Raw genomic sequence first — 72089 nt, 5'->3', positions numbered from 1 at the left:
TGGAATGAATGCAGATGGGGTCTATTTATAGACGTTGGAAGGCTGTCTCGGACAGTCGCACCGCTTCACTGCACACATGGCCTAGGAGACGCAATGGTTCTGTAGTGACCCTGCATGAAATCACCTACTAACTGGCAACTAATAGCATGCATTAAACTTAATACAGCAAAATACTTAGCAGAGTAAAACGTGCGGAAACATAATCATAATTTACATATCAGCTTAGTAATAAAATCCAGGCTTAAATCTGTAGTGATACAACCATATCGAAATTCTTAAAAGTAAACATTATACAGCTATATCGAATCCTGCTGCATAACTAACTCTTCAAGGCCCCTACTCCCTAGTCCTGCCTTGAACTATCAGCTCCGTCCATCCTGCGACCTGCCCCGTGGAATAGGGTGTCCAAGATGACAACTAGGACGTGAGCGCTAACGCCCAGTACATAGACATGAGTAAACATATGTATATAATGCATGCAACATGATGACTGGTAAAGGGTCATCCGAAAAGTCATGCTCAATATCGGCGCCACATGAGTACTGCCACCGCACGGATCAACCTCTGGGTGCAACCACACTCGTCTAGTACACCAGAGTAGACAGACATAAATGCCCCCGCCGTCGCGGTACTCTCAGTGACAGACTATCAAGTATAGAGCTGAGCGGCTCTATAATCAGGTATAACAAGGTATAGGCTCAACGTGTATATGCACATGACATATGAATATGGAAAAAGGTAAATCATACATCATGCCATATAATAATGCCAAATAAATGCAATATATAAACATGTATACTCACTGTAAATCTCAGTCAATGTGTACGTACTTAACACCGAAGTCTGAATAAGCTGGAAAAAGACAACCCCTAGCTGTCCTAGGTCAACTCCCGACCTGACCTGGTCTCAAGCTTGACCCAAACTGGTCTCTTGGTCCGACCCCGAGCTCTTCCTTCCCGAGCTATTCCTTCCAGAATTCCCGAGCTACTCTTTTCCGAGCTCCCGAGCTACTCTTTTCCGGGCAAAGATATGAAGTGAGATGGAAGTGATGTGAAAAATAACTGAATCCCTAGCTCCTATTTATAGACAAATATTTGGGGTGATCGGGATTCTTGAGCTGACGTCGAGACGTCCGAGCTCCTATAAGCACGCCACGTATTAGATGCTTGAGCTGAGTCACTACCATTATTGACAGCTCATGCTTAGGCACCAACTGTCATTCATGCAAGCGTCCACACACCTGCCTGCCAGTCCTGGAGGGTTCGGGCTTCCCTAATAGCAGTTCGGGATTCCCTAGCAGCAGGTCGGGATTCCTTAATAGCAGTTCGGGATTCCCTAGCAGCTTTTCAAACTTCCTTAGTAACGAAATTCCCTAACAGACTAATAGCAGAATTCCCTAGCTGTAGAATCCCTAGCTTTATAATCCCTAGCTGCTCATGTTTCCCTAGCTGCTCATATTCCCTAGCTGCTCATCAGTTCAGCAGTTTAGACTAGACCCTTAATCATGATTATCATATTATTATCTTAAAATGAAATCTGGGTTACTACATTCTCCCCACCTTTAGATATTTCGTCCGCGAAATAAAATCTAAAGACAAATTAAGATAACAATATGAAACAGAAAACCATGTTTTATTAAAACAAACTGTAATTATACTGGTAATCAAAAGTATAAAGCAAACAACTCAGGATATTCCGCTTGCATACGACTCTCCGTTTTCCAAGTTGCTTCTTCAACGCCTCGGCGCTGCCACTGTACCATCACAAGTGGTATAGTCTTGTTCCGAAGAACTTTCTCCTTCCTGTCTAGGATACGGATTGGTCGTTCAACAAAAGACAAATCTTGCTCTAGCTGAATATCAGTAGATTGAATCACATGAGATTCATCAGCTATGTACTGTCGAAGTAACGACACATGAAAAACATTATGTATACTGGAAAGACATGGCGGTAACGCCAAATGATAAGCAACATCTCCGATCTTCTTCAGTATCTGGAAAGGTCCAATGAAACGAGGTGACAACTTGCCTTTCACACCGAATCTCATCACCTTCCTGAAAGGTGATACTCGCAAGAACACATATTCACCAGGCTCAAACTGCAATGGCCTGTGATGAATATTAGCATAACTGGCTTGTCTATCTTGAGCAGTTTTGATTCTCCGCTTGATCAAATCTACCTTGTCTACAATCTGTTGCACCAACTCAGGACCCTTGACTTGTCGTTCTCCTACTTCATTCCAGAATAACGGAGTACGACACCGTCGACCATACAATGCCTCGAAAGGTACCATATCAATACTACGATGATAACTGTTATTGTAAGCAAATTCGATCAAAGGTAACTGATCCTCCCAAGATAAACCAAAGTCCATGACAGAATAACGTAGCATATCCTCCAACGTACGAATCGTCCGTTCTGACTGCCCGTCAGTCTCCGGATGATATGCAGTACTTAAACTCAGAGTGGTACCCAACGCCTGCTGAAAACTACCCCAGAAACGTGAGGTAAATCGCGGGTCTCTATCACTGACTATGCTCACTGGAATTCCATGCAATCGCACTATCTCCTGGACATATAATCATGCCATGCGATCATAAGAATACTCCCGGTTGTAAGGAATGAAATGTGCTGATTTTGTCAGACGGTCAACAACGACCCAGATAGCATCACACTGACGTGACGTCATAGGCAAGTGGGTGACAAAATCCATTGTTACGTGCTACCACTTCCATTCGGGAATCTCAAGATTCTGCAGTAATCCACCTGGTCGTCGGTGTTCAGCCTTGACCTGTTGACAAACCAAACATCTCGAAACAAACTGATAAACACTTCGCTTCATCCCTTTCCACCAGAATCTAGTTTGCAAGTCCTTATACATTTTCATGCTACCAGGATGAACTGATAATCGACTCCTGTGAGCTTGAGAAAAAATATTATTCCTGAGCTCCGCAACATTAGGTACAACCACTCGATTAGATAGGCACAATAAACCATCTGCCTGAAAATGGAATCCAGATGTATTAACTCCATTGTCTAGACATGCCAAACGCTGAGTCTTAACATCAGATATCTGAGCATCTCTGATCCGAGAATACAATGCTGGCTCAGATAGAATAGTATACAAACGAATCCCATTCCTCCCTTTCTTGTGCTCGAGCGTAAAACTCAATGAACAGCACTCTTGAATCATATGAGATATTTTATTAGTCTGAAGTGCAGAAAGTCTCACCTTTCGACTCAAGGCATCAGCAGTAAGATTGGCAAAACCTGGATGATATTTGATTTCACAATCATAATCCTTCAAAAGATCCATCCAGCGTCTCTGTCGCATATTCAACTCTGCCTGAGTGAATAAATACTTCAAACTCTTGTGATCCGTGAATATCTCAAATTTCTCGCCATAAAGATAATGCCTCCAAATCTTGAGTGCAAATACAATGGCGGCCAACTCGAGATCATGCACTGGATAGTTAGTCTCATGTGTCTTCAACTGTCGAGAAGCATAGGCAATAACATGTCTACGCTGTGTCAGAACACATCCTAACCCCTGACCAGAGGTATCAGTATAGACAACATAACCTCCTGATCCAGAAGGTAGAGCTAGCACAGGTGCAGTAGTAAGACGTCTACGCAGCTCGTGAAATGACTCCTCACAATCCGAGGACCATATGAAGGTAACATCTTTCCAAGTAAGCTGAGTCAAAGGCCTGGCCAACTATGAAAAATTCTCGATGAACCGACGGTAATAACCCGCTAGACCCAAGAAACTTCGAATCTCAGCAACCGTCGTCGGACGAGACCAGTTCAGCACTGCCTCTATCTTAGTAGGATCAACAGATATTCCTTCACTAGAAATCACATGACCGAGAAACACTACCCGATTAAGCCAAAATTCACACTTGCTCAATTTCGCATACAGCTGCTTATCTCGTAACGTCTGTAAAACAATCCTCAAATGCTGTGCATGCTCATCCTTGTCATGAGAATAGACAAGAATATCATCAATGAAGACGATGACAAATCTATCCAGATATTCTCGAAATACCTGATTCATCAGATTCATAAAGACTGCCGGTGCATTCGTCAAACCGAATGGCATCACCAGAAATTCATAATGCCCGTATCTGGTCCTGAAAGCAGTCGTAGAAATATCTGAGTCTCGTACCCGCATCTGGTGGTATCCAGATCTCATATCTATCTTAGAATAGACAGAATTACCCTGTAGTTGATCGAACAGATCATCAATCCGCGGCAAAGGATACTTATTTTTTATGGTGACATGATTCAACTGCCTGTAATCAATACACAGTCGCATCGATCCATCCTTTTTCTTGACAAATAACACAGGTGCTCCCCACGGAGAAACACTCGGACGAATATATCCCTTATCAAGCAGATCCTGTAACTGCTGTTTCAATTCCCTCATTTTTGACGGTGCCAGACGATAAGGTGCTCGGGATATAGGTGTAGTTCCTGGTACTAGATCAATACCAAATTCAACCTCTCGAACCGGAGGAAAACCAGGAATCTCATCAGGGAATACGTCAGGAAACTCGCTGACAACCGGTAGCTGATCAATACCCGGACTACTCGCGGACATATCAACTGCATAGATGAGGTAGCCCTCCCCACCTGACTCCAAGACATGACATGCCTTCAGAGCCGAAACAAGTGGCATCGGAGGTCGCGCACCCTCACCATAAAAGTACCAGCTATCACCCTCAACAGAATGAAACTGTACCAGACGCTGATAACAATCCACAGTAGCGTGATACAAAGTCAGCATATCTATTCCCAAAATACAGTCAAAATCTGTCATCGCTAATATCATCAAATTAGCCGCTAACACATTACCCTCAAACTCCAGAAGGCAACCCATCACTAGATGCTTAGTTACTATCTCTTGCTCCAACAGAGTAGATACAACTAAATCCATATCTAATGATACATAAGGTAATCTATGTCTCTTAACAAAGCGACTAGAAATAAAGGAATGCGATGCTCCAGTATCAATTAATACAAGTGCAGGAATACCACATAACAGAAAGGTACCTGCCAACATGCGATCGCTTCCCTCAGTAGCCTGCTCTTGAGACAGAGCAAACACCTGCCCTTGAGTCTGGGGACGATAACCAGAAGAAATCTGTGGTGCTGGCTGCTGACGTGGAACAATAAAAGCCTGAGATCCAACCTGTGATCCCGATCCACTAGCAGAACCCATGCGCTGAGGACAATCTCTCCGCAGATGTCCCTGCTGACCACAAATATAACAAGCACCAGTAGCTCTCCGACATGAAGCTGCAGGATGCTTCCCACCACAGTGGCTATAAAACTCCTCCTTCTTCTTCTTCTTCCCAAAGCGGAACATACATCGTGAACCACGAGATCCAGATGAAGTAGGAGTAGAAGAAGACGTAGGTCCAGATTGCACAACAGATTGAGCTCGAGGCTCAAAAGATCCACTAGGCTGTGCTGGCATCATCAACTGTGCTTGCCTGTTGCTGGTCTCCACAAGACGGCAACGGTTCACCACAGTCTCAAAAGATACTGGGTCATCACATACGATAACCTGTGAGTAGATATCTTGGTTCAAACCTTGTAGAAAGATATCATACTTCGATGCATCACTCTCATTGATACGAGGACTGAAAGGTAGCAGATCAAGAAATCGTTGCTGATATTGATCAATAGTCATTGATCCTTGCCTCAGAGTAAGCAACTCCATCGATCGTGCTTGGCGAACAGCCGGAGGAAAATACAGTTTCTGAAACTGCTCACAGAAATCTCCCCAAGTCACCTGTCCTCTCTCAGTACGTGCCTGAGCAGCCTTGGCATCCCACCAAAAACGTGCTCGATCCTCTAGAACGAATTCTAGAACTTCCAGTTTCTGCTCCTCAGTGCACTCGAAAGCTCGGAAAGTACTCTCGAGTTTAGACATCCAGCTTCTAACTTGTTCAGGATTCTCGCCTCCCACCAAGGGTTTCGGTCCTACCTGCATGAACTTATTAATAGTATAGCGACGTCTACCCTCATGAGGACGATATCGATCATCCTGATGATGATGGCGATGATGATGATGACCACCTCCCTGGCCAACACTACCGTGACTCTCGTCAGCCATATCCTGAAAAGAATTGCACATTAAAATCCTAATGCGCAAGAATTACTAGACTAAATCTCAAGTACTAATCCCAAAATCTATGCATGCTCTGATACCAAAAATGTAGTGACCCTGCATGGAATCACCTACTAACTGGCAACTAATAGCATGCATTAAACTTAATACAGCAAAATACTTAGCAGAGTAAAACGTGGTTAAACATAACCATAATTTACATATCAGCTTAGTAATAAAATCCAGGCTTAAATCTGTAGTGATACAAACATATCGAAATTCTTAAAAGTAAACATTATACAGCTATATCGAATCCTGCTGCATAACTAACTCTTCAAGGCCCCTGATCCCTAGTCCTGCCTTGAACTACCAGCTCCGTCCATCCTGCGACCTGCCCCGTGGAATAGGGTGTCCAAGATAACAACTAGGACGTGAGCGCTAACGCCCAGTACATAGACATGAGTAAACATATGTATATAATGCATGCAACATGATGACTGGTAAAGGGTCATCCGAAAAGTCATGCTCAGTACCGGCGCCACATGAGTGCTGCCACCGCACGGATCAACCTCTGGGTGCAACCACACTCGTCTAGTACACCAGAGTAGACAGACATAAATGCCCCCGCCGTTGCGGTACTCTCAGTGACAGACTATCGAGTATAGAGCTGAGCGGCTCTATAATCAGGTATAACAAGGTATAGGCTCAACGTGTATATGCACATGACATATGAATATGGAAAACGGTAAATCATACATCATGCCATATAATAATGCCAAATAAATGCAATATATAAACATGTATACTCGCTGGCAATCTCAGTCAATGTGTACGTACTTAACACCGAAGTCTGAATAAGCTGGAAAAAGACAACCCCTAGGTGTCCTAGGTCAACTCCCGACCTGACCTGGTCTCAAGCTTGACCCAAACTGGTCTCTTGGTCCGACCCCGAGCTCTTCCTTCCCGAGCTATTCCTTCCAAAATTCCCGAGCTACTCTTTTCCGAGCTCCCGAGCTACTCTTTTCCGGGCAAAGATATGAAGTGAGATGGAAGTGATGTGAAAAATAACTGAATCCCCAGCTCCTATTTATAGACAAATATTTGGGGTGATCGGGATTCTTGAGCTGACGTCGAGACGTCCGAGCTCCTATAAGCACGCCACGTATCAGATGCTTGAGCTGAGTCACTTCCATTATTGACAGCTCATGCTTAGGCGCCAACTGTCATTCATGCAAGCGTCCACACACCTGTCTGCCTATCCTGGCGGGTTCGGGCTTCCCTAATAGCAGTTCGGGATTCCCTAGCAGCAGGTCGGGATTCCTTAATAGCAGTTCGGGATTCCCTAGCAGCTTTTCAAACTTCCTTAGTAACGAAATTCCCTAACAGACTAACAGCAGAATTCCCTAGTTGTAGAATCTCTAGCTGTATAATCCCTAGCTGCTCATGTTTCCCTAGCTGCTCATATTCCCTAGCTGCTCATGTTTCCCTAGCTGCTCATCAGTTCAGCAGTTTAGACTATACCCTTAATCATGATTATCATATTATTATCTTAAAATGAAATCTGGGTTACTACAGGTTCGGTCTGAAGAGACGCACCTGTTTAGCCGAAATGACGCACTGGTTCGGACCAAAAGGTCGCGACCGCTTCATTTATCCAAAAAAGTTATATCATGTTAAAGTCCAGCCCATGCCCATGTCCGGTCCAGACGGCGGCACGCGTGTGGCTAATGGTTCGAACCTAGCATAGTCTAGGTCCACTCCCCTTAACAAACATGGATACCCCTGGGGGCCCAACCTCTTGTCACAACTTAGGATATATATAATGTCATCTATTCCCACATTTTACCAATGTGGGACAGTAAATATCAATCTCATTCAACCAATCCAACTTGTCCAAACAATTTTTTCAACAACACCGTCACTTAAACAGTTAAACATACTAGATGATAAATACTAAACTTGCAAGATTTTAAAAGATATAGATGATTAAAACCGAAATTCAACAGCGGAGACCAAGGTTACTGAAAAAAAAAAAAAAAAAAAACATACCGGCCGAACAAATATTACAACTTTCTTTTTGAAAAATTGTGTGCATGTGCACAATCACATAACATATAGCTAGAAAATTGATCACGAAGCGTTAGAAAATTTTCGTGTTACATAATACTAAATATATAGTTCAATTACATTTGGAAGCCATAAAATTATTATAAATTCTAAAGAATGACCTCTTTTTTTCTTTCTTAATTTCTTTGAATAATCACCTCTTTCAACAGTACTATATAGTTGAAATTATATTATATTCGGGAAAAAAAAATCAAGAAATGTACACACCTCAACTTGGGAACTGGGAAGCACGTGATGCCATTAAGACAAAACACCCGACCAATATGATTAATAATAATAATAAACTTAAAAAAAGGAGTCTCAAGAAACTGAACAAGATTTCTTTAAGAAAAATAAATATAAAAATGATTAAATATATATCATATTTTGATTCTAACACAAAGGTGACCTACGAGGAATGCCTTTCCTCCTACTCATGCTTGTGGCCATGTCCTCGTCTGATACTTTGTTAGCCAATCTTCCACACACATATAATCCACTCCTCTTCTTCCTCACAAGCTCAGTGCAAGAGAAGCTCACGTTATCCGAGTCCGAATCCGAGTCCGAACTCAACGTCGTGTACATCGTCTGATCATCGTCCCCCATCATGTCTTGAGGAATGAAGAAATCTGGACTCAATTGTAGGGTTTTGCATACTTTCAAGAATGGAGAAAGATTCTTGTAGTGTTTAAGGACATAATCAACCTGATTACAAAAAAAAAATTTAGCAAATTCCATATAACTAAACTCATTTTGACCATCATATGGAATTATGGTCAATCATTAATATTCCAAATAAAGTATATATATATAAGCTAGCATATTGATTCTATTAATTTGGGATTATAAAAAAATTGTATGACTATTAATTATAACAAATTATATGAATTCATTCAAAAAAGAATCTTAATTTTAATTTGAGATTAATTATTACATGAAGTTATATACCTTGCAACCAAGGGAGCAATGGATGAAGGGTTCTTGGAGGCTCCTATCACAAGAAGTGCAGTAGTTTCCAGACCCTTTGAACTGCCTATTCTGTGGTCTTTTCTTGATGAACACCACCTTGGCAGCATTAATGGTATACGCCTGCGAACGACACGAAATCGTAGCTAATTAAGGTTCATTTGTTCATGATCCATATATATTCTCAAGTTTATATATAAAATTCTAAAAGATTTGGCAAATTAAAAATATCTATATATTATTATAACCTGAATGTTTGAGCAGTCCATCAGCTTCTCAAGATCTTCCAACCTAACGACTTCGTGATACACGTACCGACGAATCTGGAGAAGCCTGTGGGATCGATGAGAAGCCACACAATGGGGGCAAATACTATTGCAACAATCCAAACAACAAATGTTCTTCTCGTTCTTCTTGGAACTGTCGTGAATCGGGCAAGACGCGAAGAATTTCTGCGCGTAGAGAGATTCCAACCATGCAGGTTTGTCATGGCGTTCCTAATTAATTCATGTAACGAATACAATACGAGTTCAATTTAGATCATAGTAGATGAAAATAGTGATCATTCAAAGAAGAAAGAAAAAAAAAGATTTGTACACGTACACAAAATGCAAAAACCTACCATGATCATGTATGTTCTTGGGGGAGTACTTTTCTTGATTTGTTTGGGTATAGCACAAGAAAATGGTGTGTTTTGTGACTCGAGAAATATTGAAATGAAAGGGTAATTAGGCTGTGGATGCCAATGCCATTTATGGGGTACTATAAAGGAGAGGAGGAAATAAATTATTTTAAGTTGGTACTATACAAGAATATTTAATTTTGATCATGTTTTTCTTCCCATTTTCTAGTGCATCGAGCTTAAGTGCCATGATTATCACTATGATTTGGATATAAATTGAAAATAGACGCGATATATAGTTTTTTTTGTTATATATATATATATGTGTGTTAGTTTTCAAAAAAAAAAAAAAAAGATTGTTATATATGTGTGAGGTTGCTTATGAAAATTTAGTAGAGGATCGATCTTAGTCAATTCGAGGACTTGCAATAATATGATATGAGAAATTCTGAAATTAGTCCAAAGTCCAAACCGAATGAATAAGACACACGCGAGCACCACGTGCATATAGTCAAATTTCTAAATTTCTATAGGTAATTATGAGACAAATTATTCGAATTAATCAACTTCATAGATAAGGAAATTTTTTATTAAAATGATAAATTCTAACTAATCCCTAAACTAAGGATTTTATTATTATCAATCAGGACATGAATCATCATATATTTAAGTATTTGTAAGTGATTGTAACGATGTTAAGAATATAAGGTATGATTATATAATGAACTAAGATGTTATTAACCACTTCCAATGATTTTATGAACATATATATATCTTAAGATATAAGACAACATTGCTAAAGACATCAAATCCATGTTTTGTGTCATTATGTCGTTAGGGTACGTTAGCCTCGTCATTTGATTCTTAATTATAGGGAGTGAGAGATAAATTTTTATTTATTTTTACAAAAAAAGATAACAAAGAAATAATATATATTAAGAATATGTGATGAGAACGTGGGCACTATTCCCATGTCTCCCATTGGCTTCTTCCCACATATATAAACTAATTTTCTCCACTCCTAGTGTTAAGAGCTTCGACACTAAACTAAATGACCCTTTCTTGAAGAAGCTGCCATTTAAAAAAGTTTACTTTTCAATTATTTCCTAATTAATTTCTCTTTCATTCTAATCTTTCAATAAACATATATATTTATGCTAATGTATAATGTTGTACGTTTGAAATTACAAAATTATCTCGAAATTGGGATATTTTTGTAAATCATTGTAATCATGATATAAACGTATATTATTTTCCAACCATATCATCAGTCATCACTATATTTAATTTTTTTTGTCCATGCACCATGATATCGAGAGAAAATATAATAGAACATACAAAAATCTCTAGTATCCAAAAATTGGGAAATTCCAAGAAAAAAAACGAGGAAATTTAGGTATTTAATTTTTTTTGACAAATTAAATATTATGATATGATAACCTTTTCATTTTTTTTTTCAAAATCCCTATTCTACATTTAGAACTATGTATTTATGCCGTCAAAAAAATATATATATGTCTTTATATGAGGTAATTGGACTAGGCCCGCCGTGACCCTTAAAAATATTAATAGGTTTATATATCCTTGGTTCTTTAAAATTTATGCCCGATTAGAAAACAAAGAATTATAAATGTAATTAATTTTACACTGGAGATATTTTCGTATTATTTAATTTTTACGGAAGGTGTTGATGTAATTTTACCACTATTGAATACATTTCATGTACTCAATTTTTAATCATCAATTCATCGTCATTCATTTCCATCCCACATGTTGGACTATGTGTTTTTTTGCAGATTAAAAAGTCGTGATCTAGAAAAAAAAAATCGAAGAAAATTTTTTTAAAATAAAAAAGGACCTGCAAGATTATATTTCGAGCTAAACCAATTAAAAAATATATTCTATGTATATATATTATGCAAAAATATAAATTTTTGATACCGAGGAAAAAATAGCTGTCCACTTAGCATGTTGTCCTTACAAGAAAGCTGAGAAAAAAGATATTCCTACCCAAAAAAAATACATAAAATGTGTACGATCGTTTGGTGTAAATACGTGTGAACCTAGTTATTCGGTAAGTCTGGCGTGTCCCTTTGTTTGTTTTTTTTGTTTTTTTTGTTTATTAACTTCAAATCTGTGTTTAAGATATGATCGTGTGGTCTCTCTATATTGTTTGACTACAAAGCTAGATTTCAGATTGTATACTTTATTCTTTTTTAGGAAAAAAAAAATTAAATACAAGTTGCTTGTTTTATTTATACAATCATTGTCCGGTTGAGATTTGTAAAAATTCAAGAACGAAATTAATCTTGAATACATATCACATCATCATCATAATAATAATTTAGCAAAATCGTTGTGTAAACTTACATATTTTTTGGGTTTCGACGTCTAATTATTCAAATTTTGATCATCTTATGATAATAAGTTGGTTCTCTTTATATTCATCCTATTTTTTTAATGGACATCGCGTTATTTATTGGTATCATATATTATCGACATGACGTGAGATAATATGGACAATTTTGGTATCAGTTAATCAAAATCGTATGATCCCTGGTTATTTGAAGGACTATTAATATCCAAAATATGTTTTCGATTAAATAATGTTTTCGCAATTATTGCATCGAAGAAATGTGATCATATTAATGCTAGATCTTTGGCATATCGAGCCAAGAAACAATTTGTATTGAATCCATTAAATTAAATGATATATTCCTCGTAGATATAAAAACTAGACGGCCGATCGACTTCTTTTCAAAACTTATTTTGGCTCTTGGGTGAACTGAATATATCAGGGATTAATTTTAAGCGGTATTAATTCAATGTATTTGAAATGAAAGTGAAAAGAACAGTATTATAAATTCAATGTATTTGAAGTGGAAGTGAAAAGAATGTAATACGTATGTATAAGCACTTTGGAATTCAAACATATAGAATTGGAATGAGAAAATTCGAACAGATCTTTGATTTATTTGGATTTGGATTAATTAAATTCAAGTAAATTTTAGATTCACTACGCACAAATTTAAATTAAACATTTCAATGTAAATTGTGTTCTTGGATGTTTTCTGAAACTCGTGCTTAGAAATTATTTCTCAAATCCCAAACCAGATTCATAAAAGTCAAATACAAAATAAGATTACATTTGGTCATTTGGATCAACATATTCAAAATCAATAATAACAAATACATAATATACATTGATTTGGTTTGGTAAATCCACTTGATATTTGAAACCCTCACATAGCAAATTTTTAGTTATCGTGATGGATTTAAAATTCATCATAATATTAAATCATTTCGAACTCTTCTTTTATGTTAAATCCAAATCCTCCAATCCAACCTTATGTTTGAAATATTTGGATTTGGGTTGGATGATTTGGATTTGGTAGGATCGACACTAATGCAGAGATTTCAAATAGGGATGAGGATTTCACCTGGCTACTAGCTTGGGAGCGTTTATCGGGTTTGAGTTCGATAAAAATTCAAATTCCTTGTAGTGGGTATGAGGTGAGGATGAGATTTCGATCCCCACTGCCGACCCTGTCCCAAACCCCCCAAGTGTGTGTGCACGCGGGTGCACTATTAGAACGGAAATGAGGATTTTTTTGAGTAAAAAATCAGATTTGAGATAAAGAATGAGACTTAGATAGTGTTTGAGAGAGCTTCTAAAAAGCATTTCTCAGTTTTTTCTTAACAAAATTTTTAAAATTTTGTTAAGAAAAAATTGACAAGTGCTTCTTAGAAACTCTCTCAAATCGAATTTTCCAAAATAATTAGTCATTAAAATAGTATGTTAATGATAATAGCATATATTACAGGGATAGTTAATTCTAAAAATAATTTTAATTTAATGCAATAAAGATGTAAGCAAAAATGAAAACAAAATTAGTGCTTTAAAATAAAATTTCTTAACATATTCCGCGGCAATGAGTTTTACGAAAAATACAAAGATTAATCCAATAACGGCAAGACAAGTAGACAACAAGTAATATATACATGAATTCGTGAAAAAACTCTACTTGACACATTCATCCATAATTCACTAATAATCAATATGTCCAACACAAATGAACCAACAACTAAACCAAAGTGAAGCCCTAAAAAAATATAATAAAAAATTTTCTTTCCTCACCCTTTAAAAATCTCATACCCGATTTAGGGTTATTGTTAGATTTTGGTTTTAAAAAATCACTTTTATGTGATTCTTAAACCTGGATTATATGTTAATTTGTGTTTAACTTAATTGAAATCCAAAAGCTAGTAATGATTATGATTTTCCAAAAGTGATTCTAATAAAAAAAATCAGTGCTAAAACCACTATAATCACTTATTTATCAAATACTATCTAACTTTAATTTTTAGATTTTCATTTTTGTTTTCAAACACTACCAATTTCTGATTTTTTTTCACTTTTTTACAATTTATAAATTTAATGACTTCTACAATATCATAATCTTTTGCAAAAAGACTTTTTTAAAAAATAATTATATAATTTTTTTCACAAAAATAATAATACAATAACATGACCAAGCAAATTTGAATTGTTTCCAAATTTCTTTATTTCTCTTCTAAATAAAATATATACTTTAGAGTAAAATGTTTTGGTAATGATTTATCTATTATATCAATTCGTGTTATTTTTTCAAAAATTATAAAATTTAATAATAAAAATAATAATATTAATTATTTTTTTGAACCTATAATATTAATTATTTAAAAAATACAAAAATAAAAATAAATTATACATAAACAATCTATAATTAATATTCATATATATTATAATGCTGTTTTTCATTAATACAATGCTCATTTTGGTGTTTGGAGTTTAGTCAGAGAGGCTCTCTCCGATTACAGAAAAGGAAGAAGATGAAGAAATTTCTCCAAATCTTGAGTAATGCCGCAACTTCGCGTCACAGAACCTGTTCAAAATCCTCAAGTCGCTCCCTTTCGTGGCGTCAAATCCACTCCGAAGCTCCTCAATTGTGCGGATTTTTCTCGTGATTTCTATGAATTTGAACTTATTTTTGATAATTGATCCCAAAGTCAAGTGTTTTCTTTTTAGGGCATCTTTCGGAATCGCATTTGACATTGATGGTGTGATTGTACGAGGGGAGACTCCCATTGGTGGCTCTCCACATGCTCTACGTAGACTCTACGATCCATCTGGTGAGGTAATTCTTTCTAGTGTATATTCTCTAATGATGGTGGGGGATTTGCTGGCTGAAATTTCTTTTTCCCGAAGCTTTAGCTTCTTAGTGGATAATTTGAAGAAATATTTGTCACGCCAATCCTCAAAGAATTCCTGTGCATAGCAGCTTCATGAATGAACTAATTCCTCATCATGTTTGGGGCCTTGATATGCTTCTGATTGAAATTATGAAACTATTTGGAACAATTCGTATGTCGTTTAACTCGGAGCTATTGTTATTCTGATGGCAGGTGGCTTGAGAATCCCCTATGTCTTCTTAACTAACGGTGAGTGGTTCACGTATTGATTCCTTCTTGCTAGATAGATTTTGTTAGTGTTTGTCTATTTATTCGAAGGTTGTTGTTATCGTTATCATAATTTAGTTTATCACAATCTTCCCTTTCTAATATAGTGGGATATTGGCTTCTTCTTTAATTGTTACCTCTCATCTCCAGAAGTAAGTGTTTGTTCAACTTCAAGAGATGCTTCTTCTGATGATATGCATACTTGGTAACTGTGGAAGAAAAGTGTTTTTGTTCTTGGTTAACAAATTTTTTTTCTTTGAAAAACAAATGAAGAATCGACTACCTGGGCATTGTAAATATTTTTTATGAGAAAAGCAAATTGGTGGCTGTTTAGAAGAAATAGTTAGAAGTTTTTTTTATTGTTGGAATGATTCAAAAGGATATTAGCAATTATGTTTTACATTCTTTGTAAGATACAAAGTGATATATTAAGTAAAATTAATAGAATAACTAACATTAAAAACTATATATATTTGTAAATAGTATGCAAATGTATAGTTTTATTTACATTGATATAAAAAGAATCTACAAATATAGATCATTAAACAACAAAAATAAAATATTTTTGATATTTATAAAAGTATCACTTTTGGGCTTTGTTTATTAATTGTTCATTCGTAAGTTGTCCTTCCACAAAGTAGGCCCAATGCATGTGTTTTTCCTTCTCTTTTTTCTCTTGTCTCTTCCTACTCATCTTTCCGTGTTAGTATTAGTTCGTCAGCATTAAAATTTGTAGCTTGTTTTTCATTGTTCCAGATCGATTCTAAATATTGTATGCTTCTATACCTTGGGTTTCTTTTTCTCCTTATGGTACTTTTTATAAGTAAATGCTTTTCCGGCTGGGAAACGAGGGTCGTCTGTCAAATTGAATTTGCATTTGGATTTCATTGTTACCATTCACAACTAAATGTTTTACATAGAATTTATGATAGGAGAATTTTTTATCATAAAAATTGATGGTATGTTATGATATGTTCGACAAACTTGGTGGTATTGCATTCCTTCTTTGAGTTTTTCCAATCTACAAACATGAGAAGAGTTCATGTTTTGGGCTTTTAATACGTATCGTGCTTTATAGTTTGATGTGCTGTGTTATGCTTTTGTTCATTACCTAACCTTTTTAATTCAAACTCTAACTTCAATTTCTGCTGAAGTTCTCTTGAAAACATGAAGTCTGGATATAAAACAATTTAAAATCGGCCATATTATCTCTATATATTTATCGAACCATTGCTTTATCCAAAACTGCTTCTCAACCAGCTTCACATTTTAGTGTTTTGATATGTTTGGTATTACATGACCATGTCATAAAAATATGATCCGAGGACTTGCACATTCTTACAAACAGGAGGTGGTGTTCCCGAATCTAAAAGAGCAACAGAGTTGACCAAATTATTGAGTGTCCATGTTCTGCCTGCACAGGTTTTACAAACTGATCTTTCATCTTTTCCATTTTGTTGTCTTTATCTAACTGATGTAATGGGTGATACCTCATCTATCACCTCTAAATTTCAAAAAATTTGATTGATTTGACATTAACCAACTCCTGGCACTCTATGAGTGTAGGTTATTCAAGGACATTCACCTTTCAAGAATCTAGTGCCGAGGTATTCTGTTTTTACTGCAGGGTTTAGACGTATTTGGCTCATGATGTTGATTCATGATAGGAAAACATTTTGTCAGCACTATCTGGGTAAAATTGATCATCCTTTTTTACAAAGTCACTCAGCTATTGTTAAAACTGCTGCTGTTCTCACCAGTTCCATCTAGGCAGAATCTACACTCCAAAAATGTAAAATGATTGAGATTTTCGCAAATCAAAAGATTTTATTATATTTAAACACTAAACAGTTTAAGCTGGCAAATGCTATCTTTACCTTCGGTTGAAGGAAACAAAAAATCTAAAATTTGTGGATGGATCAAACATGTAACTTGACAAGTGTAGGGGATACTAAGGATAACTGGATAAGATAGGGAAGAATTCTTCGAATGCTTGCTAGTAAGTAATAACACATAAATCACAAAGCAATGTTCTTCTCTAATTTGTAACCATTTTTTTCCTCCCAAACAAAATTATTGGCATTTGGCTATACTCAAAATTCTGTAGAAGCGAAGATATAGTTGCACGTAATAGGACCATTTTTTCCTGCAAAATGGATCTATCCTCCTTGAGAAGTTTGTCTGGATATCTTTTTGGCTTGGGTTCCTTCTTAACTACTGGGGTCTGGCCAGAAGATTTAAGCCATTAATTTTCCCGACATTTGGTAAAGATATATAGTTTGTCTGACTTCTATTTTAATATGTAAACAATGGAGGTGCTACATATTATAATGTTGCAGCATGGAAGTCAGAATTCTTCTTTGATATGTTATCCGTGCTTATTAATAAAAACTTGCAATAGGAGTTGGAGTCCTCAAGATCAAAAGTCATTCGCAGTTCAGTGAATCATCTTTCCTCTTATGCAGGTTTGAGAATGAACTCACTATTGCTGTCGGAAAAGGAGAACCTGCAGCAGTGATGTCTGAGTATGGTTTCAAGTAAATTATCCTTCTCTTATTCTCTTTCTTTTCTTCATTTTCTTTATCTATTTTTGCACCTTTTTTTAGCCTGGCCACTGTTCTTCTGATTGGTTTTTTGTCTTTAATTTTCAGAAATGTTATCTCCATAGATCAATATGCTGCATATTTCGAGAACATCGATCCACTATCGCAATTTAAGCAATGGACGAACCAACTAGCTGGCTACGATAAATATTCTTCCAAAGAAAAGGCAATGCTACATGATCCTTGTTCACAGAGAGTGAAAGCGGTCTTTATTGTTAGCGACTCTGTTGATTGGAGCAGGGACATCCAGGTGTTTCTTTATGTTAATATTGCTTATTTCTATCTGGAAAGGTGTTGCCTTATCCAGATGGGTTACACTCGGTCATAAGATAGAATAATTCTATCGCCAAAAATTATGTCCGGTTATTTGCTTGGGGTTTGGATTAACAGATGTTTTTTTGCCTGTTGACGGCTGCATCTCACTGATATATCATCGTCTAAACCAATCCTAATTAACTCGGTCTCTGGACTGACATAGAGACTGTATTTGGCTTTTAAGAGGAGCTTGTTCGTCATGTGGGCTCCCCTCCCCCTGCATGTAATACGGATGCCTATTAGCTTGATTGTGAAAGTTTCTGTTAAATCATTATCACGGACCATTGCACCACAGGTTTTATGTGACATTCTCAGCACTGGAGGTCTTCCTGGAAAAGAGAGATCAAGCCAACCACCATTGTATTTTGCAAATGATGACCTTTCATATCAGGTTTGTTTTGCTCGCTGCTAGTTTTAAAGTTCTTGTATTTTAATTTGAATTTTACTTGTATTTTAAATTGAATTTTACTGATGAAGAGCTACCAAAGATAGGGTTTGTTTCCCACCGAACGTCTTGGGATGGGCGCTTTCAGAATTGCATTAGAATCTATCTATAACAGGTTAGGTAGCTCTAGTACATCTGGACATTTTGATGATACACTCGTCATATTTTGACAGAACTATTTCGAGAATTTCTTTTTCATTATCCACTTAGAGATATTCACTTTAGATCAAGATATTAGAAGCTGACCAGACATTTCTATGCAGTACCAACAGTAAAGCTATGCAATATACATCTTATGGCAAACCAAATCCTTGTGTGTTCAAGAATGCCGAAAATGTACTCATGCAAGTTGAACGTTCTACTATTAGACATCACAGTATCGAACAAAGTCCTTTCAAAACCTTGTACATGATCGGGGACAACCCTTCAGTTGACATTAGAGGGGCTAAGGAGGTACGTTCTCAAAGCCAACTAAATTCAGTAATTATCAACTATGAAGATATGGTATGTTATTTACCCTCCCAATTCACAGGCGGGGCATCCTTGGTTTTCTATCTTAACGAGGACCGGAGTTTTCAAGGGGACGAAGCATGTCTTATACCCCGCAGATATGGTAAATTGGTTCTTAATTCTTATGAATTGCTTTCGCCTACTTCAGACAAATTTTTTTTTTTTTTACTTTTTTGCTTGCAGGTAGTTGACACTGTAGAAGAGGCAGTGGATTACATTCTGAGAAGGGAGTCGTTTTAACCTCATTCCGTGTAAACACTTTTCTCGTCGTCCCCGGCAACTTCTGGATTATATGTTTAAAGTTGGATCTTAGTCAATTTATCATCTAGTTATTGTGGGTCGTGGCGCATCATAGGTGCTGGCATTCGTCAAATCTATTAGGATTCCACATTGAAACTTCTTGAATTTGAATTCCATTTACTTTTACGGCCTTGCTGATACATCTTATCATTGGAACATGACAAGTTTTTAGAGTAATGCTAACCACAGAAGAATAAGCCTAATCTATGGATCTAACCTAGTTTGATTCCAAGACTTGACCCTATCACTCAGGGTCGGCATAGGTCCAAAGCTCGTACCAAATTTGTACATATCAGGCAAGTGTGAATGGCCTATTTCATATCCTATATATATAATAATAAATAATAATAAAAATTAATATTATTTTGAAAAACAAGTGCAATAACTTTATCTAAACTGGCGGTGTCTGGCTTTATAAGTTGGGTTTCAAAATGATCAGGTGAGTAAGTGTGAACTTTACTCCAATTAGATCTTGGTCCGTTGCTATCAGCTGTCGGATCACTCTCAGACCACTTCATTATATTTGGTGAATTTTGACACAAAAGTATTTTTCTTCGAATTATGTTTCTTATGCTAAATATTTTTATAAATTTTTCTTTTTACTAAAGTCAGACGCATGCGGTTTTATGTTATTAGCATCTAATTTTTTTTTTCATAACAAGAAAAGGAAGAGACATTGTTTTAAGCTTCTTCACTCAACGCAATTTCAGCATTTTAGAAGGTTTTAAATATATAGAAATTTATTTACATATTGTTTTTAAGTTTCCAAACGAATTTTTTTTTGTATATATATATATATATATATATATATATCACGTGTGCTTGGTCAAAATAAGTACCTTTTTTATAAATAATAAAAAAAAGGAGCAGTTTGTGTTGATTGTAAATTTCAAAATATTTTAAATATAATTCGTTTAATATTTGGATATGACAACTAATTTTTTTATTTTTATTTTGTGTTAAATTGGTTTCATTGATTTCTGATTTCGTTCTTTCTTTAAAGCATTTATTTAAAATTTAAACATTTTCTAGAAACAACTTTATATTCAATTAGTGTATCAAATTAATGCATGTTTATTACAACTTAATCTACGGACATTTTACGCGTCTATTTGTTGGATTGTCATTATAAGCACAATTTTATATATACTCCCCTCATATAAACAAATACCCACAAATTCATATCGATACAAATTCTAAACGCAAGCTAGAAATCTTCAAAAGTTCAACAAACTATTCGACTCAACTAATTTTCAAAATCATAATTCAAACTACTACTACTACTACTACTACTACTACTATTATTATTATTATTATTATTATTATTATTATTATTATTATTATTATTATTATTATTATTATTATTATTATTATTATTATTATTATTCAATTGGAAATTGAGCGTTTCTAATAATTTATAAAATTTTGAATTTGTGTTTATACTATTTGAATAATTTTTTTATTTTATTTTATCTTGACATAACATGATTTCCTACATACTCCATTATACTAATTTCCAAAATCTAAGTTTAGTTTCAGGTGAAAAATATTATATATCTTATACATAAAAAGGGCGTACTATTTCTTTTTTCTTTTTTTAGCTAAACCCAAATACCATATTTCGTTTATCTTATGTTTGCGTTTGGATTGATGGATTTAAAATTCATGGATTTCGATTATAATTTCATACAATGAACAACAAATCAAATATTAAATCCACAACTTATTTATTTACACATTAGTAATACAAAGTATAATGAATTTCAAATGATATCATTGTTAGATAAACTTGAAATCTATTATAATTAACATGACTATATAAACATGTGAAGAATAGATTTAAAGTTTATGATATTACACTTTTAAATAACAAAAAATACGTTTGAAAATCCATAGATTTAAAATTCGAATATAATAATCTTTAAGGATTGGTTGATTGCATTGTAAAATCTAAAATAAATAAATAAATATTTCTTGTCTACGGTATCGTGATACCTTTGGTTCTTGTCTAAATGAGCTATTTTGACCTGATTTTCCGATATCTTAATTATTCGCTCATGTGATTTTTATTGTTGACATTTCCCCTCAAGAAAGTTGAAATGACATTATTATTTTTTTTTTTTTTGTGAAAAAAAATGTTTGCGATTAAATTAAAAAATATTATGAACGTTTAATTTTAATATAAAAAACATGTAGGGATTATATTTAGTCTCTATAACTCAGATCATCTACAAATATGAGATCCTAAATTAAGATTAATTACATCTTCGAATTCAGCTTCGATATCTCTTGGTTCCGATTCCAATTCGAAATCATAACCGAAAATTAATTTTTGTTTATGGCTTAAGGATATCGACTCGATTTTAAGTTCATGATCAATTTGAAAAAGACGATTCCGATTCCGATGATTCCGATTCCGATTCCGATTCCGATTTCAATATTTAGGTGATGGATATGATTCAAAATCATCGTTGGAAAGACTCTTTGGTTGGATATAAATAGGTAAGCCGTGTGTCCTTACTTTTTTGTAGTTTGAGATCATTTAATTTTCAAACATCTTTCTCACAATATATTTGCCGTTGCATACTTTCTTTAATGAATAAATTTCTATTTTATAATCATATTTTTATTGCAAAATCCAAATTAGTCCTTTTCATTAAAACTTATTCTCCACGACTGCATTCAGAATATGATTTGGGATAATAGGCCACCCATACACGTGTCCTCTAATTTTTAACTAATTAGGTGATGATTAATCCATAATTATACTAATTAAAACAAAAGTTTGTATTATTATATTTGAGTTCGCGATCATCTTCTCTTTGTCTGCTGAGATTTGATGATAATTATATTTATAATATGATATTAGCTCCTTAAAAAGTTGTCTGACTAATGATTAAACAATATATTTAGTTTTGATACTTTGATAGTAATCTATGATACACATTATTAATTAATCTAATCACACGCGTTCAACATTGTTACTTTGGGTACAATGTGAGATTGTGAGTATCCAATGGTTACAAAGCCGATTTTTTCTTGGGATTGGTCGATTTTCAGACCTAGTATATGTTTTTTTTAGGTTACATTTGAGATTATATTTTCCTTTACGGAATATTTTTAAACCATATGATTTTATTTTATTTTTTGAAGACAACCATATGATTTTGTTAATTATAATTAAAGCATGTTATAATTTTAAAAAACCCTTCAATATTAAATACATTTTGGAGAAATATCTTCTTGAAATTTCGGGAAAAATTATGGCGAAAAAAGAGTGTGTAAATTAAAGTGACTTCGCATGAGTGGTGGCGCATTAGCAATATAAGAGTTAGAAGTCAAACCAATATATTAAAAATGTTTATTTAACACGGTATCATGCAATAATAGAAAAAACGTTTTAGATTTAATATAATATGTGAAAATTTTATTTATTTATTATTTTTTTGAAAAAAAAAACTATTTAATATGATTATTTTGGTACTCGATCCACTGCTATAATGAAAGTTTCATTGAGACATTTTTTTCTTTTCCGCTTAAACAAATAAATATAAATGTTTCTGTCCGGTAAATTTTTTTTTTTTACTATTTGATGAAAACATAAAAACTATTTATTTTTAAAATTAATCGATATTAATATTTTTTGAACGAATAAAACCAATTTCTAAGTGTATCAAAATATAAAATAATAAACTAGTTATTGAATGGGAAGTTTCTAAAAATATAGTCAAATATACATCTCTTCTATATTATTAAGTTTGAGACATATATAGTAACTACTTTTGGTAAATTATATCATATCAATTTTTGTCTCCAAAAATACCCTTATCCCATAACTACCATAATTTTTTTAAAATAACAAAATACTAATAAAATAATAAAAAAACCATAACGTTAAATATAAATTACTCAAATCTTAATATATTTCATATAATGTTATGCATAATATATTTTGGATAAAAATTTAATGTATGTGCACACATCGTGTACATATATTTACTAGTATGTATAAAATTTTTGTTGAAAATTATAGTAATTACCAATAATATTCACATAAAAATCTTCAAATAGATCACTAGACCAAAAAAAAGATATCTACTTTGATCATATGTTAGTGATAATAAAACAATCAACTCCAAAATAATAATAATAAACGAAGTAATAATTGATATTAATAAAGAACAAATATAGGAAGATGTTATTTTCATTTATTATCTTTCTAGAAATATCTACTCACAAGTTATAGAAGTACACGATCTCTTGAAAATAAATTAGAACTCATGACTCCCGAGAGACCAAAAAAATTATTAAAAAAATGAAAAATATCTCTATAAAATTTGTTAAATAAATGTTTATTATATAATTTTTTTTAAAAAAATAACAGTAATATTAAAAACTGAAAATCTTGAGTTACAAGAATGTTTATTATATACTTAATAATTAATATATTACTATAAATAAACAAATATAGGCAATGGATTTCCAAACTAGAACAAGTTCTTGGTCCGATGTTAGGTCAAAAATTAACTCCGCAGTAATTACCCAATTCACATAATTTATGACACGTGTAAGGATTTAATTTGCCAATTTGAAAAGTCAACGTATATATGTTCGTAGGCTACGCTATGTGGGCCCCCACCAAATTAATCCGAATTTACTCTCCAGCGGAAACGTGTCGCTCACCTTTTTCTAATTTTATTTAAAAGTATTTTTAAAATATAATTACGATCGGTGGGAGGGATTTTTTTTTCCATATATAAAAACAATAAGTTTAAAATTACCCTTGGCTTAAGAAGGCAAAAAATTTTATGAGATGGTCTTAAGGATCATATTTATGAGACGAATCTTTTATATGGATTATCCATTAAAAATTATTACAATTTATCTCAAAAATATTAATTATTATTATAAATATGGATAGAATTGACCCGTCTCACGGATGAGACCATCTCACAAGAGTATTACTCGCCTAAAAAATCTAGTTTTTGATATATATATATATATCTATATTATCGAACATCATAAATTTTAGAATTAATAAAAATTATCCTAGATGATTACTTTTTTCTCGATCAGTTATTTGAAAAATCTAATTTGAAGTCTTATTTTATTATTTATATGCTATATATATATTTATATTATAAAAGTTTGATACATTGCACACATGTTGTGATCATCTATGTAAATATGGATACTCATTTATTAGATATGCAGTTGATGTGTTTCTTCACATACAAAAATTGTAAATCAAAACTGATAAATTTAAATTAACTTTATCATTTTGAATTAACTTGATCCAATTCTCAAATAATGCAAATACACTATATATATATATCATAATAGACAAGGTGCGTACATATTATAGTATGATGATAAAAAAATGATGGTATCTCCGATCTAGAAAATATTACAAAATACCATAACTATATATATATATATAATATTATATAAATAATTATTCCAATTAATTATTGAATTTCTAGTACACAAATTACTTAATAAATAAAATATTATCACATGTGTACAAGACTATTTATTTATTTTATTATTATTATTTATGGCGTGTTCACAAAAATATTACATTATCTTTAATATAAAAAATCAAAATTTATTAAAAAAACATCATAAATTTTAAAAATAAATATTTTTTTTATTAATCATTGAACATTTTTACATAAACCCTTCTATAAATTTCTTAACATAACATATATATATCGACAAAATTGTTTCGAATTAAATCTATATTAAAATATAATAACCAATATTATTAGATTATTAAATAAAATTTAATTAATTGTGATAGAAATGACAAAAATAATTTGAACATATTGCAAAATCTCCCGATTTATGACGTGGCGGTTGTGGAGTGGATGGTGTACTCGAGACACCCTTCACCAGATGCACCAGAAAACATCACCGATAAGTGTAAGAAAAAGAATTGCTTATTTAATATATACATATATATAGAGATCGATATTAATATAAACCATCACTTCTCTCTCTGTTTCTCCACCTAAAACCTGTTGCCTTTTCAAATTCTCTCTTCCCATTCTCTATAATCTCTTCTGTTTCATCTACAGCTGAGAGAGCAAGAAATATATACACGAAATATATAATTTTTATTGATTTATATTTATATTTATATTTTTGGGCGAAAGGAGGGGAAGACATGGGGTGTTTCCTTTGCTCCGGAGAATCATCGATGGACCGGAGAATGGAAAGAAAGAACAAGAACAACATTAACAATGATCGGTATCGAAAGACTGATCATTCGCAGCAGCCGCAAGGTACACGTGATCAAATAAATATATGGAATGAAATCCCGATTTTTTGAATCATATCTTTTAATCGTGGGATTTGCATAAAGTTTTCTTTTTTTTTTTTTGAAAAAAAAATCAAAAACTTTTCTTTGAGAACTTCTGGGGTTTTCTACGTGGGTTTTTGAGAAATCTTTGTTTCGTTCCCTTTTGGGTTATGGATCGGTGAAGGGTTTGGTTTTCTTCGTTCCATTGTTATTTGTGGGCAGTGCAATTTACTTTTTCTTGGTTTGCATGTCTACCTCTGTCATTCTACGGCAGCCGTTCAATGCTATTGAATTGCATGCGCGTGTTCTTCATCTGTCTTTGGAATGAATTTATGATTTTACGCGTAAGGAAGAAGGTCCTTTTTAATGAATTCATATTTAAGTGTACTTCTGGCTGGTGGGTGAGGTTTCTATATTTCTTGTTTCTTTAGTTTAATGTCATGAATTTTTGTTGATCGATCCTTCAAGGGTTTTGGAAATAGGTTGAATTTTGTTGCATTTTTGGGCCAAGCCAGAAATATTGCTGATGGGATACGCAATCTATGCTATTAAACCATATATACCGCCCAATCTCAGGAAAAAGAAAAGCTAAAAATTGAATCTTTTGTTGGGAGGAGAGTGAAAATTGTCTTATCTTATCTTATTAAAAAAAAAATTACTCTCTGATTTCCGAGTTATTTTCAGATTGAGGGGCGATTGAGTAATGCAGCCTCCTCTATGTGTTTAGATTCATATGTTTATTTTAAGATATAAAATTCTTTTGGAGAGTTTGTGTTTATTGCATCATCAATGGCATGAATCATTTTGTTTGTTGTGTGACTTTGTGTTGGAACAGAGCAAAGGGTGATGCTTTTGACGTACTACAAGGCATACTTTGGGAAAGTTCGATTTTCTATTTGTTCTTGTTTGTTTCCACAATTTTGTCCTTTATATTTATAATATAATATAATATAATAGTATGGTGGTTGTGTTCATCCACTACTACTTCATGTTGGAATTAATTCTTTAGCTTTATTTTTCATTCTTCTTTTCTTTATGTATCTTTTCCTTTTGTAGTTTATGATTGGACATCATTCACATAATACTGTTCTTTTTCCTTTTGGTTTATGTTCTTTAGATGCCCGCAAATCTAGTCCACGTGATAAAATTGTGAAAGAGGATTCAAAGGTTGTAAATCATTCTGACATAGAACACACGGTGGAGGTGTCTGATGCCAGTAATAGTTCTTGTGATGGAGAGACGAAAGAAGTCAAAGCAAGGAAATTTACATTTTCTGATCTAGTAGCCGCTACACAGAATTTTAGAGATGAATATTTCCTTGGCGAGGGGGGGTTTGGAAAAGTTTATAAAGGTCATTTGGACACTGATGAGGTCAGTTGTGGTGTTTATTCGTTTATCCAGCTTTCTTATGACATAGTCGATATATTTGTTATTGACTTATTTTTTGGTCTAAGATCTTAGTATAAGCTTCAGGTTGTGGAGCTGAATAGTTTGGTGGTGTTATGCAGATTGTGGCAATCAAGCAACTTGATCGAAACGGATGCCAAGGGATTCGGGAATTCGTTGTAGAAGTTCTAACATTAGGTACGGCCGACCACCCTAATCTCGTCAAGTTAGTTGGTTACTGCGCTGAAGGAGATCAGAGGCTATTAGTCTATGAGTACATGTCGCACGGTTCCTTGGAGGACCATTTACATGGTATGTCTCAGCCACGTGCCATGGGTCAATTTCGTACATAGGTTATGGCTTGTATTTCACTTATGACATTTACTTTCACAGACCTTCGCCCTAATGTAAAACAGCTAGATTGGAACACTAGAATGAAGATAGCAGCTGGCGCGGCAAAAGGCTTAGAATATTTGCATGACAAGATGAAACCACCCATCATATATCGTGATTTGAAGTGTTCCAACATTTTGCTCGGGGATGGATATCATCCAAAACTATCGGATTTTGGATTGGCCAAGGTCGGCCCTTCTGGAGATCAGACACATGTTTCGACCAGAGTGATGGGCACGTATGGATACTGTGCACCTGATTATGCAATGACTGGCCAACTTACATTCAAGTCCGATATTTATAGTTTTGGCGTTTGTCTTCTAGAGATCATTACGGGCAGAAGGGCCATTGACAACAGAAGATGTGCTTCAGAGCAAAATCTGGTCTCATGGGTCAGTACCTCTGATTTCTACTTCTACATACTTAAGTTCTCATGGTTCGATAGTAGAGGGAGACCATTTGTTGATTTCTCTGTAGTAATCTTCTATCAAACGAATAATAACTATACCGCATACATCATCACTGAGCAGTAGAGCACATGAAATGTTGATGTTCTCTTTAGAATTTATTTTTTTATTGCCGTAGATCAGATGGTTTCATGACTCCTGATTTGCCCCCTTTCCGAGTTCATGCCAGCCTATATGGCTCCAAAAAGAAGAGTACCCAGCCAATCTTTTAGGTATCCAATGCTCCGCAACTGGTTCATTCAATCTCAAGTAGCTTATTTTCATCTTGTCCTAATCTTTATGGTGATGTCAAAAGATCAATCAGCTTTCTGAGAACAATGTGTTGATTTCTTGACTTAAGAACAAATAGTATCAGAAATCGTAGGTAAAACTAATCGTAGGAGAAGTTTTACCATAGGCCCGACATTTTGTCCAATTAGAAATCATTTTTATGTCCTGTGATGTTTAATCCCTTGATAGTATGTGAAGGAACACTTTCCTGTAGAAATGAAAATACCTTTTTACGGGTACGTTCTTGTCTCTCTGCAGGCCAAACCATTATTCAAGGACCGCAAAAAATTTCATCAAATGGCTGATCCAGCACTCGAAGGTCAATATCCGGTGAGAGGCTTATACCAGGCTCTTGCAATCGCGGCAATGTGCGTCCAAGAACAGCCTAATATGCGTCCTCTCATAGCCGATATTGTTATAGCATTGAACTACCTCGCTTCCCAGATATACGATCCCAACATCCATCCGGTCCAAACTCCCGGAAAGAGCCCTGCTTCGCGCAGAGTCAAGAAAGAAGAGGAACGTAAACACCAGGCTAACTAAGTTTGACGTTTTTCGCTCCTCAAATGTAAATGAAAGTTGAGGTATAAAAAGAAAGAGACGGAAAAAACAAAAGATAGAGCCTTTTTGACGTGAAACTTTGGAACTGGTTTCGCGTGGGATGTGAGCTGTGTAAGGTTTTTTGATTGATTGCTAAATGGGAGGAGAAAGGGCCGCACCCATTGTATTGGGTCGCCTGGAGCTGCTAAATTCTATTTTGGCTCAAGTTTTGTATCGAAATAACGTTACATTTTCTGCATCAGACATGAAACTCATGTTTAATATATACTTCGAACTTTAAGCACTATACTTACTATGTTCTTGATATTTATTTACAGTAATTATTAAGATGCCTTAATTTCTGTTTTTATCCAGAACCACACGTTTAATCTATACTTGTTTTTATTTTACTAGAACAATTAATCTACTCTAAAGTACCTTTATTTGAATCTATGATCAATGTTTAGTTGGCCACAAGTTCTTTGATGCATGTGCATGGCAAACTTAATGAGCAGAATGAGTAAAGAACAGGAAAAAAAAATTCCCTGATGTAACTTTGATTTTACAAAATTTCTTGAGGTAATATTGGATGGTAAATACAATTAAAATGTTCCACTGTGTTAGATTTACAGATAAAGCTAGAAATCCAGCGATGGTTTTATATATGTGACCTGCTTTTATCTTTGAAGGAAGCTTGATAGAGTCTCTGCGGTTACCTTTGGCTGTGAAATACTTCAACTTTCTATCTTCCCAAGAGTGAAACTTCACCTTAAAATGTAAGTCTTCTGTCTGAACTATAATTCGATAATCTCGCCTTGTCTGCAGTTACCCACCCATAGGTACAAAACCGAGTTCTTTCTTGAAGGCAAAACTCTACAACAATCCCTCCTAGGTGACTGAAACAGAGCGAAAAACGTGGTTTATTATCCAAAGATAAGTTCATGTTAACATTATAAATATGGCTTCATTAGAACTTTCAAGCTTACCCTCTTCCATCTGCCGCTGTCTGGCCTTTTCAAGATGACAACAGACTCGAGTTTTTCAGGCGAATCATTTCTCCATCGGCAATAAGGCTGCGACTCCTTATACCGTGAGTAAACCCCGATGATTTGTTTCCTGTTCTCATCATATTTGACGGAGCTCAAGTAGAACAAGAAAGGCTTTTGGCAAGGCTGCCTAGCCACAGGCCTAGTGTTGAATGCATATGCAGTATAGTCGGCTCGTTTATACCAGTTCAGAAATGTCCTCGCGGGCGTTTCTAGCTCTCTAGGAGAGATGATGCCCCTGATGATTTGAACCACATAGCCCCACGAAACAGAGATGGACCAGTTCCTTCTCTTGTTATAACAGATGGATTGTTGGATTATGCTGGCCGAATCCTGCTTTACCGATTCGAATAGACGTTTGATGCCCTCAACTTGACTCACGCCGGGGAATATAGGATCCACCACATCAAGATGGTGAAGTGATACCAGTGGAGTTACAGGGTGTGCTCCAAGAAGGCCTAATAGGTTCCCATACACATCATACTGCATTTCAAGAAAACATACATACATGGTAAGTTTTCTATATTTATACACGAAAAAATTGAACATAGGATCGAAGTTGTCAGAGATCTTACTTGATGAAAACCAGCTTCTTTGGTTAGAGGCACCCCCAATTCCGCCATACAAGCTTGAATCCTATCATCACTCCCATACAACCCCGGGTACCGTTGAATACACCGATCTTGCATTTTTTCGAGCTCTTTAGCCAAAGGATAGCTAATGGCGAATCCCCCTCCACCATAAGCCATAGCATAAGAGAAAAATATATTCTGAATATGGCTTTCTGATGAACTACCAATGTAGTAATACTGATTATGATCATATTTTGAAATCACTCTCAGTACATTTTCTACCATGAAAACTGTGTCATCATCTCCCATGACAAACCACTTCACATCTTTCATCCCCAACCTCAAAGTCTCCGAAACCACCCTCGAGATCCTCAAAGCCGACCGCTTTCCCTGCGTATTCGTGTACTGGTAATTGGAAGTATCGCCTGAAATTCGAATATCCGGCAACCTTTCATTTCGTCTAATCCTCACCTTCTCATCCAACCAGACGACCCCTCTAGTCTCCCCTGGCCTCCACCACAACTTTATGTACTCTTTCCTCTGCTCCCAGAGATTCGCAGAAGCAGCGATACAGAAAACCACATCTTTCAGCTGGATTTCGTCTCTTTCGTACGACGGGGGCGAAACAACATCACTTGAATCTTGTTTAGAAGAGCAATTTTGCGGAGGTGAGGGATGGTTAATTTCCACAATCTTTTCCACGCTTTTCTTGTCATACACAACGGGAGACGATAAAGAACAAGCGGGACTTCCGTTTCTATTCAAAACGAGCTTTGTGGAGTAAAGGGAATAGATTAGAAGCGTGGCCAAGACTAACCAGGTTATAGATGTGCGAAGGCTGATGAAGCCAGTGTGCATGAGGCGATGCGAAGAATGGTTCATTGGGCTGGCGATGGAGAATTTTTTGTACTTGAAAAGATCAATGGAATGGATTACACCATTAGCATAGAGTTTGAAAGTTGCAGAGAAGAAAGTAGTGCTTCAATGGAGAAATGTTCGGATCTTGGAAGACAATGTTTGTTATAGGAATGAACGAAGAGGAAGGCGGGGTTGCCTCGTGGGCGCCAATTATTTTCTTATGAAATTCATTACTATTATTGCAATTTTCTTTTCAGAGAAATTAATTTATTTTATTTCTCTTCAAATTTGATATTCCAAAAAGTATTAATAACTTGATATCAAAGTACGACAAAGTTTTATAACAACTATTTCGTATTTATACATGCTCTAAAAAATCAAATTTGAAATTCCAAAAAGTATTAATAACTTGATATCAAAGTACGACAAAGTTTTATAACAACTATTTCGTATTTATACATGCTCTAAAAAATAATTAATTCAAATTGTTAGTGTCACGCCCCGAAACCGGGCCTTGTTGACATCGGCGTTGTTTAACATTTCGAATTGAAAAACAACAAGCCACGTAGTATAGAGAACAACCTTCAACCAGTCTTTTACATAATCAAATATGTCTTTACAAAATAGGAAATACGACAATAGCGGAAACGACAAAATAATAGAAAATAACTTCTAATAAAACTTCAAGTTGATCACCAACCCCAGAATGCATATTGTCCATCCTCTTCTAGATTTTCTTCGGTATCTGAGGAGAAAAGTAAGGGGGTGAGTGTTTTGGAAAACACTCAGCAAGTGGGGGCCGATCGAGCACGATAAACACCAAAATATATTTACATGTACTCATGTATATTTCATAATCTCGAAACAAAATAAGCATGTTGAATTCAAACAAATACGAAGCAAATATTGCACTGTTAATTATCTAATTTTTCATGGTTCTACTGATCAGTCCCCTATATGTTACTCCTCTAAGGGGCGAGGCCAAAGGAACGGTTATTATAACCCACCGCATCAGGGCCATATCAAATCAAATCAAATCAAATCGTCGGAAATTCCTTAACCATTTCTAAATCGACTCTTAACAGTGCATCTCAAATATTTCCAAATAATTCTAACATGCTTCAAATAATATCATGAATAGCCAACAAATAATATATATCAAAGTGAAACGAATATTATCATGCCGATCGAATTTTCAAAAGTATAAGTATTTATGTTATAAAACTTAACTCACACGCAAAAATAAATATAAGTATAGAAACTTATATCACACAAAAGAAAGGTAGAAGCCCACTTACCGTATTCGATTTCTAAGAAAATCGTGTAGGAGTAAAGATTGTTGGAGAGCCTCGACTTCGGCAAAACTTGAACTAGATTCACAAAGAAATCTGTTCGGTTTTAAGGGAACTAAGCTGCTCAACTTTTCTGGAAAAATGCAACTCCTCGCTCGACTTCGGCGCTGCTTCTTGGCTTGAACTCGGGCAACTTTTTGGATTTGGTTGCAGTAGATGATTACTTGAACTTGGGTAGATTCGAAGGCTTCAGGAACAGGCAGAAACTTGCACTTGAAATGGACAGAAACCTCTTCCAAAATGGATAGAAAGTATGATCGAAACGATGCCGACTTTTTTTTTCGAGATTTCTGTTTATCACTTGTGCTCGACAATGAGCAGGCTTTTGAGCTTCGTACGGTTGCTGATGTCTTCGAATTTAGGAAGGACACAAGAATTCTGATATATGGAGAGGATTCTGCAGCCTCTATCAACCACAAATGGCAGCACACTGGGCAACAAAAATGGAGCTCAAGAAAACCAAAAAACAGCAGCTTGGTGCTCGAGAATTTGGAGTTTTTTGGGTGTGATCTTCATTCAGACTTTGGCCACTATTTATAGGCTGAAAATCTAACTGAAAAGCCTCTCATTCATGGCCAATAATTCCCATTAACAGCCATGATTCCTCTTTATTCTTGCTGTTACAATTCTTGACTGTTACTCACATCAATTTTGAATTTGAAACATCTGCCTTCCTTCCTTCCGTTAAGGCTCTTCATTGCTTGCTTGAAGGCTGAAAGCTGGGTTCTCACATCCCACCCTCCTTATTGAGAGTTTCGTCCTCGAAACTTGAGTCGAGTTGCTTTTCAAAAAAGATAAGAATATTGTTTCCATATATTCTCTTCGAGTTCCTATGTGGCTTCCCTTCAGAATGATTAGACCATTGCACTTTAACGTATGGTATGATCCGTCTCCTTAGCACTTGGTCTTTTGTATCCACAATGCGAATAGGAACCTCTTCATACTTAAGTTCCTCATTTAGATTCCCTTCGATTATAAGGGGTGCACTTTTAAGGACATGACTCGAGTCTGAAATATACTTTCTGAGCTGAGATACATGGAAAACATTGTGAATCCTTGACATATCTGGTGGTAATGCCAGTCTATATGCCAATGTTCCCACCTTGTCCAAAATCTCAAATGGTCCGACATATCTCGGGTTTAACTTCCCGTTTTTCCCGAACCGAATCACCCCTTTCATGGGTGAAACTTTAACATAAGCCTTTTTTCCTATGTCAAATTCCAACGGTCGTCTCTTCATATCATCCCAGCTCTTTTGTCGATCCTGAGCAGCTTTGAGTCTTTCCTTGATGATAGAAACTTTTTCTACTGTTGTTTGGACGAGGTCAGGTCCAGTGATAGCTTTCTCTCCCACTTCATCCCAATACAAAGGTGAACGACACTTTCTCCCATACAAGGCTTCGTATGGTGTCATTCCAATACTGCTATGGTAACTATTATTGTAAGCGAACTCGATTAAAGGTAAGTGTTCACTCCAGTTACCACTAAAGTCTAGGGCACAAGCCCTCAACATATCCTCCAAGGTTTGAATTGTTCTCTCTGTTTGGCCATCAGTTTGCGGATGGTAGGCTGTACTGAGAGTAACCTTGGTTCCCATTACTTCTTGAAAACTTTTCCAGAATCGGGACACAAATCTCGGATCCCTATCCGACAAAATACTAGCAGGTACCCCATGTAATCTCACGATATTGTCCATATATAGGGTAGCTAGCTTATCCAGGTTATAATTCATGCGAACCGGTAGAAAGTGCGCTGTCTTTGTTAGTCTATCCACAATTACCCATATCCCGTCATGACTTTGTCTTGACTTGGGTAAACCAACAACAAAATCCATAGAAATGTGCTCCCATTTCCATTCCGGAATTTCCAGGGGCTGCAGTAATCCTCCAGGTCGTTGATGTTCGGCTTTGAAATGCTGATAGACCTGACACCTGGAAACAAACTCTGCAACATCCTTTTTCATTCCATTCCACCAAAAATTGCCTTTCAAATCCCTGTACATTTTGGTACTGCCGGGATGAACTGAAAATTTTGATTTGTGTGCTTCCGACATTACCTCCTGACGAATATTGTCAATGTCAGGTACACACAATCGTCCTTTCATCCACATAACTCCGTTTTGATCTATTTCAAGATTTGGTGACTTTCCTTCTCCTGCTTGCTCCCTGAGTTTTGCTAAAGAAGGATCTTGGTTCTGTTTCAATTTGACGGTTTCTCGCAGACATGGTTGTGCTGAGAGTGAAGCTAAGATCACCTTACCCATGTTCTTCCGACTTAGAGCATCAGCTACCTTGTTTGCTTTTCCAGGATGGTAGCTTATTGTCAAGTCATAATCCTTCAATAGTTCAATCCACCTTCTATGTCTCATATTCAACTCTTTTTGAGTAAACAAGTACTTGAGACTTTGGTGATCAGTAAATATTTCACACTTTGCACCGTAAAGATAATGTCTCCAAATCTTTAGTGCAAAGACTACTGCGGCTAATTCGAGGTCATGCGTGGGGTAATTTTGCTCATACGGTTTTAGTTGTCTTGAAGCATAAGCAATCACCCTTCCATCTTGCATGAGTACGCATCCCAATCCTCCTTTTGACGCATCACTATAGATGGTAAAATCCTTGCCTTCAGTCGGTAGTGTCAATACTGGTGTAGATGCCAGCTTTTTCTTCAAAATTTCAAAGCTCTTTTCACATGTTTCATCCCAATTGAACTTAGAGTTCTTTTGTGTGAGTTTGGTGAGAGGTATAGCTATCGAGGAAAAACCTTCCACAAATTTTCGATAGTAACCAGCCAAACCTAGAAAGCTTCGAATTTCAGTTACCGTTTTTGGTCTAGGCCAATCCATAACTGCCTTTATTTTCTTGGGATCCACAGATACTCCGTCTTTGGATATTATATGGCCCAAGAATGTGACGCTCTTCAGCCAAAATTCACACTTCTTGAATTTGGCATAGAGTTCTTTATCTCTAAGCGTCTGGAGAGTGAGCCTGAGATGCTCTTTGTGGTCTTCTTCAATTGATGAATACACAAGAATATCATCAATAAACACCACCACAAACTTGTCGAGAAATGGCTTGAATACTCTATTCATGAGGTCCATGAACGCAGCTGGTGCATTGGTTAACCCAAAAGGCATCACCATGAATTCGTAATGCCCATATTTTTTCCGAAAAGCTGTTTTCGGAACGTCTTCTATCTTGACTTTCAATTGGTGATATCCTGACCTTAGATCGAGCTTGGAAAAGACTGTAGCTCCTTTGAGTTGGTCAAACAAATCATCAATTCTTGGAAGGGGGTAATTGTTCTTGATTGTGATCTTATTGAGTTCTCTATAGTCGATACACAACCTCATACTCCCATCTTTCTTCTTCACAAATAGAACCGGGGCTCCCCAAGGAGATGCGCTTGGTTGTATTTGCTTTTTATCCAACAATTCTTGCATTTGCTCTTTTAATTCTTTCAATTCCACTAGGGCCATTCGATATGGTGCTTTTGAGATAGGTGCAGCACCGGGTACTAGATTAATCTCAAATTCCACCTCGCGGTCAGGAATTACTCCAGGGAGTTCTTCATGAAACACATCCGGAAACTCTTGTACAACCGGAATCTCTTCTAGTGCAAGCGTAACTTCTTCCTTTACCTCACCTACTACGGCTACGTATACTTCTTCTCCACTTTTCATAGCTTTCCAAGCTTGAGAAGTAGATAAAAGAGACTTCTGCTCCTTGGTCTTACCATGATAAATGACTTCGTCGAGGTTTGAAGTTCGCAGTTTGACATTCTTCATGCGACAATCAACTAATGCATGATTATTTGCTAGCCAATCCATCCCCAAAATGGCATCAAATTCTACCATGTTTAGTTGAATCAGTTCAGCTTGAAATACGTGTTCACTGATACCAATTATGCAATCTCGGTGTACCCTATGAGTTTCAATTGCTTTACTAGTGGGAGTTGCTACCCTAAAAGGTTCCACAAGTATTTCAGGAATAAGTCCTAACTTCTTAGCAAACCTCTTTGATATAAACGAATGCGTAGCACCACAATCAAACAACACATAAGCAGGAGATTGGTTGATTAAAATGGTACCTGCCACGACATCGTTAGCTTTTCTTGCCTCCTCTTGAGTTAGGGCAAACACACGTGCGTTAGGCTTATTCTCCTTGTGATCCTTTGGTTTGTTGGATGTAGCATCTACATTTGATCCTGTCCCTCTCTTCAATGGCTCAGGACAGTCAGCAATTCTGTGTCCAAGCTTCCCACAATTAAAGCATGCTCCAGACTTCTTCTAACATTCTCCAGGATGACGGGTATTGCAGGTAGGGCACATCTTGGCTCCTTGATAGTTGGAGCCGGTAAAAGTGTTCTTGGTTACTCCACTAGCCTGATTGGGTTTCTTGTATGACTGCTTTCCTTGAGAATATTGGCCAGAGAGAGGCCTCTTATTCTTGTTTTCATCTTCCCTTCGATTGATGTCGGTCTCAGCTCGAATCGCGGCTCCCATTAGATCAGCAAATCTTGTGGCTTGGTATACTGCTAACGCTGTCTGAATACGGCTGCTTAACCCTCGTTTGTAATGGTGCATCTTCAAAATATCATCCGCCATAATCGTAGGAGCATATGTCCCAAATAAGTTGAATTTTGATGTGTATTCAACCACTGACATATCCGGATCTTGGGTGAAATTTTCAAATTCACTCAATTTCTGCAGTTTAACTTCGGCTGGATAGTACTGTTTCAAGAACGTATCCTTAAATTGTTGCCACGTGATTGGACCAGCTGCTATCATAGGTGGTGAAACTGCCTCCCACTACTTGGCTGCTTTTTCTTCCAAGAAGGGTGTTACTACATCCACCTTAAACTCATCAGGGATCTCGAGTAGGCAGAGTTGAGTCTCGATATTCTTGAGCCAATATTGACCAACCTCAGGATCTGGATCTCCTTTAAAGGTTTGGGCTCGATTCTTTCTCAATGACTCGTAATGATACTTTACCCCATGCACCAGTGGTACTGCCTGTGGTGGTGGATTGCCATTTACAGGCGGGTTTCCCAACCCTTGAAGGGTGTTAGCAACAATGGCCGCTATAGCCGCCAAGTCAGCATGATTTAGGCCTAACCCTTGCGGTGGTGGTGGTGGCGGCGGAGGGTTTCCTTCATTGTTGTTGTTGTGGTTTCTATAGCGTGGGTTACGATTGTTGCGTACTGGTCTCTCGTCCATGTCCTACATACGTAAAAGTTTCTAAGATTCTGATAGATTTATGGATTAGAAAAAAACAACTTAACAAGTTGGACACATAGGTAAACAAAAGACCATTCATTGAATTTCAAAATAACAACCGAATTGAAATAACAACTGATAGTTTTGGAATTGAAAGCAACAACTGAATTGGAAATAAGTGACAAGGAAGCAAAGCTGAACCAAAAACTAATGCATCCACACTAATCTAAGTCTATAACTTCTCCATCCCCCACAGCTTCGATGGGCTCTTCCTCCACCTCTATCTCTTCCGGATCTTCCTCTGGATCCTCCTCGGGTTCCTCCTCGGAATCCTCTTCTTGCAGTTGATTTACGGCCTGTAGTAGAATGGCATTATGATTATTCAAGTTTGCCACTGTACCCTGCAATTGCTGAATTTGAGCTTCCAGCTGCTGAATGCGATCTCGCATCTGTTGATGACGCTGCCCATGTTCTGCGCAGGACTGCTGCCCCAACTGCTTCTCATGATCCACTTGTTTAGTCAAGTGGCTAACAACACCAGATAGCTCTGCTATGGTGTCCTGTGCTGTACCCAATCTGACTTTCGTCTGCTTATGCTCTATCTCATCTGCCTCCATTCTTCCTTTTGTCTTGTTATGCTCTTCTTCAGACTTAATCACTTGGTTGCGCAGAGCTTCTTCACGAAAATGATTAAGGTCCATGTCATTATGGAGGTATATGTTATTCCCCCTCACTTGCTCTAACTCATAGAGGTATTTGTTGGCCCTCTTCTCCCATTCTCGCTGCTCACGCCTAGCAAGAACAACCTTAGCATAAAGTCGAGTAATCTTATGCTTCTGGTTATCAATAACCAGTTGCTTCATGCGAAAGATGGAATGGGCACGGGTACGAGGAAAACTTGGCGCCATTTCCTGAAAGAAAACAAATGGAAAGGCAAGGCTTAGAACAAAATATTAGAAATCAGCAATTACACAACACATGAACAGTTTGCAATAATTACAAACGAAAATGGGACTTTTCGGAAATATTTTCCAAAAATGAAAAATTTTGAGATTTTTAATTGAGCTGACAGTATCGATTGTGAGGATTGTGACACAATCGACGGAATTAGATTTCGAGTTTTTTTATGAAAAGTTATAAGGATTCTAAATCTTTCCTAAAACGGCAAAAATGCTATTTCGGAGTCCTAAACGATTGAGTTCGGCCTAAATAAGAGTTTCCTCATTGCGAAATATAATTTCGCAATGACTTTGATTTGTGAGATCGTTTCGGAGGGAACGACATTGGCCTTTTGGCCTACTATGAGAAAATGTCTAAAAATTTTCCTAAGGAATTCCCACCCGGATTATGAACCTGACGACTTTGATACCACAAAAATGTCACGCCCCGAAACCGGGCCTTGTTGACATCGGCGCTGTTTAACATTTCGAATTGAAAAATAACAAGCCACGTAATATAGAGAACAACCTTCAACCAGTCTTTTACATAATCAAATATGTCTTTACAAAATAGGAAATACGACAATAGCGAAAACGACAAAATAATAGAAAATAACTTCTAATAAAACTTCAAGTTGATCACCAACCCCAGAATGCATATTGTCCATCCTCTTCTAGATTTTCTTCAGTATCTGGGGAGGAAAGTAAGGGGGTGAGTGTTTTGGGAAACACTCAGCAAGTGGGGGCCGATCGAGCACGATAAACACCAAAATATATTTACATGTACTCATGTATATTTCATAATCTCGAAACAAAATAAGCATGTTGAATTCGAACAAATACGAAGCAAATATTGCACTGTTAATTATCTCATTTTCCGTGATTCTACTAATCAGTCCTCTATACGTTACTCCTCTAAGGGGCGAGGCCAAAGGAATGATTATTATAACCCACCGCATCAGGGCCATATCAAATCAAATCAAATCAAATCAAATCGTCGGAAATTCCTTAACCATTTCTAAATCGACTCTTAACAGTGCATCTCAAATATTTCCAAATAATTCTAACATGCTTCAAATAATATCACGAATAGCAAACAAATAATATATATCAAAGTGAAACGAATATTATCATGCCGATCGAATTTTCAAAAGTATAAGTATTTATGTTATAAAACTTAACTCACACGCAAAAATAAATATAAGTGTAGAAACTTATATCACACAAAAAAAAGGTAGAAGTCCACTTACCGTATTCGATTTCTAAGAAAATCGTGTAGGAGTAAAGATTGTTGGAGAGCCTCGACTTCGGCAAAACTTGAACTAGATTCACAACGAAATCTGTTCGGTTTTAAGGGAACTAAGCTGCTCAACTTTTCTGGAAAAATGCAACTCCTCGCTCGACTTCGGCGCTGCTTCTTGGCTTGAACTCGGGCAACTTTTTGGATTTGGTTGCAGTAGATGATTACTTGAACTTGGGTAGATTCGAAGGCTTCAGGAACAGGCAGAAACTTGCACTTGAAATGGACAGAAACCTCTTCCAAAATGGACAGAAAGTATGATCGAAACGATGCCGACTTTTTTTTTCGAGATTTCTGTTTATCACTTGTGCTCGACAATGAGCAGGCTTTTGAGCTTCGTACGGTTGCTGATGTCTTCGAATTTAGGAAGGACACAAGCTATGTAAGAATTCTGATATATGGAGAGGATTCTGCAGCCTCTATCAACCACAAATGGCAGCACACTGGGCAACAAAAATGGAGCTCAAGAAAACCAAAAAAACAGCAGCTTGGTGCTCGAGAATTTGGAGTTTTTTGGGTGTGATCTTCAATCAGACTTTGGCCACTATTTATAGGCTGAAAATCTAACTGAAAAGCCTCTCATTCATGGCCAATAATTCCCATTAACAGCCATGATTCCTCTTTATTCTTGCTGTTACAATTCTTGACTGTTACTCACATCAATTTTGAATTTGAAACATCTGCCTTCCTTCCTTCCGTTAAGGCTCTTCATTGCTTGCTTGAAGGCTGAAAGCTGGGTTCTCACAGTTAGCATGTTCTTTATTAACTTTTATAAATTATTTAAGGAAACATAGTCGTATGTAAAGGTAATATAATCGCACGTGGAGATCCAAATCTAGATGTGGCACCCATACAACAACGTTTTTTTGCTCTGCATAGACGTATAACAATTATTTTTTCAGTCTTATTCATTTAAGTTACATTTTCTTTTCGTCCCAAATATATAGTCTAGATTTCATATTAATGATGTCTCTCCTGTTCTTTTAATAATTTATCCTTAATAAATCAATATCATTAATTATTTGAACAATTATTTTATTATATTAAAATCTTCATTAAATAAGGGTAGAATGAGAAAATTTTTTCTAAAATTTACTTTCTCAAACATTTTTTTTAATCTATGTGAAAAAAAGTCAAAAACATACTTGCCTATTGATATAAGACTGAGGGACTATATCCTTGTATTCTCGCTAACAACCGTCTCCGACGTCATTTTGTTACATCCAACTTCATATATGTATGCAAGCATGACTTCATAATGAACTATTAAAACAACTATTATTTATCTATTCTCGATTGATCCAAATTGCTATACAAATCCTTGGTAATATTTTATTAACTATTTTAAACAGGCATCTTTCAACCATGTAGAACAGGAATATCATGTTACAAAAATAGCTAGCCCATAATAGAAATGTCATAAAAGAATGACATGGATTACCTTCAAAAAGCACAAGAAGTTTTAGTAAACGGTCCAACAAACTATTGATTTCATTTAGTTATATCAAATTTTACCTGATACCAATCTCGTTTTAAAGTTTGATTATATCAAACACTAAAAATGGGATTTGAAATTCTAAATCCCACCAAATTTCATGAAATCCATGGAACCAAATACATTGTTAAGTCATTAACAATTCCCATCAATTTGCTAATTAGAACTTGTAAACATGAAAAAAAGAGTAAAAGATTCAAACTGAATTGAAAAAAGTAAAAAGTTAAAGAACATATTTACCAAGGGTATAGTACTCTGATGAAACACACACAAAAAGGCTTATGTACATTCGACGAAGAAAATACCAAATAACAATGCATAGGAGGCTTGAGCCTATTTTAACTAGCAATCTCCCAACACAACACTAATTTTTCTCTCCTGGAAATGAATGAAACAAGAATTTACTTATCTATTTTCATTTTATTCTCTCAACTTTCCCATCCCTTGGTCACCTTGGACCTGAAAGCTCCATGCAATGACCATCATAGTCATCATCCATGGTAATTGTCATACCAAAAATGCTCGACTGATCGTGATCAACGTCCTCGTTTCCGGTGGCAGACATTGATCGTGACTTCCTGTTCTCGCGGGAAAAGTTTGTAGCAGTATTGACGTAATTATGTGTGGCTGCCCACTTTTCGGCTAGGCCATCACCTTCGAGCATCCGGACAACCTCGGACATTTTGGGACGATGGGCTGGCAGGTTTTGAGTACAGAGTAGAGCCACTTGCAACATCTCCCCTACCTCAATCCTGTCGAAGTTGATTCCCAATTCTCGGTCCACCAATAACTCGACTTTCTTCTCTCGCTGTATCTGCTTAACCTGCATTCAAACGATGTGTTGAAGACAATTAGTGGACAAGCAAATAGGTGTTTGTTAATGTCATCACAGCAAATGAACCACAGAGTCCACCCTATCATGTTTGTGCAATGCTAGAACTAGCACATGTGATGCTAAAGATGCACATACCCATTCGAGTACAGCTCCTTTTTGGTTCGCCGATTTTCCAAACTCAAGTGCTCTCATTCCAGTAATGAGTTCTAACAGGAGAATTCCGAATCCAAAGACATCAGTTTTCTCGGAGGACTGACCAGTTGAGAGGTATTCCGGTGCAATATGACCGACAGTACCACGAACAGCTGTGGTTACATGAGATTCAGCATGATCAAGTAGTTTTGCAAGGCCAAAGTCACCAACAACAGCCTCAAAGAAGTCGTCTAACAGCACATTGGCAGCCTTAACGTCCCTATGGATTATCTTTGGATCACATTGCTCATGCAGATAGAGAAGGCCCCTTGCAGCACCAATTGCGATTCTCTTTCTGGTGTTCCAATCGAGAGCCGGCTTCCCTGCAGTTATTATGCAAAAGCTCTTGATCACAAATTCAAATAAAGTACGTAGAACTAAGGAGCCACATTTTCACACTCATAGAAAAATTAACACAAGCCTTTCTAGGGCCATAGCATGATAATTCAGCCGTTCATTTCACAGTTTTTATAAGTTTGAGGGCAATAAACTTTCTAATATTAGATTTGATATTATACAGAACATTATGAATAGAGTATAAGAAATTCCAGGATTTGCTATCCTCAAATTTCCATCAAAATTCGAAATCTGCCCTGTGGATTTTGGAGTATCACGTCATAACTTGGCAGTAATACCAAAATCCAATGGCATCAAGAAAATCATCAGATGAATTGTCTTGATTTTTGGGTAACTCTCATAGGAAATACTTAAGTGCTGACGTTTCAATTGCATAAAAAAGCACAAAAAGAACAAGAAAGATTCTTTGTTATCTTGAAACATACCAAATGCAGTTGAATGGGCCCTGTTCCTAACTCACATGGCCTAAAGTTGGAAGTGACTTCACTCCCTGCTGATATTGAGGTCCACCAAAAGTTCATTGATGACATGATTTATGCATTGCTTTCTACCTAATAACGATTTAGTCGAGGGGTAGTGACATAGTCTATAACAGACAGAAGCCGTGATATCTTTCAAATTACTTGTGAAATGCTCAATAGGCTCCCTAGCAACTTCTCTGCTTCTATCCTTTTTTTCTAAAAATTACTAAATTGCTGGAAGAGTCAATAGCAAAAGATGAAATGTAATTTGAAAAATCAAAAGGAAAGGTTAACACCTCTTAGCCTTGCCGCCACACTGCCATTAGACATATAAGGATACACAAGAAGTCTTTCATTCGGCGTGGCACAGTATCCAATAATGCGAAGCAAATTCCGGTGAACAGCTAGGCTGATCATCTCTAATTCGGTCCTAAATTGTGATTCTCCAGTGGTTCCTGTCAAATCTTTTAGTCGTTTCACCGCCACCAGCGTCCCATCTGCCAACTTTCCCCTATAAACGTTGCCAAATCCTCCGGTGCCAAGAATGTTCTTCGAACTGTAATTGTCCGTAGCGTGCTGGAGTTCCTTAAATGTGAAGCATCTAAGATTTCCAAGACTTGTAATATCCTCTTCTTGAACGTCTAATAATGGCATATCATATTGATAAGATGTAAGAAACATGAGTGAACATAATAATATATTTGTATACTTGGGTGAAATCAAATACCTGCAAAGTTTAAAATGGATTGAGTCCTCTTCATGTTTCTTTTCCACGCGAGAAATCCTAACGCAACGACTAAGATTAATACAAAGCTAAGGCTCATTCCAAGTGCAATTGATAGTTTCCTGGAACTCGACCGGCCTGGATTTGTGCAAGGAAAAGAAATTACAATTGATAAAAAGAAAAAAAAAAGTTTCTAGAGTGAAGACATGAATACATAGAGGATTAATAATTTACCAGATGATGGATCCATGGTAAATGAAAGAGGACTAGCCAAGATTGATCCAGAACATTTTTCACTGGAGTGACTCCCACAAATTAAAGGGTTACCCAATATGCTGCAACATAAATTTTCATCACAACACAAAAAATGACAAAACAGAAACAATTATTTTTTCATGCATTATTGAATTAGAAAAAAATAAAGTCAATATCATCGATAGTACAGCTTTGTGCAGAGAATCCATACTTAAATGTTTTGGTATGAAAAGTAGGCACAGGTCCACTAAGATTGTTGTAGGACAAATCCCTGTACATAAATTCAACAAATTCAGAACCTACTATGATTCACATGTTGAAACAAATACTAGATATAATTCTATAACCTATCAGGCAACATGATAAACAACAAAACAAAATGTAGAAGTTAAATAAGATAGAGTGATCATACTCACAAGAAAGTAAGTTGGGGTAGACTGGCAAAAACCAGAGGAAGAGCCCCACTCAAGCAATTGTTATTGAACCTCCTATACATTACAAGACAAATTACGACCATAAGGCAGACCAACTAAAGTTATAGAAAAGGATGCAAGTCAAGGGTGAACTACCAGGGTGAGTAGAGACAATTAACTATATGTTCAAAAATATTTTAACTTGCATGCAAAATTACATGAGCAATTTCTGTGTGTGGATTTGTGTGTTATATTTTATCAATGTTCCATTAAATTTTCGTTTCTTCTTCCTCACAGAAAGAACCCGGGTAAGTATAAAGGCAGGAGCACAGTGAATGGCCTTCAACTCAATTCTCCCAATCAAATTTATCTAAAAATTGTATACCATATAATTCCAAATAGAAAATCCTAGAAAGAATACAGGGGAAAAATTACACTCACAGATACTGGAGATGATTCAACGAACCCAAAGATTCTGGAATATGACCAGAAAACTTGTTACTAGAGAGATCCAATGTTTCAAGACTAAAAAGATGGCCCAATTCTTCTGGAATATGCCCAGAAATATTGTTGTTTTGCAACAGTCTGCATATAGAAACATGAAATTTTCAGAACCAAGCCACACCAAAAGGCTTATTGACGATTAAGAATTACCACGTGTGAAAAGTTTCATCAAAGTGCTTACACTTGTTTGAGGTTTGTGAGGTTTGCTATCAGCCATGACAAAGAACCTGATAAACCTTGGCTAGGAGCTCCCCTGCACAAAATTCATTTAAATTTCTAGACAAGAAGACAGTTGTGGGCAAATGTATCTTTTTTTGCTTTACAGAGTAGTGAATCGAAAGTATTTAAAAATCAAGAAAACAAGAACACTCACAAAGCAGTGACAAGATTATCAGAATTACAAGTGATCATAGACCAGCTACAAGGGTCAACAGAGTCCTCATCCCAGTTGCTCAGAACTCCATGAGGATCATTCAAACTTTCCTTTAGACCAATCAAAGCTTCAACTGAAACCCAGAAAACAACATCCAAAAGAATCAGTTTCAATAAGCTAAAATTGATTGATTTATTTTTTTTACATTTCAAGATTCCTTTGATATCATTGCAGTATTGGAGTCTACATACATACCTTCGGGATTGCGAGCTTCAAATGAAAGTGCGGTAATGAAGCAACACGCGAGAAAACAGAGAAAAACAAGGCATTTGCTGGGAATACGAGACATGGTATCAAGAAACCATGAAGCAAGAAACATTAGAGAGAGCTGAGAAAAAAATTGTAACTTGACTTAAAAAAGACCATATATTTTAGTATGTTAGAACACTAGTACTAATCACTTGTGTTTCTTTATATCTTTCCTTTTTCTCTCTCACTGTCACCCATAAAACTTTATTCAAAGCAACCATCTTTTACTGTATTGAACCCCTCTCTTTTTCGAGTATTTTTAGACCCTCTTTTCCATCTTTTGAATTGCGGGGGGGAAAAAACACAGAAGCGATGTGATAAAAGTTTATTCTCTCACACACTGTGTGTGTTGGTGCGTTGTGTTGTGATTCTGTACTGCAAAGGGTCCCTGCAGGAGGTGTGTGGTGCAGCGGCAGGTGCTTTGTTTTTTTTGCCTTTTTCTCCTCATTCATTTGCTAAGCTTATTTACTTTGTAATTTTGTGGGTTCCCTTCTTTTCCTTGATTGGAGTTTGCTTATATTTAGTTTTTAATAATAATATAATAATTACCGCTGCCCACAAATTGCCTCTACTAACGGCGTAATATAATAACGTTTGAAATTATAACACTATAGTTTTGTAATATACTGAAATATTATTAAAATTTAAAAATATATAATATTTTTAAGAGTGAATTGTCCTAAAATCCCTAATACCCTTCCTAACTTTATTAGAACTCTCTAGGCAAAATATTTTTTACTATAATTCCTAGGACCACCAAACTTGAATATTTTAATATTTAATTTTTGTGCTGGATTTATGCTAATCTATGCTTGAAATCTATAGGTTCTATGCTTAACTTGTAAAGGTTTTATGCTTGAATCTGGAGATTTTGTGCTCATTTGCAGTATAAAGAAATATGCGAAAAAATGGTATCAGAGCTTTAGGTTAATTATTCAGACATAATATTATTCGTTAATTCATGCTTTTCTTTGTTGAGGAGAAGATTTTACAAAAAAGATGACTTCAAACGAAGGTTTGAATCAAGAGGATTTTATTCATACGAAATCCTATAAACAAGTTAATCTATTCACAATAGATTACTTACAATAGGTTGCGACTAATGCTCTCAAATTTGAAGAGATAAAGAAAAATGATTTCTAACTCTAAATTTTTAGAGATTACCCCAGATTCCTTTAAACTCTCCGGAGATCTTAGAAAAATTCAAAAGATGGTACAATATTACAGCAATCAGTTGTATGAAATACCTCGGCAAATTGAAGAAATCCTTAAGAAACAAGAAGAAATTCTTGGAACTCTAAAGGATCTTCATAATAAAATCCTAAACCTAGAACATACTTCTGGTTCTAGAAAAGAAAATACAGGAGAAAGGTTACCACTCTCGTTTGGTACCGAACCTTTGTTACATCAGAAAGATAAAACCAAAATGGTTCAAAAACCTTTAACTAATGATGAAATGATGATTAATCTTATAAAAGCAGTATCAGAAAAAAAAACACTATCTGATGACTACTTTAGAAAGATTAAATCTCGAGGATCTACAAGATCTTGCGGATTCTTTTGCGAATCTCAAAGTTGTAGATATAAAAATGAATTTTCCTGAGGGTGAACAACCCATGGGAAATCCCCCAAGATATGTGGTAAAAACAGAAGAACCACATAGTGAGTTCCATGTGGGAGAAAATTCACATCCAGCAGGAACCAAATCAAGAAGGAGTAAAATACCACTACATCAAACTCCTTACGGAAAAACTGTTTTAGACCCGATACATCCTTATGGGGTTATGTTAAACCTTGATGTTTTGGACTTCAAAAACAGAGAAGATCTTATAGATGATTGGACGTCAGCTATGAGAATTGCAGCAGGGACATTAGATCTCAATAAAAAAGGATTCATTAAACTTCTAGAAATGAGTCTAATGGGATCTGTCAAGATCGCATGGGAGATGACTATGCCAGATACGAAGGAATCAATCTTAGCAGGAGAATCCCTCAGCGAGATTGGAGAAAGAATGGCCACCCTATTTAAAGCACAATTCATAGGGGTAGACTATTTTAATAATCAAGATACAGAGAAAAAGAGAAGATATACTCAAACTCTGTATAGCCTCGAGTTACATGATATCTGTTTAGTTGATGAATACATTATGTTATTCACTAAATACAGATGAAATTCGGGAGTCGAGGAAAATGTAGCTATTCAGCTATTTTTTGCAAAAATGCCAAGTCCCTGGAGAGAAATATTGATTAAAGAATACGGTCCAGGTAATCTTGATACATTGCAAGATGCGCGTCCTTTTTGAAAGGAAAATTAGCAGAATGGTGCCATATGGCAGCATTACAAAAGAACTACAAGAAAATAAGGGGTATAGATAAGCATACACCTTTGTGTTGTAGAGAAAATGATCTTCCAACGATCATTGAAAATAGAATACAGGGATTTAAAATGAAGAAATTCAGAAATAATCCCTATAATAAAATAATGAAAAGTTCTTGGAAACCAAGAACATTTTGGTCCAAACAAAAAGCCAGATCCTATAGATCAGGTAGAAGAAGTGGACCTACAAGAACGTCCCCAGCAACAGGCTCATCACAAAGCAGGAGAAGAACACCATCAAGAAGAACTTTCAGAAGAACTCATACAAGGGCAAGTGAAAGTTTCAAGGATTGCAACTGCTGGACATGTGGAGCAAAATGACATATATCTACAAATTGTCCAGAAAATGAGAAAAAAGGAATCAAACTCTTTGAAGCAACACCAAATATGGATGATGCGGTTTTCTTTCAAGATCTAGTCCAAGTATATCAATTTGAGGATATCCCCTCAGATGAAAGCATATACGAAGAAGAGATATTATTTAGTCAAGAAGTTTCTGAGGATGAATCAGAATCAGAGTAAAGAGGAGGTGTTTCGACATGAAACACATGAAAGTTTGGCTGGGTTCTTTAGTCAAACCACGATATCTCATAATATAGTTCAAAGGATTATGAGAAAAAATCCAACACTACAGAAGTACCAAGGATTTTTGACAGGACAAGTTGAAAGAGTTTTAGGAAATCTAGGGCTAAGACAAAGAAGACATAATTTGATTTATAAGGTATCCATAAGGGAAATGGTGATTCCTGTGGAATTAACCAGTAATCAAATTGAGATGCAGTTGATTCCCTTTGAAGAAATTCGAGAGGAATTACAGAAATTAAAAGCAGAAGTAGCAAAGACAATGTCTTGGATTCATATTGGAGCAATCCAGATTATGATCAAAGCTACTTTTAAAGAAGGAATATATTCACCCATAGATATCGTAGTATGCGAAAAAAGAATGGGGAATATACAAGATGCGGTTCTAGAAACTATCTCAGGAAATTTGTGCGCAGGAAAAATTGTGGGAGTTATTTATCCAAGAATAGCCTACAATTTAGCTGATAGAGATTTTAGTCGAGCCTTGACATTGCATCAAAACTTCAAGGAAAAAAGACTAATGAAGGAAGGTAATAGGCCATATTCTATTACATATCAAATTTCATATGCTCTTTCTAATACTCACCATTCTGAATTATTTATTAAAAATGAGTTCATTGAAATTCCAGAGATATTTGGGAAAGTTGCTCATGCAATATACCCGGAAAAATCGAGTTTCCTTTAATTCAGGAAATAGACATTCAAATTCAAGACAAACCTGTTCTATACAGAGACCTTAAAATAGAACCCCGAAGGTTATCTTTCCAAGGAGACCGAATGACAAGTAGGAGATGGGACAAATCTCCTATTCAAGAAATTCCACCAGAAGAAAAGGAGTTTTCTATAATAGAAAAACTTAGATCTCCAGAATGATGGAAAGAAGTGAAAATAGTATTCGAAATTACAAGTCATCGGAATCAGTTCCCTTGTAACTCGATTTACTATTTGGAACAACAAGAAAAAGGAACTTACCAAGGAGTGATAAATATTGGAGAATTGGAAGTTCAAATCTGTGGAATTCCAGGAAAAGAGATGGATCAGCTCATTCTTGGCCTAGAATTTCTGGAGGACCATAAACCATGGAAACGCCTTGAAAAAGGAATAGATTTTATGGCAAAAGAGAAGACTTGGAGGATTCAATAAAAATTCTACGAGATGGAAAACCAAGAGAATTGGATAAGGGACAATCCCTTAAACAGATTCGAAAACTCTGTTTACAAACAGAGGAAGAAGCAACTATTGAAATTAGTAAGTCATGAACATGATTTACTAGGACGCATCGAAGAAATAAAAAGAAGTAACCATACTCTACCTTCTGAAGCCTTAGGAAAACTAAAGGTGAAAAGTCTTAATCGGATTACTGAGTTGCAACACAGTCTGCTAAAAATGGTAGGGCCATTTAGTAATCCCTTTAAAAAATGACAACAAGTCCTTTCTCCATATACATTCCAATAGAAATGTTGTATGAACAATATAAGGCTGAATAATTTGCAGCTTATATTGACTCGGGAGTCTTCCCTGAAGAATGTGAAGAAGAATTGCCAAAAATTGCTAGACGGGATTTCTCTAGAAGAATTTTAATTCTTTGCAAAGGAATAAAACAAGTAGAAATCCTCACCACCAATCTATTTCCATGATACAGGAGCTGATATCCTATTAGGAAATAACTTCTTACAAATGTTTAAGAAGTACACACAAGACAATGAGTCAAGAAGACTTATGTTCACTACAATTTGTGATCATAAAATTATCGTTCAAAGACTCAAAGTTGCTTTTTATCGACAATTGCCGATAATATTTCGCAGTCAGCGTGGTGATAAAGGACAACTTTTTCACCCAAAAATAAAAGATCCAAGAAGGTTTGGAGAAACCATGTTGAAAATAACAACAGAACAAGAACTCCAAACAGAGGATATGGAGCTTCTCAAGATGACTCTAAATCACAGAGATATAGAGTTAGAAAATAAGGTATCCCTTGAAGATGTCAAAAAGAGGTTCAAAGAAAGTTACAACGAGCATTCTTTGGCATGGTGGGATAAAAATCAACTCAAAGCTAGTCTTACTCTAAAGGAAGGCAAAGAGTATGAATTCATCAGATATAAGCCTATCCCGATGAACATAACAGATCAAAGGGATATGAGAATAATTATCAAGGAACATTTGGACCTTGGTCTAATCAAAAAAGGATTTTCACCATATAGCAGCCCAGGATTTCTGGTCAGAAATCATTGTGAAATAAAAAGAGGGAAACCCAGGTTAGTTATTAACTACCAAGGTATTCATACCGAGTAGAGAACACCTAATTAGCTGTGTACGAAATGCTAGAGTGTTCTCAAAATTTGATTGTAAGTCTGGATTTTACCAGATTCGAATGGAAGAAGGCGGTAAGAAATTCACAGCTTTCTCTACTTCACAAGGACACTATATTTGGGAAGTTATGCCTATGGGATTGGCTAATGCACCCCAGATATTTCAAAGAAATATGGATAACCTTTTTAAAGATTATTTCAACTTTATGTTTGTTTATATTGATGATATTCTTATAGCATCAAAAAATATAGACGAACACGTTAAACACTTAGAGATTTTCTCTAAAATTTGTAAACAAGAAGGACTGGTCTTATCTGAAAAGAAAGCAGTCATAACAACAAGGAAAATTGAATTCCTTGGTATTGAAATTGATGAAACTGAAATAATTCTACAACCCCATATTGTGGAAAAGGTAAAGAATTTTCCAGATAAACTCAAAGACATAAAACAACTCCAGAGTTTTCTTGGAGTAGTTAATTTCGCAGGGATGTTCATTAACAACCTAGCAATGTACAGAAAAGGTGTTCAGTCCTTTGTTAAAAAAGGATGCTAGGTTTATATGGACCGAAGACCATACTCAAGGGGTAAACAAATTAAAGGAGATATGTAAGAATCTCCCAAAAATGGTTATACCCGAAGATGAAGATGATCTGGTTTTATTTACGGATGCTAGTGACGATTGGTGGGCAGCAGTCCTTACCAAGATCACTCCGGATGGAGAAATACCATGCAGATACTGTAGCGGTCTTTTTTCATAATTAGAGGTCATCAGATGACATATCAACGAAAAGGAATTTTATGCAGTTAAAAGGGATTTCGAAAAATGACCATTATTTTTACTTGCTAAAAAAATCACGCTAAAGGTTGATAACACCCAGGTAAAAGCTTTCTTAAAAAATAAGATTGAATCTAAACCTGAGAAAGCTAGGTTATTAAGATGACAAGCATTATGTCAAAATTATATTTTTGATATTTTTATTATTAAATCTCATGAAAATATTCTTGCAGATTTCTTAACAAGAGATGGAAGCAGTGACGTGGATTCCATCATGAAAATGCAGAGGCATCTCAGGGAACACCTTGGGTTGCTTCAAACCGAGTTCAACCAGTTAGCCATTAATGCTGAAATGGCCGGCAGGTTACAACAAGTTGATCGGATCAAAGTATCTAATCGAATTACAGGGTGTATGCAAGCTCAAACACAACTATGGGCTATTATTCAAGGGCCAATTGTGAAGGCCATAGAGAAACCATTGGTTTCTCATAAACAAGATATGCTAAAACCATTGGTTTTACAAAAACAAGAAATAAAACCACCGGTTGAAAAACAAGATGTTGAGGAATCTAAAACTCAAGAAACAAGTGCTAATCTATCATCAACTTTTAATGATCTAGATGAAGCAACAATTCATGAAGATTCCTCATCAAGTCAACCCTCCGCCTCTGGGGTAAAAGAGGAAGAGATCAATCTTAGACCCAACACTGACAAGGGAAAATCTAAGATCGATACTAATCCAGCTATTATTTCTCCATTTCAGGTTTATCAACAGAGGTGGGAGAAATTAAGTACAAGAAGTGAAATTAACCCTAACACTTGCAGGGTTGATGTTGTAGGGATATATCCAAGGGTATGGCTAAAAAACAATGTCAATCCTAAGGATGTAAAGCTTTTGTATGAATTTGGAGCCTTGGCCTCAGTTTATACAACGTCACCAAGCTTCCCGGAGATATCACAGTTACCCAAATGGATTTAGGAATCAGTCCAAGAAACATGGGCAAATAACGACCATTTGTCCAGAGGAGATGTGCTTGAATTATATTTCTTTAGTGCAGCTCCTGAACTAACAGGGAAAGGATCACACGAACCCTTTCATTTCATCAAGCTAAGGAGACCTGACATGAATAATCAAAGATTCATTAAGGACCCTATTCCTGAAGAAATACCATTAGTGTCCACTTTTGGAGAAAATGAAATCTCAACCAAAATGGCATGGGGTATTTGGGTTTGTCTCACCGAGATGGACAAGGTCAAGTTTTCGTTCAAATTTTATCAGAATTCTGTGAACGGATCATTCCTGTTAAATACAATGACAGGAAAAACTACGGCTTTGGCAGAAGAACTCTTCGAAAAGAAGAGAAACTTTTTATGGAACAACAAGCTGCCGGAGAGTAAAGAGACTCGCCGAAAATTTTGTAACATGGCTCATATCGGAAGATGGTCAGAGAACATCTGCCCAGAGTGTCCCAACCAGAAGGAGCCAGAATTCGGAAAAAACTTCAGACCCCGAACGGATCGAAAAGATTTTTTCGAGACAAGTAAAGGTGGACAAGGACCACCAAAGATGCGTTTTCACAGGGGCCTATTTCAAAAGCAAAAGATGCCCCGACAACAATAAAACAGACATGTGAGGAGAATAAAGCCAAAAAAAAAGTGGCAGACATGTGATTCCTCCACTAGTAAAAGATGCCATCAATAATGGCATAAAAAATACAAGACAGCTGCCTCCTCCACTAGTAAAAGATGCCATCAATAATGGCATAAAGAAATAGAAGATAGCTGTAAGATTTCCTGAAGTTTCTCGGTAAAACGAGTGGAACCTCAGCTATAAATACAAGCGTTCAAGAAAGCTGAAGATATCGATCATTCCCTTCAGTTTTCTTACAAATAAATTGTTGTAATATTTCTCTCTCTATTGTATTAAGTTTTCTTTATGTATTACAAGAACAATGCTACTATGAGTAGCTAAACAAGTTGTCTTCTCCTCTTCAAAGGAGTTGATTTATGTAATAATATCATGTCTGAATAATTTTTTTAAAGCCTCTTGTTCTTTCATGCTCATATTTTATAATTAAATTTATATATCATACGTCTTAAGGTAGAAAACGAATTAAGACTGTGCTGGGTGTCGTTGAAGGAGCTTGTGCAGAAACCATCTGTTGCGACTGCGTAGTTGGAGTGTGAGGAGCACTTCGTAAAACTCGGCAGGTATGACCCGACGACATTTTGGTCAAAGAGGTATTTAAATTTATTTCATCTTACGGAAGCATGTTGGACCCTAATTCGGAGTATATCGGCTGGAAACCTTGCGTAACTGATAGTCTTGCATGACCGGGACTGGTTCGATAGGTTAACAATGCCACGTACAAATGATTAGTTGCTAAACAATATTTAATTCAAAAATAAGGACCACTAGGGAGTTGAAATAAAGAAAATTGTGGTTAGAGAGTTAAGATAAAGTTTGAAGGGTTGGTAGAGATTTTTAAATCATTTACCCTATTTTTAAACAATAAATTTAAAAATTTAAAAAAATATAAGATTTTTTCATATAATGAAAACGATATATATACCATAATTTCAACACGGCAGATGATATACATATTTCGATATGATACAATACGATACGGACACATTGACTTCAACGACGAATACTTGTGATGAGCAAATCTTTATGTGTCCGAGTCCGAACAAGTTAAAGTAATAATAATGAGAGTGTAGAAGCTCAGAATTTGAGAGTGACAGAAAATTAATCTGCATGGCTACATATCTTCCCTCTCCACGTGACAAATCACACTTATTTTCAAATCAAAATAATTTATAGGTCATACTGAATATAAAATATTTATTAATAATGCGTGGGATATTTTAAAAATTTTGAAAAAAAAAGATATTGAAAGGATTTATTTTTTCCCGATAATTTATAGCTCATATCTAACACTAAATCTTTTAAATATGAGACGCGTGTTCCAAACATTATTATAACAAACTATTCTCCTAACTAAAAATTAGAGCATAACAAATAAAAAGGATATACGTGAAATAAACAATGAATATATTATTTTTAAAAAATTAATTTCAATCGAAACCCTTTCCTATTTATAAACCAATCCTTTTCCAAGAAGATCCAAAGAATAAAACAAAATATAATACAATAAAAAGTACAAAAAAAATAAATAAATAATCCATTGCTTGTTGTAGCCAAAACATCAGAGAATAATAGGCATTGCAAGAAAAGAAAACAGACGCATTTGGGGTTTTGGGATTTGATGTGAGAAACGCGACTGTGTTCTTAGGCATCAGTCTCTTTTCTTTTTTGTTCCTCTTCCTCTTCTATCAAAAGATTAGACTACACAATGTCATGCCTCCATTTTCACTTCTCCTATAATTATTACCACCTACGTTAATTTTTTTTTCTCACAATATAATATAATTAAACTATAGAATTGAATGTTTATCCTTTTAAATATACTAGATTAACGCAATACCCTATATCAAAATTATTATTTTTTACTAAAATTATAAATTTATGAAATATCTAGTGTTTCACAAGACATCTATTCATAAATTTATAATAGTCTTAGGCAGTATAATCAGTACCAAAATTATAAAATTATACACGTACATGGAAAAATTTGAGTACCAGATAAAGTCGTGGAACAGGATACCCTAGAAAAGATTCCCATATCTAAAAAACTAAAACTTTATCTAAACGCTATAATCTAAGTTCGAATGGAGAGAAAATGAATGATTATTATTTTAGATGACTGGGCCGAGATATTGATTTAGAAAAAGTTGCATATATAATAAATTAAAAATAAAATATTATACAATTCATGAAACCAATTAATGGTTCGCTATAGTGTCGGTATATAATATATGCTCCCCATGTAAAAGGCAAGTGTTGCAAATTGCGAATTGCACCTTTTGCTTTTGCTTTATCTCGCAAAATGGCCTTTTACACATACAAGCAATATTGGTTCCCCGAGTTTATCGCACACAAATAATGAAATAAGAACAATGTACATGTACAATCAAATTTGTACATCAATTTATACAACACAAAAAAATCAATACAAAATTTCATTTATCAAAATCTCATGATAAATTGAATGTAAAATATCGTGATATAATAGCAAAATCTCACGATATATTTGTTGTAAATATCGTTGTACACGATATATGTTATATCTCTAGCATTATTCATGAAATAAATATGACTCGAAAATTTTACTTACATAATAACTTTAAAATGATACCATAAAATACCACAAAATAATTCTACTATTTTATAATAGTTGAGAGTATTAGAAAATAGGTGGGGTAGGTTGAATTTTTCAACTCGTAGGGTTGGTTCGCCTCGCCATACAAAATAGATGAGGTAGGTTGACAATTTTTCAACCCGCGCGCCTAAAAAATGGGTCGGCCCATCCCGCGTAATGGTGAGTTGTGGTGGGTTGCAAGTTGACCCACCAAAACCCACAAAATTATACGTAAGTCCGCTAGATTGGCCCGTCCCACTACCTAAAATAAGTGAGTTGAGTTGGTGTTTTTTCAACCTGTCTTAAAGGTAAGTTGCGACGAGTAGTAGACCGATCTATTTCACCAGCCCGTTTTGGCACATCTACTTGAGATGCTGCTACCTCTTTTAAAAGCTTGTATTGTATTATGATGAGCACTTGCAGGGTTATTTAAATAAATATAATAAATTAAATTTTTTTTAACAAATATAACAAATTTTAAAAAAATATAATAACATGGGGTTTGAGACCCCGCTTCATTGAGAAGTTGGGGTTTGAGACACCGACTCCTCATTTGTTATTTTCGATGAGTCGGGGTTTGAAACCCCAACTCTTCATTGTATATACATTTATATTTTATTTATATATTTATATATATATATATATATATATTCAATTTTACAATTATTATTTTTTGGTTTTATATTTGCATCTATAGTTGTTCTATATGTTTAGAAAAAATTTGTAATATAATCGAACTTTTATAAAAGGGATAATAATCAAAATAATCTTGTAAGTTTTTTTGTTTTGTGATTTGGTCATGTAAGTATTCAATTTTGGATTTTGGCCTAATAAGTTAAGTTATGTTTTGGTATTTAATCATTTTTTATTTAAACAATATTTTTATAACCAGGTCAGTGATCGAACCGGTCTAACTTAAAAAACGATCCAATCGATCAAAATTTTTTTTATTGCACAGCCGGACAAAAAAACCGTTTATATAATTTAATATAATTAATAATATATTTTAAATTATAAAAACCTAAAAAATTTATATAAATAAAAAAAATGTATTTATCATCGTTTGAAAAATAAATAACTATATAAATATTCAAAATATTAGTTATTATTATATATTTTTTATAAAATAAATAAATTAATTAAAAAACTCTAATATTAATAAAATAATATTTTTAACGAAGAAAAAATTCCAAATAACCATGTATATATAATAAAATATTAAATTAAGGTTTTAAAATAAAAAACTATTTTTTTAAAAAAATAAAAAAATTGTTTTTTTGGTTCTTAGTCGTTTCTTGACCGATTCTGGTCGGTTGAACGGTTAAAACAGTTTTTTGGAGTGTTTTAGACCAGGCCGGTGACCGATTCCTGGTCGAACCGGTTGAACCGATCGGTCCAATCTGATTTTGAAAACATGACATTCAAATATTGGCGCCACAACAGATATATCATCATTTTTCAATGCCGTGAAAAAATTTTAGTTCGCACGTCATCATTTTTTGATTTCACGTCGATAATCCATGAAGAAAAAACTAAAAACCCAAATATATCTTAATTTATAGGACCAATATCCAAACTTAAATACTTAAATGACCAAAACACAAAATGAGTAAATATACAGGAATATTTTGACTATATTTTCTATATAAAATAACGAGCATAATCGCACACATACGTTGTGTGCTTATAAAATCATATAATATATTTAATATTATATGTTATGTATAAATATTCTTTTTTCGATAATATTTAAATTTATTTTTTTTATAAAATAGTATAAAAAATAAATTTAAAAGTTATTTATCAATTTATCTTATCTATAATGTTTAGTTCAGAAAAATATAAAAAATTAAAATATCAAAATTTTAGAAAAAAAACTAATAAAAATAAAAGTGTAATATTTATAACACATAAGATCAATCTCGGTAAATGAAAATATGGCGTCTACGGGAAATTTTTTATATATATAATAATAATAATAAAAATAAAATAATAATAATAATAATAATAATAATAATAATAATAATAATAATTTAGAGAAATTTTGATTAATCGATGAATTAATAAATTATTGTTTTAAAAAATATATTTTGTAACTCCTAGAATTCGTAGATAGACATTTGTTTATTTTTTTTAATTTATTAATTACATGTTTGAAAAGTGACGAGTATGGTTAATAGTATTTTTTTAAAAACGAAAGTTAGTAATATTTCAGATGTTTGAAATTTTACAATAATGTAGAAATTCTATAAATTAATAATATTTTGATCAATAAAATTTAATTTTAGAAAGATCTTAATTAACCGATAAATTAATAAATTATTATTTTAAAAATTATTTTTTGATTAAATGAATTCGGTTTTGGTTATATATGTTTATTTTCATAGATTTTTATAAGAGTTTTTTTAAAAAAAATATAATCTTTTTAATTTATTAAAACTATTAATTTAACAAATCAATCCCAGTCGAGATTGAAAAAAATTATCTTTTATAAAAATTATTAATTTATCAAAAATTAAATTTATGAAATTTTATTTTATCGTTTTATTTCATTCTAAATTTTATAATAGGAAAACAATATATGCATATAAAACCTTAAAAATATTTTTTTATAATTATTAATTATGAAAATAATAATTTTTTTAATTTCGATTTAGAAGACTCTTATATAAATCTATGAAAATTAATAAAACACAATTTTCTTATATAATTAATCTCTATATTCATTTTGAATCAACAATACTCTATAAATAATAATTTATTAATTTATCAATTAATTAATGTATTTTTAAATTAGTAAAATATCATCGTCGTTATATTTTTAATTTATAAAAATTCAACTGTATTATAAAAATTTTAAACAACTAATTTGTTAATCATAATAATCGTTTTTTTTAACATGCAAAAATAATTAAATCTGTAAATATAAAACTAAAAAATACTAATTAAAAGAATATATATATATATATATAGGCTATGAGGAGTAGGGGTTTGAAACCCCGACTCCTCAAAAATAACAAATGAGGAATCGGAGTCTCAAACCCCAACTCTTCAAGAAAGTGGGGTTTCAAACCCCACGTTATTATATTTTTTAAAAGTTTTATAATTTGTTATATTTGTTTAAGTTTTTTTAAAATTTATTATATTTATTGAAAAAACCCCTTGCAAGAATCGATTCCCCCACCCACCCACGCATGGAATAGAAGAATAAACCGCAACCCAACAAAGATTTCCCATTTCCAATTTCCCATGCACCCTCTTTCTCTTTTTTATGTTTTCAAATCTTATATATAAATCTCTAGCTTTTCAAAAACATAAAGCCAAAACTTCATCTCGTGTGTTTCGATCTAGAGATTTGAAGTCGTGGATTTCAAAACTAACGATTTCAAATCTATTTCGTTTTGGATAAATAAATTTATTCTCATGTTGATCATTTTTCTTCGGCTAGATCGTCAATTTAGAATATGATGTTCTTAATTGGAATGATTTAAATCGATAGATGTGAGTTATAAAATAAATAATCAGTTAATGTTGTATTTTGGTGGCAGATTATGAAATCTATTCTCTCATTTTTATGTCAATTAAAGCGAAAATTATTTTGTAGAAAGTTTTTCAATAATTAATTTGTCACATTCATCGAGTTGACAAGAGGAACTTTTAAAATTTAAATATGAGGAAAACAATTATGAATATATAAGGGAAAAAAATAACGTGAATGTGTTACTGTTGAGGAAAGAAAAAAAGAAATTACACTTCCTAAGAAACAATTAATAAATTTTAATTCTTGTGAGCCTTTTGAGCAAGAAAAAGTTGAAAATTAGCCCCAAAAGAAGAGGCCCAATTGATAATTGAGCCAGCCCATGAACTAATTGTGATTGATAGCACAGCCTCAAATTCACAAATTACACGTCCTCGAGGCTTGTGTAGTTGCATGTACTTTTCCGCTTTTGGTTTTTATCCTCAATTAGTCTAATATATTTATTTTCATTTTTGGAAAGTATATACCATCATTTTTTGACGTGATGTCGATATGACTCTGACCTTAACATCGATATTACTTTAATGTAAAACGACTTATCTAATTCAGCAATTCAGAATTTCAATGGAAAATGATTTAAATCCAATCCATTGAGAAAGTGATTGTACATATTTGTGATATTGGCTTTGGCTTATTCATAGGGACGGATCCAGAATGGAGAGAATTGTGGTGGACTTAAACTTAATATGATAAATTACATATAATTAGCAAAAAATGTAACAAAGTATCTATATATATATAATGTCATTATATTATACTGTTCAACTAATTTGTGCGTACGAGATTTTGAAACATAAAATCGAGTGTTACACACTTACACTATGAGATTCTATATACCATGCACTAAAGTTGAGTTTACACACTTACATTCCAAATTCAAAGATACCAAATATAGAATACAATAAATAACTTTAAATTTAGTCTCTATATTAAAATAGAAAACGAATAAAACAAAACAAGACAAAAGTTATACGGATTTTTTGTTTTTCCATTTTTCCCGAATTTAACAAAATATTAATCAATTAAATATTAGTTATGATATATAAGCATAAGTGATTATAATTTTGTATAAAACAAATTGAATGAAAATTGAATGATAAAAAAAATTGAAAAGAACACTATATACTTGGATTTGCGCAAAGAGTGTCATATTGTTTGTTTTTTTAAAGTAAGTCATGTCATATTGTTGATTTAAAGTAATTAGATTTTTTTTTTTTGCGTGGAATAAAAAATTCGTGGGTTGGAGGCGGTAGGCATCTAAATTAAGTAATGAGTGAATTACATGGTGCACATATTTTTTTTGCTTCCAAAAGTAAATAAAATTTATAGCTTTCAAAATATTATACTTGAATACGATTTAAAAGAGGTGGAGGTGGGTTGCTCGAAGAGTGGGTTTTTGGTGTGGACTATTGATATATTATTTATATTTTACGTATGTACAAAAAAAAATTTCTCGGGCCCACTAGAACCCCTTAAATCATCCACCTCTGCTTATCCAATATATATATATGTTATGGAGTATATCCAGAAGGAAATAATCTAGACAAGGGGTGGTTCAGTACGGTATGACGCGGTATTCAATGAATATCGCATATCGTATCGAAAATTTCGTTATCGAAAATTTTGATTCCGATATCGTACCGAAAATTTCGGTATAACGAAATTTCGATGGATTGAAAATTTCGGTATAACGAAATTTCGGTATGAAATAAATCCATACCGTTCTTACCGAAAAATTCCGGCATACCAAAATTCGGTACGGTATCTGTATAATACCGTGTATACCGACATTTTCTTTTAAAAAATAGTTTTAAAAAATATTTAAAAAGTCGGTATACCGATATCGTGCATACCGATACCGTGTATACCGATTTTTTAAATATTTTTTCGGTATACCGAAATATCGAGATTTTGCAAATCCTATACCGATACCGAAAATTTCGGTACGGTATCATACCGAACCAAAATTTTCGGTATATACGGTTTTTTTCGATACGATACCGATTTTTTAAATATTTTTTCGGTATACCGAAATATCGAGATTTTGCAAATCCTATACCGATATCGAAAATTTCGGTACGGTATCATATCGCACCAAAATTTTCGATATATACGGTTTTTTTCGATACGATATATGCGGTATGACGTTATTTCGATATTTTTTCTCAGCCCTAATCTGGACCACGGGTCATAAATCCGACCCATGTAAATAATCATGCTTAATTTCGAATTGAGACATATGGAAAAACAATTAAAGGACACAAACCAAATCATACAATTAAAGAGATTATTCCTTAACTGATCATTGATGGAACATTTTGAAACGAATAACAAATGTTCGTTTACAATCAAATATTCATGCTCTTATTCAGCTTAATTGTATCTACAAACAATGAACACAAAAAGAATTGAAATGGATTTTTTTCCATGTCGACAAATAAAAATATCAGCAATGAAATCAAATTAAAGCTAAGATCGATCAAAGTTAATTAGAGGACCAAATCTTCACCCTTGAGCATGGAGTCGAACTGAACCATCGGCTGCATGAAAGAGTTGAGATCCTCGAAGATGTCGTCTCCTTCGTACGAACAGAAGTCGTTGGATTCGAAGCACGTTTTTATGTCATCTGGAATGCTGCTTTGTGGTGCATGATGATATTCAAACTGATGATCCAGTGGTGTGGATGGATACTCAGCAGCCAAGGTCATCTCCATCATTTCCTTGAACTTGGAAGATTGTAGCAATAGGCCTAGTGCTGACGTGGCGTTAGCGGGTCGCGGTTGAGACGTGGCCGCGTCGAAAGCATCTGAGGGTTGTTGTAAGGGTGGAAGGGTACTGGTGGTGGCCGCTACCAGGTCCAGGTCGTGGTTGGTGCATGCAGGAACCATGTTAGGTTCGATATTATCGTGGACCTTGTTGTTGTCGATATTGTTGTTGTTGTTGGGTCTTAACCATTTGATGTAACGACTAAGATCGAAATTCGTGACCGCGTTGAGTCCACGGTATTCGATAGCTGCCATGTCATATGCAACTGCAGCTTCTTCTTGTGTAGCTGCAAGATTTTGATGACCATATTATGTTAATGGTTTATAGCAGAAAATAGAGCATATAGAGATTTTTTTTTAAAAAAAAAAACCATAGCATAAAAATTTACCATAAGTTCCGAGATAAAGATATTTATTGCCAAAAACTCTTCCAATTCTGGCTTCCCATCTTCCATTGTGATGATGTCTGCAAGAAATATTGCCACAAAAATTTAAAATATATATATATGACCAAGAAGTACTATTAATTAAGTTGACAAAATATTGAGAAAAATAGTGAAATTAACACGAAATCAATTATATTTCACCACATACCACATTAATAAGATTTTAACAATATTTTAATTTAATTTAACCTCTCAATATTGTCTCATATATTGGCATATATAATAAACGGATTTTACCCAAGGTGAAACTAATTAACTTTAATATATATAGTAGATAATTAATGAAACATTAATTATGTTATATTACACAACAAATATATATTTGTACCTTGCAACTCCTCTATACTTGGATACCCCCCTTGAGAAACCACTGCTTTTCCTGTAATTTTTCAATAATAATAATTACAAAAGAATTAATTAGTATTTCAAATTTATATTCGATGAATATTAAATTTAAGGTTGAATTATTGTTGATCATTAAAATCCTTGCCTCCTTAGTGATCCAATATATTCTTCCCTAGATTGTCCATCCATCTCTATGAGCTCTTTCTCATATGTGGACAACTGTAATTCAAAAGCATCCCATTATATATAATCACAACTCTTAAAAATCTAACATAATTAAATTATATTTATTTTGTAACAATTAATTACCGGAAAATTGAGAATAGTGTCTTGACCCCAATACTTAAGTGCAGCCAAGTCATAAGCATGTGCAGCTGCTTCTTCGTCATCATAGGCACCTTCACACATTGGAAAATCCAACGAAATCATCATCGATGTCGTCGTCGTAAATTGCGAAAGAACAAACAAATATTGTCTTTATGCAAGACAAATCCAAAATCACTTCATTTTAGAGGTTGCAAGCACTAAGTGTGATTGAAACTCACCAAGATAGACTGCATTTCCAATCAAATTGCCACCAAATTAGTACCACACCATGCATACAGAACAAGAAAACATTATCAGTACTAAGAAATTCAACCAAAAGTTTTAACATAGAATCCATATATATATATATATATATATATTTGCATTTAATTCAATTTATATAGAAAAATTTAAAATACTAGCTAACCTTGTCTGCCTTTCTTGTTTTGTGCCTCGTTCCAGCAATTCTTATCCCACAAATGTGCTTCGTATCTCCCCGTCCACCGGTGCCTTTAACATCCAACAAAAACATATAATCATCGAGTTAATCAACTATCTAATATATCGCGTATATATAAATTTTCAGTACTAGCTAGTTAGTTACTGGTCACATTTATGTATTGATAATTGAAATATCGATTTTCGTATAAAAACAATGGATCAAATCTTAAAACCTTGTCACACCGCGATAAACGGAGCTCCGTTGAGGAGGGGAGTCTCTAGGGATCGTTTTCCGAGTGCGTTTAGCCTTCATCCCGGGATTCGTGGCGTGGTTAGCATTAGTGTTGTTCTTTGGAGGGTTGGCAAGAATGTTCTTCTGTGATAGCTTGCCCATAGGTTTTATGTATGTAATGGTTAAGTTAATTAGGATCGGAGAGGATTAGTTGAAGGATTAATATGACTAGGTCTTCGAATGTTAGGGTTTTTAAAGGGAAAAATGAGGTGAAATTAGTACGTGGGCTGGCAAATGGCAGGAAAATAACCGCCGGCATTAATGATTTGGCCGACTTAACCGGCTTTGTATGATATCTTAATTAATCCTCCTTGTCCTAAGTTTATTTTGGGCTATTTGTTGTTTTTGTATGTGATTTTTATTTCTACTGCTACATAAAGTGTAATACTTAATTATATCCTTTGATTATTTTTGGGAAAAAAAATAAAAAATTTGCGTGTGGGAAATTAGAATTTATGAATTCCAACATATGATCTGGTAGAATCTACATATATTTTCACAAAATGAAGAAAAAGGAAAATATAGCTAGTGCTAACGTTGTTTTTCGAATCTTCGTAATATATATATAGCTATAAAACATAATGTATAATCACTCTTAATTACAACTGTAACAGTTAATGTTATTCTGCTACAATCATAGTTCTATAAATATAATTAATTGTGGGAATCAAACATATAACTTGGTTGTCAAAATACCAAATATAGTATCGAAGCTTTACGGTTTTATCTAAAATTATTGTTGCTGGTGACACTACAATTCTTTGATATCGCGCGGTTCGGTGCATACATTTCATCAAGCTTTTCATTAATAATAATAGGCTCCCGATTTTTTATAGCAAAAAGCACATTTAATTGGTCGTGCATATTTCATTCTATGAAAATTAACCTGTAATGCAAAGCCTTGATTCGTGCATGCGATGAGATAATAAAGGAATGTATAATATGAACATAGTATATTGAAAGATGTAGAAAATAGTACATTATATGTATAATTTCAATCATTATAAAAATCGAATCAAATGCTGGATAAATATATAAGATTGTGAATGTGTAAAATGTTATACTACCTGAGAAAACTATGAGACGATTAGATTATATGTTTTCACGAGTTTTTATTCTCTTCTTCATATATATATATATATATATATATATATATATAGTATTTCGGAGGATATAGTTCCCTAAATTAATATTTTGGTGCTTAAAAAATGGTATAAAATGTTGTATCTCACATGAGCCAGCAGTCGCTATTCGCTAACTTACGCACGTCCGAAATAGTTTTATTGTTATATTCGGTTCAGGATTGTGTGTTGTCTATTAATGAATAAAAAAAAACTTTGTAATTTTGTGTCACTATCATCATTTCATTAATTAATCATTTCATTAATTATTAAATAAATGCATTAAAAAAATTCTACAGATATTTGCACAATGAGTGTTAGTAAGTTGTATTCTGAATTCTGAAAACTTCAATATCGGAAGCAATCAACAGCAACGAAAATGATCAACACAAACGAGGCGAGAGAAACTCTCTATCCACAAGACGTAATTGTCCGTTCCAAATGCTAAACGTTAGCGGTAATCGTCTCTAAGATACAACGACTTTCGATCGTGATATAGCAGCACTGCAAATATCACGAACTTCAACGAACGATAATATGCTTTAACTTTTCTTTTGAGAAAGTGAGGGAGAGATTTTGAGAAATCAGAAATCTGAAATCTACGTTATCAGATGTTTTCGTGTGTCTTTTCTGTGTTATAACCATCATATATATAGTCTTATACACGAACCAACACGTTTTAAGGCGTAAGGATGCAACCCATGACAGAAAAATGCCAGAAACAGTCGTGACTGTTCATTCTGCAGAAGGTGCGCTCGGGCGGTAATTTTCTACCGCTCGAGCGGCCAACTTTAAGCCAACCTACTGTCTCGCTATTTTGGTCCCGCGCCCGCGCGGCAATTTTTTACCGCTCGGGCCTACTCAATAAAATAATAAAATATTATTTTATTCAAAAAGAATAATCGGATCAGAAGACCACACCACACCACACCAAGCCTCGCCGCGCCGAGCCGGCCGCGCGCGCGCGTGTGTTTGTTGCATCGATTAGCGTCTTGCCCCTTTACAAAACATCAGGTGCTCTAAAGGCCCAATCCCATAAACCAAACATGGGTTATTTAAGATGAACAACAAATTTGAGTTGTTCCAATGTGGGACAACCATTTTCCCATTTCCCTCCAATTTATTTCACCAAATTTTTGAATTTTGCAATAATTTGGACAAGGCTTTACAAGGCTTCAAAGCCTATTTGGGTCAATCATTTCAAACCCTTTCAAGCCCAATCACAATTCATTCAATATTTTCAACAATCCCCCACATGAATGAATTTCACGTATAGTAGCATTCTCACTAGAAAATCATTTTGAGTTATTGTTACATCAGGATAGGTAGCTTGTGGCTTTGAACCTACCGTAGTAAGATACTATCGGATTTACTAGTTGCATAGTAACGCGATGTTTTGAGCTAGTCAACCGTTTGTGTAAACCAAGACAATAGTACTTACATAACAATACTCTTACATATTTTGTTCTCACGTTGTGTCCATTTCGGCCCTGGACCATATCTTAGATTCATAAGTGTTGCAATCAAAGCGGCCAATACTTAGCACTTATATAGGTGATCTCCTATCAAGAGTATCCTGCGTTACTCCACCTCATAGGTATAGGAATCATTAAAAGAAAAACTTAACCTCACCACATTTTGCAGGTTATTTCAACTTGGATGTTCCAGGAATGAGTAAGTAATTTTTTCAAGTACTCACACTAATATTTATAACTTAGTTGTCCCATTGAACCAAGGCTTTGGGATCTCCAATTCTCAAGGTTGGGTTACCGCTATAAACATTTTATTTTGTGGATTTTAAACCCATTCCTCCAAGTAGTTTGTACATTTGATCTCTATTTATACTTTTTGTAAGCGGATCCGCAAGGTTTTCCTTTGACTTCACATAGTCAACCGAAATAACCCCATTCGAGATCAATTGTCTTATGGTATTATGTCTTCGACGAAAATGTCGAGATTTACCATTGTACATACTACTTTGTGCTCTTCCTATTACTGACTGACTGTCACAATGAATCGTAATGGAAGACACCGGTTTATTCCAACATGGAATATCTTCGAGAAAGTTTCGAAGCCACTCGGCTTCTTCTCCAGCTTTATCTAGAGCAATAAACTCGGACTCCATAGTTGACCGAGCTATACAAGTTTGTTTAGAGGATCTCCATGACACCGCTCCTCCACCGATAGTGAACACATATCCACTCGTAGACTTGGAGTCTTTTGTGTCAGAAATCCAATTTGCATCACAATATTCTTCTAGGACCGCAGGATATTTTGTATACACTATTCCATAACTCAAAGTGTATTTCAAATATCCAAGCACTCTCATTAGTGCTTTCCAATGATCCTTACTTGGATTACTTGTGAATCGACTTAGCTTATTTACGGTATATGCAAGATCAGGACGGATACAGTTAGTTAAATACATTAAACTTCCTATCACCCTTGCATATTCCACTTGTGAAACAGGTTCTCCTCTATTTTTGGCTAAATGTGAACTCAATTCCATAGGTGTTCTAGCCATAGGATGATTTGTGGCATTAAATCGTTCAAGAACCTTTTCTACATAATGAGTTTGGGATAACATAATTCCAGCAGGAAGTCTAGAGACTTTAATCCCTAGAATTATATCACACAATCCCAAATCCTTCATATCAAAATGTTGTCTCAACATTTTCTTGGTTTTCACAATCAATTCATGGTTGCTACCCATGATTAACATGTTATCTACATAAAGACAAACAATTACATATGCATTTGTAGTACCTTTAATGTAGACACATTTATCACATTCATTTATTGTGAAACCATTTGACAACATTGCAGTGTCAAACTTTTGATACCACTATTTAGGTGCTTGTTTAAGTCCATACAATGACTTGACAAGTTTACACACCTTTTGTTCTTTTTCGGGTACAACAAACCCTTCTGGTTGTTTTATATATATTTCTTCATCCAATTCTCCGTTCAAAAATGCAGTTTTAACATCCATTTGATGAATCTCAAGATCATGCAATTCTGCAATAGCTATGAGAACACGAATGGATGTTATTCTAGAAACCGAAGAGTAGGTATCGAAGAAATCATATCCCTCTTTTTGTCTAAAATCTTGAACCACGAGTCGAGCTTTATATTTATCTATAGATCCATCTTCTTTGTATTTCCTTTTAAGAATCCACTTGGATCCTAAAGGTTTACATCCCGGAGGGAGATCAACCAACTCCCATGTATGATTATGCATTATGGAATCTATTTCATTTTGTATGGCTTCCTTCCAAAAAGGAGCCTCAGGATTTGATAAAGCCTCTTGAAGAGTTCTGGTTCATAATCTAACATGTATGTTAGAAAATCAGGACCAAACGATTTTTCAACTCTTGCACGCTTGCTGCGTCATGGTTCCACGTTGTTTTGTGGAGTTTCAATTGTGTTTTCATGAGTTCGCTTGTTCGAACTTATTTCTTTCTTGTCTTTACATGAAAAGATATTTTCAAAGAATACAGCATTCCTTGACTCCATAATTGTGCCTTCATGTATATCAGGATTCGTTGACTTATGTACTAAAAATCGATATGCACTACTATTGTATGCATAACCAATAAATATACAGTCAACCGTTTTAGGCCCAATTTTTATTTGTTTTGGCTTTAGATACTTCTACTTTCGCCAAACACCCCCACACTTTGAGGTATTGGTAAGAAGATTTACGACCTTTCTATTGTTCATATGGTGTTTCATCTTTTTCTTTGATTGGAATTCCGTTTAGAATGTGAGTTGCTGAGAGAATCGCTTCACCCCACATATTTTGAGATAAGCCAGAATTTATTAACAACGCGTTCATCATTTCCTTTAATGTTCGATTTTTGCGTTCTGCAATGCCATTAGATTGAGGTGAGTAAGGGGCTGTTGTTTGATGAATGATGCCCGAAGTTGAGCAAAATTCTTCAAAAGGAGCCACATACTCTCCACCTCGATCACTTCGAATCATTTTAATTTTCGAACTTCGTTGATTTTCAATCTCAGTTTTATATTTCTTGAAAACGTCGATCGCTTCATCTTTGCTTTTCAATAAATATACATAACAAAATCTGGTGCAATCATCAATGAATGTTATAAAGTACTTATTTTCACCTCGTGTTTGTACCATTTTTAAATCACATACATCAGTATGTATTAATTCAAGTGGCATAGTACTTCTTGTGACATTATGAAATGGAGCTTTAACCATTTTCGCTTCAACACATATCTCACACTTGTTTTGTGGATTTATTTTAAACGTATGTATTACATTTAAATTTGTAAGTCGTTGCAACGTATTTAAGTTAACATGTCCTAATCGTTCATGCCATAATTCATAGCTTTCAAGCAAGTAAGCGGAACCAACAACTTATTCTTCGCCTCAGGGCGGATAAAATTCAGTACATTTAATTTAAAGAGACCACTATCTTGGTACCCTTTACCAACAAATACACCGGATTTTGTTAATACAAATTTATCAGATTCAAAAACCATTCTAAATCCAGCTTTGCTCAAAAGAGAACCCGAAACTAAGTTCTTTCGAATGTCTGGCATATGCATCACATTCTTGAGCGTCACCTCTTTGCCCGAGGTCATCTTCAAAATCACATTTCCTACTCCAGCAACTTCAGACGTTGCGGAGTTTCCCATGAACAACTTTCTATCACCAACGGTGGCATAGGTGGAATACATGTCTTTATCTGCACACACGTGACTCGTAGAGCCGGTATCGATCCACCATCCTCTTGGATCATCCACCATGTTGGTCTCACATATAACAGCACTAAGATCAATATCAGAAAGTTCTAAAGGTACATACCTTTCTTGAACCATGTTCACTTGCCTTGGTTTCTGATTTTTGTTGTTTTTCTTTGGTAGTCGGCAATCCCTTGCCATATGATTCGGTTTGCCACAGTTGTAGCAACTTTCCTGGAATTTCTTCGCTTTCCCTTTTTGCTTTCCATCATGGGGGCGCTTCCTATTTTGACTCGTACTAGATTCTGCCAGGTTTACTTTGGCCTCGGTTTCCATCAGATTTTTATTTTTATTTGACTTGGCCTCGGTGTTCCTATTGTCCTCCTCGATGCGAAGCCTCACAATAAGATCTTCAAGTTTCAACTCCTTACGTTTGTGCTTAAGGTAGTTTTTGAAGCCTTTCCACAGTGGAGGCAACTTCTCAATGATAGACGCGACTTGGAATGGTTCATTGATTTCCATTCCTTCGGCCAATAAGTCATGCAAGATGATTTGTATCTCTTGCACTTGACTCATTACAGTTTTTGAGTCTACCATCTTGAAGTCCAAAAATTTTCCAACTACAAACTTCTTTATGCCGACATCTTCAGTTTTGTACTTCTTTTCCAAAGAATTCCATAATTCCTTGGCCGTCTTCACAGAGGAGTAGACACTATAGAGAGTGTCGTCAAGGCCATTTAAGATGTAGTTTCTGCACAGAAAATCGCGGTGGTTCCATGCATCAACCGCGGTCCTCCTTTGGGTGTCAGAGTTGCCATCAACGACGACAGGGGGATCCTCCTTCAGCAATCTAGACAGATTCAATGTGGTAAGGTAGATAAAGCATTTTCTGCTGCCAACGTTTGAAGTCGGCACCAGAAAACTTTGGCGGCTTTTCTCCATGAGCGGGGGCGGAAGCGAGCGGAGTGAATGAAACGGTAGACATCTTCAGAATCCGAGAAATACAAAATTACTTCTTGCGATTGTTAGTAAGTTGTATTCTGAATTCTGAAAACTGCAATGTCGGAAGCAATCAACAGCAACGAAAATGATCAACACAGTCAAGGCGAGAGAAACTCTATATCCGCAAGACGTAATTGCCCGTTCCAAGTGCTAAACGTTAGCGGCAATCGTCTCTAAGATACAACGACTTTCGATCGTGATATAGCAGCACTGCAAATATCACGAACTTCAACGAACGAAAATATGCTTTAACTTTTCTTTTGAGAAAGTGAGGGAGAGATTTTGAGAAATCTGAAATCTGAAATCTACGTTATCAGATGTTTTCGTGTGTCTTTTCTGTGTTATAACCACCATATATATAGTCTTATACACGAACCAACACGTTTTAAGGCGTAAGGATGCAACCCATGACAGAAAAATGCCAGAAACAGTCGTGACTGTTCATTCTGCAGAAGGTGCGCTCGGGCGGTAATTTTCTACCGCTCGAGCGGCCAACTTTAAGCCAACCTACTGTCTCGCTATTTTGGTACCGCGCCCGCGCGACAATTTTTTACCCCTCGGGCGCAAGCCGTTTTGAACTCACTGTCTCGCATGTGAGGTGCTGCGCCCGCGCGGTAATAATTTACCGCTCGGGCCTACTCAATAAAATAATAAAATATTATTTTAAATAAATTTTATTCAAAAAGAATAATCGGATCAGAAGACCACACCACAACACACCACACCACGCCTCGCCGCGCCGAGCCGGTTGCCCGCGCATGCGCGCATGTA

The 72089-nt window shown here is 35.0% G+C and overlaps 6 protein-coding genes across 7 annotated transcripts; 2 read left to right on the top strand and 4 right to left on the bottom strand.

Annotated features, from left to right (window-relative positions):
* Window positions 1-8617: 8617 nt before the first annotated feature.
* Window positions 8618-9888, bottom strand: LOC140890999 (protein RGF1 INDUCIBLE TRANSCRIPTION FACTOR 1). The gene is made up of 4 exons (XM_073299204.1): window positions 9813-9888; window positions 9439-9687; window positions 9173-9313; window positions 8618-8929 (listed from the first exon to the last, which is right to left on the bottom strand). The coding sequence occupies exons 1-4, from the start codon at window positions 9819-9821 to the stop codon at window positions 8618-8620; spliced, it is 711 nt and encodes a 236-aa protein (XP_073155305.1). The 5' UTR covers window positions 9822-9888.
* A 4754-nt stretch (window positions 9889-14642) lies between these two features.
* Window positions 14643-19677, top strand: LOC140886700 (mitochondrial hydrolase YKR070W-like). Of its 2 annotated transcripts, XM_073293422.1 has the most exons (12): window positions 14643-14800; window positions 14881-14984; window positions 15258-15293; window positions 16660-16733; window positions 16878-16918; window positions 17777-17848; window positions 17963-18164; window positions 18525-18620; window positions 18722-18789; window positions 18938-19127; window positions 19207-19287; window positions 19368-19677. In XM_073293422.1, the coding sequence occupies exons 1-12, from the start codon at window positions 14685-14687 to the stop codon at window positions 19422-19424; spliced, it is 1137 nt and encodes a 378-aa protein (XP_073149523.1). In that variant the 5' UTR covers window positions 14643-14684; the 3' UTR covers window positions 19425-19677. The 2 variants fall into 2 exon arrangements, with proteins under 2 accessions (XP_073149523.1, XP_073149522.1); XM_073293421.1 differs by having other exon boundaries at window positions 19207-19424.
* A 5815-nt stretch (window positions 19678-25492) lies between these two features.
* Window positions 25493-29192, top strand: LOC140893528 (probable serine/threonine-protein kinase PBL7). The gene is made up of 5 exons (XM_073302615.1): window positions 25493-25771; window positions 26906-27159; window positions 27297-27486; window positions 27568-27959; window positions 28563-29192. The coding sequence occupies exons 1-5, from the start codon at window positions 25654-25656 to the stop codon at window positions 28845-28847; spliced, it is 1239 nt and encodes a 412-aa protein (XP_073158716.1). The 5' UTR covers window positions 25493-25653; the 3' UTR covers window positions 28848-29192.
* Window positions 29193-29393: 201 nt separating this feature from the next.
* LOC140893097 (uncharacterized) lies at window positions 29394-31350 on the bottom strand. The gene is made up of 3 exons (XM_073302165.1): window positions 30466-31350; window positions 29831-30373; window positions 29394-29740 (listed from the first exon to the last, which is right to left on the bottom strand). Exons 1-3 carry the CDS (start codon window positions 31342-31344, stop codon window positions 29639-29641), a joined length of 1524 nt encoding a protein of 507 aa, XP_073158266.1. The 5' UTR covers window positions 31345-31350; the 3' UTR covers window positions 29394-29638.
* A 10449-nt stretch (window positions 31351-41799) lies between these two features.
* On the bottom strand, window positions 41800-46301 carry LOC140892735 (probable LRR receptor-like serine/threonine-protein kinase At2g23950). Its single transcript, XM_073301708.1, has 11 exons — window positions 45993-46301; window positions 45738-45870; window positions 45546-45617; window positions 45302-45445; window positions 44864-44935; window positions 44659-44718; window positions 44427-44527; window positions 44196-44330; window positions 43765-44109; window positions 42594-42973; window positions 41800-42446 (listed from the first exon to the last, which is right to left on the bottom strand). Exons 1-11 carry the CDS (start codon window positions 46114-46116, stop codon window positions 42072-42074), a joined length of 1941 nt encoding a protein of 646 aa, XP_073157809.1. The 5' UTR covers window positions 46117-46301; the 3' UTR covers window positions 41800-42071.
* A 16078-nt stretch (window positions 46302-62379) lies between these two features.
* On the bottom strand, window positions 62380-64587 carry LOC140892718 (AP2-like ethylene-responsive transcription factor At1g16060). The gene is made up of 8 exons (XM_073301683.1): window positions 64427-64587; window positions 64180-64262; window positions 63992-64000; window positions 63756-63844; window positions 63592-63665; window positions 63430-63480; window positions 63045-63121; window positions 62380-62942 (listed from the first exon to the last, which is right to left on the bottom strand). The coding sequence occupies exons 1-8, from the start codon at window positions 64585-64587 to the stop codon at window positions 62380-62382; spliced, it is 1107 nt and encodes a 368-aa protein (XP_073157784.1).
* Window positions 64588-72089: the final 7502 nt, after the last annotated feature.

The sequence above is a fragment of the Henckelia pumila genome, chromosome 3 (genome assembly GCF_033568475.1).
Source record: "Henckelia pumila isolate YLH828 chromosome 3, ASM3356847v2, whole genome shotgun sequence".
NCBI lineage: Eukaryota > Viridiplantae > Streptophyta > Magnoliopsida > Lamiales > Gesneriaceae > Henckelia > Henckelia pumila.
This window is presented reverse-complemented; position numbering and strand designations above follow the sequence as displayed.

Excerpts from the sequence above, each read along its gene's own strand:
- LOC140890999 (XM_073299204.1), bottom strand. Across the intron at positions 9,314-9,438 it reads TGGACTGCTCAAACATTCAG|GCGTATACCATTAATGCTGC; the intron begins GTTATAATAATA and ends TGTCGTTCGCAG. Across the intron at positions 8,930-9,172 it reads ATTGCTCCCTTGGTTGCAAG|GTTGATTATGTCCTTAAACA; the intron begins GTATATAACTTC and ends TTTTGTAATCAG.
- LOC140886700 (XM_073293421.1), top strand. The coding sequence starts at position 14,685 with ATGAAGAAATTTCTCCAAATCTTGAGTAATGCCGCAACTTCGCGTCAC. Across the intron at positions 14,985-15,257 it reads TAGACTCTACGATCCATCTG|GTGGCTTGAGAATCCCCTAT; the intron begins GTGAGGTAATTC and ends TTCTGATGGCAG. Across the intron at positions 19,128-19,206 it reads ACATTAGAGGGGCTAAGGAG|GCGGGGCATCCTTGGTTTTC; the intron begins GTACGTTCTCAA and ends CCCAATTCACAG.
- LOC140893528 (XM_073302615.1), top strand. The coding sequence starts at position 25,654 with ATGGGGTGTTTCCTTTGCTCCGGAGAATCATCGATGGACCGGAGAATG. Across the intron at positions 25,772-26,905 it reads TCATTCGCAGCAGCCGCAAG|ATGCCCGCAAATCTAGTCCA; the intron begins GTACACGTGATC and ends TATGTTCTTTAG. Across the intron at positions 27,960-28,562 it reads AGCAAAATCTGGTCTCATGG|GCCAAACCATTATTCAAGGA; the intron begins GTCAGTACCTCT and ends GTCTCTCTGCAG.
- LOC140893097 (XM_073302165.1), bottom strand. The coding sequence starts at position 31,344 with ATGAACCATTCTTCGCATCGCCTCATGCACACTGGCTTCATCAGCCTT. Across the intron at positions 30,374-30,465 it reads AAGAAGCTGGTTTTCATCAA|TATGATGTGTATGGGAACCT; the intron begins GTAAGATCTCTG and ends CTTGAAATGCAG. Across the intron at positions 29,741-29,830 it reads ACAGCGGCAGATGGAAGAGG|TCACCTAGGAGGGATTGTTG; the intron begins GTAAGCTTGAAA and ends GCTCTGTTTCAG.
- LOC140892735 (XM_073301708.1), bottom strand. The coding sequence starts at position 46,116 with ATGTTTCTTGCTTCATGGTTTCTTGATACCATGTCTCGTATTCCCAGC. Across the intron at positions 45,618-45,737 it reads GATAATCTTGTCACTGCTTT|GGGAGCTCCTAGCCAAGGTT; the intron begins GTGAGTGTTCTT and ends AATTTTGTGCAG. Across the intron at positions 42,974-43,764 it reads TGTGGCGGCAAGGCTAAGAG|GGAAGCCGGCTCTCGATTGG; the intron begins GTGTTAACCTTT and ends TAATAACTGCAG.
- LOC140892718 (XM_073301683.1), bottom strand. The coding sequence starts at position 64,587 with ATGGGCAAGCTATCACAGAAGAACATTCTTGCCAACCCTCCAAAGAAC. Across the intron at positions 64,263-64,426 it reads GTTTATCGCGGTGTGACAAG|GCACCGGTGGACGGGGAGAT; the intron begins GTTTTAAGATTT and ends TGGATGTTAAAG. Across the intron at positions 63,122-63,429 it reads AAGTATAGAGGAGTTGCAAG|ACATCATCACAATGGAAGAT; the intron begins GTACAAATATAT and ends TATTTCTTGCAG.